This window comes from Orussus abietinus, unplaced genomic scaffold, assembly GCF_000612105.2.
Source record: "Orussus abietinus isolate OABI.00-Male unplaced genomic scaffold, Oabi_2.0 scaffold35, whole genome shotgun sequence".
Lineage (NCBI taxonomy): Eukaryota > Metazoa > Arthropoda > Insecta > Hymenoptera > Orussidae > Orussus > Orussus abietinus.
In genome coordinates, this window is record NW_019394237.1 from 76,982 (window position 1) to 144,819 (window position 67,838).

Below are 67,838 nucleotides of genomic sequence, written 5' to 3' on the forward strand. Positions count from 1 at the left end.
GGGGGCGNGGAAGTGGGCGCCGGACGAGGCCAAGATTAATTAACCGTAATAAAAGGGTAATTTCATCCGGTGTTACTTCGTTATATCGACCTACCCCTCCCTACCCCTACTCGCAGATTCCCGCCCGCTCGCCAAATTAATGTTAATCCACGCGCGTTATCAATTATTTCTTTCGCCACCTCCTCCATTTCCTTTTTTTCTTCTCCCCACCTCGCAAACGGCCCGCGAGGAGTTTCACTAATTCCCAAGGACAAATAACCCGTCGAACTTCGTGAAACAACCCTCCCCCCCAACCTGGGATCGGGGGGGGGGGGAGAAAATGAAAAGCTCGACTTGCACCGGCGAGCCGGTAATTTCGGCAAATTGACGGCGATATTTCAAGCCCCCTCCAGGAGGAGGTGGAGGGCGGGAGGGAGGGGGGGGAGGAGGAGGAGCACTTTCCGATTTCCCCAAGTTTCCCCATAAACAAGCCCGCGAATTTTCACCCTCCCGGTCTGCCTCCCCCACACTCCTCCTCCTCCTCATTCCCTCCGTTTCCGCGCGATTGACGAGAGTGATCGACAAGAGGGGGTGACGGGGGGGGGGTGGTGGTGGCGAAAAGACCGAAGGGCCCCTTAAAACGGAGAACTCTCCTTTCTAAAATTCCTTATACGATTACTCAGACCCCTGACGCCTCCCCCCAAATTTGGGGGCGATATAACGATAGGGGGGCTCCCCTCCCCCCCGGAATCGCGAAATTTCCAAAAATTCGCGCCAGGCGAGCCCGCCTCGCTTATGAAATCGGGACGCGAGGCGCCGCGACGCCGGCTGAAATATTCATGGGCCTAACCGAGTTACCTTGGATGGGGGATGGGGGGATGGGGTGAGGGNCACCCCCTCCCAACCACCCTCTTTACGATAAAGGCGATCCGTCGCCTGCGACGGAACTCGGAACTCCGTCGTCTTGGCTCTCGCCCGGCGGTACTTCCTCCCTCTGCTTGCAACGGGGGTGCGATGCCCCAGTGGGTGGCGGGGGGAGGGAGGGTGGACCACCCCCTCGGCGTCTCGGCAGCTCGATCTCTCTCGCCCGCCTCGATGCCTCTTTACGCGCGAGCGGGTTAAAGCTGAGGGATTCTTCGAGGATCTCGTTTGGAGGGCGAACACGTCGTCGTCGGGACGACGGGCCGACGTCGACGTCGGGGGGCGACGCCTGGACGCGCCCCGTCGCTTGTTAACGAAACTGCCGGCTCCGCGGGCCCGAGGTACTTCCCACGTTCTCTCTCGTTTTCATTATTTCTCATCGCTCTTTTCTCCTCTTAGGGATTTTTGAAACGCCTCCGTGGAGCTTGCTGACGTCGGGGGGAGGGGGCGGGGGCGGGGGGGATTTTTAACGAGGGACCATTGACGACCCTAGGGATATTTCTTATCCTTTTTGAAGAGGCGCAGGGCGTCGCAATGATTCTCGGTGTAAGGTGTGGGGGCGATTTTTTTCTCCTGGGTTCCTGACCCCTTTTTGGGGGGGCGGGGGCGGGGGCCCAACGTATGTATCCGTCACCTGGCGGGGGATTTTCCCCGGATTTTCTTGGGCAGGCCGCCTTACGTGCTCGCGCACCTGTTGCTCCCGCAACGCCGGCGAAAAAGGACGGGTTTCACGTCGGCGGGGCTTAGCGCCGGGATTTTTCGGAGTTTTCCGATTTCCCGAGGCACCCACGGCCCCTTTCGGCGCGGGCCCGGGGAAGCTGGGCCCCCTTCGCTTCCAATGCCCCCCCCCCACAATGCCCCCGCAGAACCTCTATCGCCTTTAGAGAGTCCAAAAAGAGAGATAAATCGCAGCACCAACTCTCTGGTCAAGAGAACCTTCCCCAGGGGGGGGCTGATCGATTTCCGCCCCCCTTGCACTCCTTGCAAGAGGGGAGGGAAAAGGGGTGCCCCCTAAGTGCGCGATTAGCGGCCGGCGACCGATCGACCCTATTAATCTTCGATCCGTTCTTGGGGGCCATGAATTATGCAGCTCCCGCCGGCCAGACGCATTGATTTCTCGCCGGGACGTGAAAATATTATCCGAATAATTCAAACTAATGAGGTGGGGGGAGGGTGGGGCACGGGGGGGTCTTCGATCGACGCCTATTTCCGGGCCCCCTGCAAGGCCTCGATGGCCAAGGAGTCGTTATGCGGAATTTCTGCACCTGTCGTGGTTATAAGCTTCGCCCCCCTTTTCAGGGGGGTTTTCAGGGTATTTTTTAGTCGGTACTTCAGGGGGTACTTCAAGGTGTCCTCCAGGGAGTTCTTCGGGATATCCTTAGGAGGGCTCCGGAAAACTCGCGAACCCCCGGGGAGCGACTCGGGATCGCAATCAAGGGCTCTTCCGGGGTGGGATTATTTCACTGGGGGGAACTCCCCCAGGACGTTAATAATTTCCCCGCGAGCCCTGCCGGCGGGGGTCGCAAATCCCTTCGGGATGATACCCGGGCAAAAGTTGGGCACCGGGTCCCTAGGGAGGGGGCGCTATCATCCCGGTCACGTCCGCGTAACTTTCGCTGATGGTCCCGGCTCGGGCCGGTCCGCCAGGTAGGTAAGTTAGGTGGCAAGTGACCAGGGGGCGCCACGTGGCGGCGGGCGGGAGTGGGTGGGTGGGTGGTAACGGGGAGGGGAGATAAATCGAAGGACGGCTTCCGGAAGGGATTCCCGGGGATTAACCGGCAACTTCCGGAGTGGGTCTTCTCCCGAGGGTCGTCCCGATTCCGGCTGCCGAAAAATCCACCCACCACCCACCGGGCACGGGAGTCCGCACTCCACCTCTCGATAACCGGGCTGGAATCCGCACTCTCTCCCGGAGTAACTGCGCAATCGAGTTCCCGGCTATCGACCCACCCCCGTAGGATGGAACTCCACGGGCAACCCCCGTCGATATCGTATCGCGACATCGATGGGGCTTCGAAGCGTTCCGGAGTCCTCCGGGCCTGTGGTCCGAGGAGGCCCCCGCGCCGCGCCGCCCCCCGGATGCGCGTCCACCCTTTCCGCGAGATTTCCTCGAATTTGCCCAATTTTCCGGATTTTCCAGGCTCCCCCGATCTCCTCGCATCCCCCTCGTGCTCGACCCTTTGCGGGCCCCGCGTGTGGCAAAGGATGCGACAGCATCTCGTTAGGGGTGGAGGCCCCCGGACGGTGCACCAGCACCCCATCCAGGGCACCGGCCCCCGTCGCGCCCTAATGGACCGCGGAATCGAGGGCCAGGTAGGGGGCAAAGACTACCCGGGGCTACGGCGGAAGTGAGTTAATATGGAAGTTTTTAATAAGCGAGCTCGAGGGCCGGCCACGGATTGTGCAGGTCGTGGGTGAGAGCGAGATGCACCCACCGACCCACCCGGCGCACCGGAGGGAGCCCCTGCGCCCAGTCGTCCGCAAATGCTTTGCATAATTGATTAAAGACTGCTCCCACCAAAGTGCGTTCGCCCGGCTCCGCAGCCGCGCCATATATAAACCATTAGAAATGCCGGCTTCGCGCGTAAGGCCGCCTCCACACCGCGTGCGGGACGTCCGCATCCACGGAAACAATTAACAATAGGATGTTAATCAATGGAGATCGACCCCAAAAACGACGGCATTAACGGGGATTCTTCAAAGAAACTGAAAAGATTCGCGGAGTTAACAGGTGGAGTGGGGAAAAGTCGTGTGGTACGGGGTGAAGACCCCTTTCCCGGGGGTGTGCCCACCACCCACATCGAGTTCATGTGGGGGCCGAGAGGGGTACCCGGTTTCGAGTCTCCCCAGCTGGGGGAAATACCCCAGGGTGGTCAGGCATTGTGGACGAGGCTTTAGGGGGGCCTGGGTGAGGTACGGGTGCCCAGATTCTGTGCCCGGGCGCAGAAACGAGGATTTCCGTTGTGTACGGAGTTGGATAAACTTACTGTTCGGTCCCCCCCCCCCATTCCCCCCAGCACGAGGGGACCCTCTATCTCGAAAGCCGCGACCAACAATGGAGTCGCGAAATTGTCGGATTTAATTGCCGGTTTGATGTTAAGTCGCAGATTAGGCATTGTGCGCGCCCGCCATCTTGTTCGGGGATTTTTCCCCCTCGGTGGAACCACCCCCTCGTAAACCGAGTAACGGGGGGAAACTCTTGGGGATTATTTTCCTCGCGGCAGGTGTTTAAAGAGCACCCAATTGAGCACCCTCATCGCCAGGTGGGGGGGTGGGTGGGAACTCGTTCATCCCCATCGCGAGCCACGGAGAACTCTCGCGAGCTACCCTCGAACGGGGGGTGGGCCACCCCCGATTAAAATTCGCGGCGAGGTCGACCGATCAGCTGATCGAGCGACGCCGCTGGCGTGGATTTATAATTGACGCCAAGGTGAGGGAAGGGGGGTTGGGGGGTGGAAGTATATAGCCGGAGGGGTGAATCCGCGGCAGGTTCGACCAGGAGAAATGAGGGTGCGTTCTAGGGCGGGGGTGGGTCCCGGTTAATATTTCATATCGCGTCGACTGGTCAGACCGGAGGGGGATGAAAAGACGAGGGGCCGAGTAGGAGCCTCCACCCCCTCGTCACCCCCTTATTTCACCCTTATCCGCGTTTCGGACCGATTTAGAGCCAACCATCTCGCACTTTTCACCCCCTCGACCGGTGTCGGTACTCACCCCCTAGGTCTCATCCCCCGCAACCCCCATGACCGGATGGAAAATCAATTGGGCGAAGGTGAAATTCATTCCGATAAGTCCCATAACGCCACCCCTGCCTCGATAAACTCGTGAAACCCACCCCCCCACCACCTGTTTCATTTATTTCACCCTTTGAGAATCCTTCTGCCTCGTATCGCGATCTGATTTCCGCGTTTACATATCGGCTCCCTCGGGCGAGACGGGCCCTCCACCTGTCGTTCCCCGCGATGCACCCCGAGATGCACCGCGGGGGTTGTTTTTTTTTTCTGCCCGGAGGACTGCGCGCTAAGGAGCTGCCATGAATATGCACCTGCACCTGCGGACTCCTCCGCTCGTGCACGGAAATATGTAAAACGCCCCCGGAAATATGCATACGCTAACCCCCTCCCCCCGCGAAGGCTGCATCGCATGCTAAAGTGCACCGCGATAAGAGTGCACTTTTGGAGCGTACCGCGGGGGTTGAATTCCGTGGCCGACTTATCTCCTCGTTCCGGGGGTAGGGAAAACAACCCCAGGGGGTGGCGGAAACGCGGAGTGATTTCCGAAGAGCTACCCCCTCTGGCCTATCCCGATTTTAAACAGATGCAATTAAAACGAGACCCGACGCATGCGAGAGGGTTGTTTGGGCAAATTCATGCACCATTCCCACGGAGAGACCTTCCTCTCGGAAAGTTGGAGGGAGAAAGTGCTCGCGGAATTTCGATACAGTCAGCGGTTCGCCCGCTAGATGGATCCCCAGCGGGCCAATCAGCGCGAGGGGGCGTGGCCTAGCCGCGCGCGCCGATTGGTCCACGCGGGAGTCGCTTTCCCGCGGAACCGCTGCTCGTACAGGAATCCTGTTTCGACTTTTCCCCCGCGGATTTCTCTGCCCCAGGTCGCTGTGCCCTTTCCTGGCGAATTCTCCTGGGAGTTCCGACGCTATCGGCGGGGCTAAATCAATGATCCTCGGAAGCGGCCCTGCAGGCTAGGTGGACGGCCGGCCGATTCTATCGGGCCGCAGACAGAGCGGTCCTATTTATCCGGCCGGAGTACAAGTCTATACGTAAACGCGCGCGGAAGGTCTGGGGTTTATTATCGCCGGCGGTGGCTCGGCGCGCTATAAAGTTGGCAGGCCTGATTCTATCTCCTCGAGCTCGCCGGAAGCGGCATTATTTAGAGCCGGCTAGGGGACCTGGCGGTTGGCACGACTGCAACCCAGCAAGACCTAGAAAACCCCAAACGCCGGTACCGTTTAACCCCCACCCCTCAATAAACAACCCCATTCCTTACGATACCAACTATTCAAAATAAAAAATCCTCTTAAAATCTGGGATTTCATAAATTACGATCCCACGTTTCGGTGGGGAAATCCCGGAAGATATAAATCCGTAATCACTGTACGAGGTCGAGGGTGGGTGCGAAACCGGCGGCGCGGTCGCGCGCGGTTTCGCACCCCCTTAAACGATTTCGACATCGCGTTTGAGGGCGCCTGGGGGGAGGGGGGGGGGCGGNGATACGTTTGAAGGTTGAAGTTTGAAGTTCAAGGTTTGAGCACGAACCCATGGACGCGCGGCGTCGATACGCTTGAAGGTTGAAGTTTAAAGTTTGAGCGCGAACCCATGGACGCACGGCGCTGATACGCTTGAAGGTTGAAGTTTGAAGTTCAAGGTTTGAGTGCAAACCCATGGACGCGCGGCGTCGATACGCTTGAAGGTTGAAGTTTAAAGTTTGAGCGCGGACCCATGGACGCGCAACGGCGATACGCTTGAAGGTTGAAGTTTGAAGTTCAAGGTTTGAGCGCAAACCCATGGACGCGCGGCACCGATACGCTTGAAGGTTGAAGTTTGAAGTTCAAAGTTTGAGCGCGGACCCATGGACGCGCGACGCCGATACTCTTGAAGGTTGAAGTTTGAAGTTCAAAGTTTGAGCGCGGACCCATGGACGCGCGGCGCCGGTACGCTTGAAGGTGGAAAAGGTTGAAGTTCGCGAGCCCTGAACGCACGAAAAGGAGGATGAGGTCGGCGAAGGTGCGCTCCGGCGGGAGGATGAAGATCGAAGTCAACCTTCGAAGTTCGCCGGAAGTTCGGGCAGTGCGTCGACCCGAGTCGTGGGGCCGAGGTTGAAGTTCGGGAACCAGGCGACCTAGTGAAGGTTCGCAGGGTGTTAAAAGGTTGAAGTTACGGGGAAGAATGGCGAGAGAGGAGATCGTTAAGAGGAGAGAGATCATTGTAGAGAGCAGAAACGTGGCTTCGACCTCCTGCGAAGGTTTAGAGAAGGTTCGGAGAAGGTTGAAGTTCGAAGGTCTCGAAAACGGCGATGAATATCTATGCCTATCCCTATGTCTATCCCTATAGACGTTTCCGGTGCCGCAGGGAGGTCTCTAATGACTCGGAGGAAAAGCGCAACAGTAACTCGCAGCTTCGTAGGTTAAGTCGAGAAGGTTGAAGTTCCCGAAGGTTGATTAGGTTCAGCCAGTTACCTGGTGAGAACGGGCGACGGAAGGGCCGGCGTTAACCGCGAAGTCCGGAACTTCTCTCGCGTAGCGAGGAACTCCCCATTGGAGTAGGTCGTCCAGTTCGAAGTTCCGGGAAGTTCGAACCTTCAACCTCCTGCTCCCTATCGATCCCGAAATTTCTTTTTCCGTTCGATGAGCGATCGAGCGAGGCTTCGCATTTCTCTCCGGCCTCGATCGATCAACTCGAGAGAGCGGAAAAGTTTCCGCGACAACTTCACCTCCAACTTCAACCTTCAACCCTGAAGTCCGGTAATTGAATCGCGTCGGATCGGTCAACCCGGTTGCGTGCGATATTGCGCGGTGAATCTTTCATTTCGACCTCTTTCTGCGTCGGATCGATCGGACCCCCCGCAAAGCTCGACCGTGGGGAACTTCGTTCTAGGTCGAAGTGCCCGTAGATTGGCGAACTTCACCCTCCGCCCACCAGGCGTTTACTTACAGCAGACAGGGCGGAATCGCGAGAGGCGAAGGAGCGTCGTCGAAGGCTCCTAAATAAATCAGACAATAAATAAACAAGCTTGTCCGGGCCGAGGGAAAACTCGATCGCGTCACCCCCTCGAGCTTTTCCGCCCACCTCGAGCTTTTCCGCCCCCCGGGGATCCCCGCGCAAACGGATGGAGCGAGCAAACACATGGGCCTCTTCTAGAGTAGACCCTCAGTTCGGGTAGATGAAGTACAGGAAGTCCATGAAGTATATACATAAAGAAGTACGATTGTCCTTCCGAGGTCCGGCAGATTAATCGGGAGGGGGCGGCTAAATAAATCCGTAAATAAATAAGGAAGTTCGACCTGGTCGAAAAGTCCCCCAGGGGATTTCCGGCGGGACCGCGGAGAATCCCGAGCTCGTAAAAATGGCCGGTAAATAAATAAAAGCTCCGCCGGATGAATAAATTCACGGGGACGAGGCCGGAGCTTTTTAATAATGAACCGCCTAGAAGAGGGGAGAGGAAAGAAAAGCAGGAAGATCCCGCAAGATAGGGAACAAATACCCGGGACGAAAATCCCGGAAGCCGGGGGCCGAATGGCAAGTCGGCCGCGTGCGGAAACGCACGCGGAACAAATGAACGAGCGGGGATAAACAAATGAGGCAGCCTGGATAAATAATTCCAGGAGGGCCGCGGACCCTCCGAGGCGGTTGCGGATCCGGCGCGGCCATTCCGCCGCGGCCGGAAGGGAGCGGCCGCATTGAAGCCGCGTCGCGGCGTCGGCCGGGGGAACTTTAATCCGCGCCCGCGTCCCGGGGTTAATGCGGCGACCGCGGCCGGCAAATCGCGCGGAATTCCCCCCCTCCGGTTTTTCCGCAACGAGCTCACCGAGAGTAATCGGTTCGAATAAAGGAAGCTCCCGGGATTATTCGCCCCGGCTCGAGTGACCCGATATCGGGGAGCCCGACTTTTCCGGGCGGATGTCTCCTCGACTTTCGTTTTTCCGCCCGCCCGGCTTTTTCTCTACCCTGGAGGACCATTGCACTTTGCAAGCTGATTCGCCGGGCGCTCGAGTGGAAATGAGAAATTCGATTTGATATCGAAAAGTGGAGAGGGGAAAAAGAAGACCCGAGTAAACGCGGACGCCCCGCCCGGGTTTCGCTTTTTCCGCCCAGGGCGACTTCCGGGGGAGGTCAAGAGCGCCGCGACATTTTCCCGACCATTTTCCGACCTTCTCTACACTTTTTCGAGAATCCCCGCTTGTCTCCGCGTCTATCCGATTAGTCGGCCAAGATGAGCGAAAAAGCAGATGGGCGGAAAGCTCTGAAAATAGCAAAATCGCGACCATTTTCCGATTTTTTCGCCGATTTTCCAACACTTTCTCGAAAATCCCCGTTTGTCCCCGCGTCTATTTGATTCCTCCGCCAGTGGGCGGAAAAGCGGGCTGGCGGAAAGCTCTGAAAATATCAAGACGGCGACCAATTTCCGGCTTTTTCTCCGCTTTTCCGCCACTTTTTTCGAGAATCCTCGTTTGTCTCCGCGTCTATCCGATTCCTCCGCCTGCGGGCGGAAAAGCGAGCCGGCGGAAAGCTCTGAAAACAGCAAGATCGCGACCATTTCCGGACTTTTTCTCCGCTTTCCCGCCACTTTTCTCGACCATTCCCGTTTGTCTCCGCGTCTATCCGATTAATCCGCCAAGATGGGCGGAAAATCAGGCGGGCGGAAAGCTCCGAAAATAGCAAGATGGCGAGGATATTCCGGGCCGAGTTCAGCGTCCCGGCAATATTTCACCACGAATCAATAGCCGTGCCCGATTACCGCTGCGTTTCCGCGACGAGGCGGCTCCGAGCTTGCGGGAGTGCGTCGGAGGTCGGCCACGAGCGAGCTTGCGGAGGGTGTGCGGTTTCCGGCAAAGGCCCGAAACAGAAGCGAAAGAACGGCCGAGCCGACAGGTGCGGCCGCGAATCGGCCGCAAGCTCGGGAGAAAAACCCATCCCGCGGAATCGCGGCGGCCAGTTAAGCAAGCTTGCAGTTTCCGCAAGCCCTCCCACGCGATGAATACGCGCCGGGTAATTATTAAAAGGAAACAGAATAAAAAGTCAGCCGCACAAGAGCCGCGCCGAGTCGAGCTTGCAGATGCACGACCTGCGGGGGTGAAAACGCATACGTTTCCGTGTACCGACGAGAAGTTCGGGTTTTATATAATATATAGAACGATGTTGGGGGGGGGGATGGAACTTGCCGGGGTTGCAACAAGTTGCGTTTAAAATCCGCCGACCTGCCGGCTTTTCAAACCACCCCCCGCGAAGGCCGCACGTATCACTGGGGATCCCGTTGCGAGTGTCGCCCACCCACCACCCCCCGGGAAAACTTTTTCCGCCCGCTTTCCGCGCGTACCCGGAAAAAGGACGAGCCCCGAATCGAGTGATAACGTCTGATTATATTCGCAGGGATTTAATCACGCCCGATGTCGGGTCATTCGCGAGGAGTAACGACGCTTCGAGGAGCTTTCGCGCTTTACGAGCCCCCTCCCCCCCCGCTCTGACCCCCCGCGAGGCCGGACGGCGGGGCAACTTCCTCGGGTTTATGGAAGTGCGCCCGGAAGTTAAGAGCTTGCGGGCCTAGGGCTTGATGAAAATGGCCACCGTCCTGAACCCTCGGCGGACCCCCTGGCGAAGGCCGGAAATGTCAAAGAAATAAATTGATATACACATAGGGAGATAAAAATCCAACGCGATAGGACCTCGGCGCCATTCTTCTCCTTCTCTTCGTAAAGAGAAAAAAAAAAAGGGGAGAAAATATATGCATTGTTTTTCGAAAATGCGTATACACGGAATCCTTCGGAAATTCTCGAATCCGCCCACAGAGAGGCGTCGTCCTGCCGTCGGTGACGTCGGCGACGGAGGTTCTCGAGGAAGTGGACAATCGACATCGCCATCTGGGAGGCGGTCCCTGGAACGGAGGAACCGGGTGCAGCCGATAGGTCCTCCCGTAAGGGCTGAGGGCCCGGAGGAGAGTAAAGGTGGAGTGAAAAGTTGTTCCCGGATCGAGTTGTTCCGGGGCGCAAGAGGGGCCGAGAGTAGGGCGGCCAGGATGGATCTACTTTTACTGCTGCTCGTACTTCTGCTGCGGCGAGAGGGTGAGACCAACTTTCTTTATCGATGAACTTCCCTAAGCCGGGATTATATCACTAAGAGGAAGAGGGCCCCCCCCGACCGGAGGAGGCCCCAGCAAGGGGTGGTCCCCCTCAGTCAAAGGATCCCAAAATTCCCACCAAACTTTATACAACGGGCCATTTCGATCTTCCATTTTGACTTTTCATCCCGACTTTACTCAAAAATCCTAGGGGATGATTGATGAACTACCCCTGGTACCAAAAGGGGGTGGCGGGGGGCGGACGTGAGTCGCCCAAACGGAGTATTCGTGACTCCCAGGGGGACTTATCCAGCCATCTGCGGGGGGCCAGGGTGACGTGACTCGTGAAAAATATTACGATCGCCCCCCACCACCCCCCCATCACCCCTTTCGACCCGCGTGACCTAATCGATCTCTCGGGTCGACGGCAATTCGTCTTGACCGATCGAATCGCCGTGGACGTATCACGCACCCCCCCGGGGACACCCCCCCAGGAACACGACGGCGACCCCTCGAGCTTCACAGATTTAAAGGGAAAAAGCTCGCGAGACTCCAGAACCGAAAATCCGAGAGTCATCCGAGGGCCTGGGGGGGGGTTGAAGGGTGGAAGCTTCCTAAAAGAGGGGGAAGGCGGAACTTCGCGACCAGCTCTGGGCGGAAAGCTCGCGGGCAATCGAGCTTTTTCGAAACGGCACTCGGCACCAATTACCGCCTCGTTTGTGCGAGCTTTCCTCCTCCCTTCCCCCCCTACCCCCTACCCCCGTAAACTCTGTGCAACGCGTTCGGAAAAGAGCCTTTGCGCGTAGAAGTGTTACTCGCGGCTGGTAGGGGGGGGGGCGGGGGGGACCCCCTTGTTTCGAGCTTTCGCTGAGCGGCACAATGGGAGCTTTGCTTACTTCCTTCCTGCGATTTCGCCGCCACGTGCCGACACCCCCCCCCCACACACACACACATTTTCCCGGGACCACTGGCCAACCTTTAGAGGTGGAGGAACCTCCTCCACCTTTTTTTCCGCATCGATGGCGAGCTTTCTGTGTCTACTCCCGGGGATGGTGAATAAAGAAAGGTGGATATCCGAAAAGCTCGAGGTACTCCGTTCTTGAGGAGCGATCGGCAATGGGGTGGATGGGTGTACATGTGTAGGAGAGGAAGGAAAGGGGTAGGAGGATGGGGGGGGCAGGGCACGGTGAAAAATGTCGGGAAATAAGCTCCCGTGGGGAATGGGGCAACGGGGGGAGGCGGTACTCCTACATTTGCCCGGGCGACGGGGAAAATGAAAAAGCGGCCGAAGTAAGTGCGCCCCGCCATACATACCAATATGGCGGCGGCCGCGGACCGATATGAAATTTTAAGATCGAAAGCTCGCCGATGAGCTTAGCATAAATAAATAAAAGATGAGGGGGAGCCGGCGTGCCGGCCGCCCCCCTGGGGCCGGCCCCCTGCTCCTTTGCCTCCTCCACCCCCCAACCACCCACCGTGGGTTTCTCGCGCCCTTCACAAAACATGAGCTTTTCCGCCGCGGAAACTGCGCGGGGGTGGAGGGGGAGGAGAGGGGCAGAGGGGTAGAGCGACTCCACCTCTCGCGCGCGCCGGAAAAGTGAAGCTTTCCAATTAAGGGCACCCTTCCGGGAGTTTAGACGCGGAGCTTGCGGCAAAGGGTTGCAAGCTCTCTCTCTCTCTCTCTTTCGCCCTAAGCTCGAGTACTGTAGATACGTCTCGGGGTGGGGAACCGGGAGGGGGTTCCGCCGGTCGCACGCTTGACTCTCAACCCCTTTTCAAAAAAGCTCCCCTCGGGGGAGCCGACGGAAAAGTGCCGCGAAGGCGTCATTTTTTGAGGGGCTTTCCACGGATACGGGAAAGGGGAGGGGGCGACGCGTTTTGCCGCCGCGCAAGCTCGGAATACCCGTCGCGAGAACCGCGCCGGAAAGGCCGCGCCGCAACAATTAGAGAAGCTCCCCTTTCGCCCGGGCCGGAGGGAGAAGCGCGTGTCGCCGGAAAGCGGGGAAAAAGGAAGAGGTTGGGAAAATTGGCGAGGGGCCGGGCGACACGCACGACTGGGAAAGCCGAGCTTCTCGCGAGCTTTCCCGGCCGCCCCCAGAGGGCCAGGGCGAATTGCGAGCGGGTTGCACCTGTGCCACCGGACACCTGCGGTCGGCCCCGCACCTGCCGGGGTCCTCTCCTTTGAGATACCCTGCCTCGCCTCCCGGGGAAATTAGCCCCCGATTAGACTCGGTTTATCGCGGAAAAGTGGAGCACCGTGGAGGGGCTCCCTAGGGGGTGGCTCCCTTCCGTTTGCACCCCGGATCGAGGGGGGGCTCCTATTCTACTCCCACCTGAGGCAGGTGCCTCTTATAGGGCGTCGCGCGGAAGGGGGTCTCGCGTCAACCCTTTCCGGCCTGAGAGAAAAAAAGATGAAAAAAAGAAGAAGAAGAAGAAGATGGAAACTCCACGAGGAACAGTTTGTCAATTCGAGGGATGAATGAAACTCACCCCACTGTGGATGCAAATAAATCTAAGGAATAATTGTTTCGCCCGAATGTGCTTGAAATAGATCCACGGAAGATTTTCATAATTCGGGGGATAATCATTTCACCCAGATCGTCGGAAATGAATCCAAGGAATATCTCGCTGGTTCAGGGAATCATTATTTCATACGAAGGAACTCTAAATCAATTGTCGCAGTTCCGGAGGGACGTTGCGCGCAATTTATTCCAGTTTGGGTATAGTAATTACTCGACCGAGCATCTCTTTGGTACTGGTCGATGAAATACCTCTGCGGTTTGGTGAAAAACTTCGATGAAAAGGGATATAATAATTCTCCGTCGGATCGACCGGATGTCTCTTTGGCACTGCTCGATGAAACGTTTCTGCGGTTCGGTAACAAATTTCGATAAAATGGAATATAATAATTACTCATCGAATTAGCGAGATATCTCTTTGGTACCGGTAGATGAAATACCTCTGGCTGGTCGATGAAAAATCTCTTCCATCACCCCGGGGACACGGAGATGCGTCTCTCAGGTCGGCCGGTACTCGGGGCTCCCTCTTGGATGCACTTCAAGATGCACTCCTGGATGCACTCGGCCCTCTGGCCGACTGGCCACCCTTAAACCGCGGCAAAATTGGGATATTCGCGTAAACGCGACCTAAGACTCGCGAGCCTGAAGGGCCAGCCTTAATTAAGCCGACCCGGAAGCGCGAGGCGGGACCGGAAGTGCACTTATGCGCAAGGAGTGCAAGAGCTTAGGGCCTGCACATTCACGTGGTAAAATTAGAAACGAATCAACTGCCCCCAATTCTAATAATACTTTCCCCAGAAATTACATTTTTTTTCTTGACTTTTATATATATATATATAACATTTTACATATACATTTCATAAATATATATAAAATATATACATGCATCTATGCATATACATTTGCATCTATGTACCCCTGCACCGATCGGGAATCCATTAAGAGGATATGAAAGAGTCAGCCTATATATATAGGGGTACATAGGTGCATAGGTGCATAGGTGCACGTATGCACCTATATGCACCCCTCGGAGGGAATCGAGGGCTCCTTCAGGATGGGCAAAGACAATATATATATATATTCGGGACTGCACCGAGAACTGCACTGGCACGCGTCCTGGCAACAGGAGAGGGACCCTCCCCCCGACGGGGGGGCAAAAGGAACCGAAAGGAAGAAGGAGGAAGGGACTTCGAGCACCTGGCCGCGGTCCAGGATAATCCGGAATTCCGCGAGCGCGACGTCAGCAAGAACCTATTTTCCCCCCTGCCGATGCATCAGCCCCCCTCCCCCCTTTGATCGCTCTTTAAGTGCATTCCCCTTCTTACCTCCGGGGAATCCCGGGAAAACCTCGTTTCGTTTAATTTTTTTTTGTTCATCTTCGTTTTTTTCGTTCTCTCCGTTTCCCTCCTTTGGAAAACAATTGGGAGAACGCACCGCTCCGCTTTAATTTCGGGGAGAGCGGTTTGATTGCGGAGGATTTTAGAGAGGGGTGGGAAAGGGGCGGAAAGGGGGTGGTGGAGGTTTCCCTTTCCAGAGGGCGCCACTCGTTTTGCCGGGGTCCCATCCCCGCCGCCGCCGAAACGCCGCGTTTCTGCCCGTTCAATTCCGCGACTCGTCGCGTTTATCGAGTTGTCAATGATCGAGGGGGTTGGGGGAGGTGGAGGAGATCGGAAGCGACCGGATGTCCGGAACATTGACGGCCTCCTCATTGGTCCGCTCTTTCATCCCCCTTTTGGCCGGCGAGCCTTTGTAATGGAGGAGGAAAAAATGGGAATCTGTCAATGTCGGACGGCTCGCCATACCTTGTCCGCGGTGGAGGCTCGAAAGGGTTGACAAATCGCCGAGCGGGGTGAAATCGCCGAGCGGTTCCGCGATACCGCGCCACCGGGTCGGCTCCACCCTTGAAGTCTTCCCGTTTCGAGAAATTGGGGGGAGGAAGTCGAATTGAACCGGAAGTTGGGGGTGGGCGACGTCCGTTTTGGGGGAGGTTAAGGATATTCGGGCTTCGAGGATGTGGGGTAGGTCCAGTCGCCGTGGGGGGTGGTTTCCCGGGGTCGGGTGGTTTTCCTGGTGTCCCCCTCCGACCCCTGCGGAAATCGTCTTCATCCCCATCGCGAACGGGACCGGCGGGGTGCGGTAAGAAAAGCGGGGAAACGCAACTAGTGGCTGTTTAGGGGGGCGCGGGGTCGGCATCGGGGCCGGGGGAAGCGTTTTCCGCAACCCCTCCCCGAGATTTCCTGACTAACCTCGTCGACGACGCAGCGACGACTTCCGGCGCGCCCCCTACTCCCCCTCCCGGGGGGAGGAATTAACTTACAAACGCCTCGCGAGGTCCCGCGAACTGCGTTTTCCGCATTATCGGCCTCGGGAATTATATCCCGCTAATGGCCGCATCCGTCGAGGCTCCGCGGAGACACCACGCGCTGAGACGAGTAGCCGTCTATCGCAACATGGTCCGGGGACTCGAAGATCTGCGGAAATCGCACGTTTCCGCGGCACGGAAACACTCCTCGGCGAGAGCCTAGCGGATAATGTCGAAACGCGACCGGTCTATCTGTCACGGTTTCGCCGTAATTCCCGATCGGGCTCCGCCAATCGCGAGCCGGGGGGCGTGGCCTCGGGGTGCTCCGGAAGAAAAAACCATCTACCGCGGAAACCGCGAGAGGCGGAACGTTTCCGCAAAGACATTCTCCATCCGGAATTACACGGGGAAGGTCGCCGTGCCATTTTCCGGCTCGCATCTCCCGATATTTCGCGCGGACGCGCCAGTGATTATCGCGGATAACGGCGGGTGCTCCGCCACTCGATAAGAGCCCGGAGGGGGGGTAACGAGGCGATATCGCAGGGGTTGCAGTCGGGCACGCACATTCGGGGTTATGCCCAATCGGACGCCCCCACCCACCCACCCGCCCACCGACCCCCCTCGCAAGGGTGAAATGCGAGGCGCAGGGTGGAAAATAAAATTTCACGCACGACCTCGCCGGAGAGGCCGGAACGTAACCGGCATTAAATAGGAAATTCTCCCGTCGGCTTTCCGCCCACAATGGCGGCCATCTCTCTGTTTCCCCTCTCCCTCTCTTTCTCTCTCTCTTTCCCTCTGTATATCCGCCGTATTTCGCCGACTTTCCCTCCCCGGCGTTTTCCCGTGTCCGGCGTATCGGGATTCTCTCGCTAGATTTCCAATTTTACGGAGTAACCCGCTCTCCTCCCCCTCCCACCCCCTCCCACCCCCTCCCACCATTCGGAACGTTTTTTTCCTCTCTCTTTCAATTTTTTTCACATCGGCGTCGTTCAAGTCCGCCATTGACGGCGTATCGGCCGAGGCCGGAAATTGTATCGAGACGGAAAGGAGGACGGAAGAAATGGGAGAAGCTGAAAAAAAGGAGAGAGAGAGAGAGAAACAGGGAAAGCAGCCTATTCTACCGGATAACAGAGCGGTTGTTACAAGAACTCTCGCCGGCAAATTACCCCCACCCCCGGCGACCATTTCTCTCGTTTCCTCTACCTCCCTCTCCCTCGTTTCTCTTCCTTTTTTTTTCTTCTTCTATTTCTTCTCTTTCTCCATTCCAATGTTAATTGCTTAAAAATCCCACTCGCCGATTCGTTGGCTTTTCTCTATTTTTTTTTCTCTTCTCTTCTCTTCCTTTTACCTTTTTATCCTTCATTCCACCCCGGCCCTGCGGAAATTTCCCGCCCAGTTGGCCGGTGCATTTATTTCCTTCGGAGAGGTGACGGGTCGAGCTTTTCCGCCCCCTGGCCGCCGGGCGGAAAAATCCCGCCGCGGGCGCGGAAAGGATGACTCATTGGGGCGGATTACGAGGCGAGGACGGAAAAACAAAAAAAAAGGGAGCAGGTGAGAGGGCCGCGACCGATGTGATTATTTCCTTCCTTCCTTCCTTTTTTTTTTTTCCCCTCGCGGTATGAATTTCGGAAATAAAAAATGGGAGGGGGCGGAGGGGGCGCGCGAAACGCTAAAGAATGGCAGGCCGTAAACGTTATGCGAACCGCGCCCGGAAAACGGACGGCGTCGTTAGCCGTCGTCCCGGGTTTTCTCGTTTTTCGTTTCATTACGTTCCGTTTTTTTCTCTCTCTTCCCCCCCTCCCCTTTTCCGCCGCGCTACATTTCTTCCTTTTCCTTTTTCAACTTTCGGCCGTTTCCGGAATGCACCCACCCTGCGGGGGGAAATGAGTCCTTTCCGCGCGGCCGTTCCGTAAACGAGGGGGGCTCGGTCATTGGGCGTTTACGTCGATGGATATCCGCGGAAAGGTATCCGGACGATTCCCGGCACGGCCTCGACTAATCTCTCGGATGTTTTTTCCCGGTTTTCCCGTGGAGAGTGAAAAAAATGAAAAGGGTGGGGAAAAAAAGAGGGGATAAAAGTAATCCGAAAAATCGAAGCTCGGCCGAAAACCGGGGAAAGCCGCCGGAAGTGCACCCGGGAGTGCACCAGGCGGAATCCTGGTGGAGGTTCGCGCGATCAAATTTGACGGCGCCGAGAGGATGGGGGGAGCTATGAAATTCTTTTGAAATCAAATACTTCTGGAATCGAATGACCGCGCCCGCGGGGACTTGTTAAAAGCAATCCGCAAGCGTCATTCTGGGGGGGGGGGGGCATTTCTCTCTTTCCACTTTTAGGCTGCTTCGAGACCCCCCCGGTTTTTCCTCCCTCTGCGTTTTCCCCCCGTCGGCGATTATCTGCCCGGTATCGCGGCGATACCGCCGCTGATAAAAAAACGGGGGAGTACGAGAGGACGACACCTGAGAGTCTCTCGAGAAAGGGGGAGGAAAGATGGCCGAAGGGCCGGAAAAAGGACCCGGAGGAGTCAGGGATCCCGACCCTGATAAGGCGGGGTTCTTATCGGGGTCGAAGTCGCGAGGATCCCGGAGACTATCCGGGGAAATCCCTAGGGATCCCTAGCGTAGATCAACCCTAAGACCGCGACCGGGTATGGAACCAGGGCTAGGGAAACTCCGAGGCGCGAGACTTTTCTTCTGGAAAAAGTGGAAAACCCCGAACGCTGGGATAATTAATAATACCTGGGGAGTTATCTTATCTTCCGGCTAGGGTATAGGGTATCTTGCACCAGGTTACCGGCATTCGCTGGGGATTTTAAGGCCGACACGCACGCATTGGCATGTTCTCTCCATAAGTGGGACGAGCTGAATTACGGTCAACCGACTCGCCACCTGGAAATCAGGGCGAGGGAGGTCCTCGCAATTTTCCGCGCAATTGTTGTACGACTCGAGGGGGAATTCTTGTCCATTAATCGAGGGTAACATCGGCCCAAGTGCAGGGAAGAGAAGTACCTTAAGGCCGGCGTGCACCCCTTCCCACGTTCCTCAAGCGGGAGTAGCAGAAATACGGTCAGCCGACTCGTCACTTGAAAATCAGGGCGACCACCTCCCTTGCACTTTTGCTCGGAATTATTATTCGGCTAGATCGGGAATTCTCGTCTGGCATTAATCGTGACTAACATCCCCTTAAACAAATCCAGGAAGGATTAAAAAGAAAAAACTGAAGACATCCCAACACCACCCCGTTCTGCAAGTAGAGCGAGCGAAACTACGGTCATCCGACTCGTCACTTGAAAATCAGGGCAAGGGCCTCCCTTGCACTTTTGCTCGGAATTGTTATTCGGCTAAATCGGAAATTCTCGTCTGGCATTAATCGTGACTAACATCCCCTAAACAAATCCAGTAAGAATTAAAAAAAAAAAGAACCAGACATCCCACCACCCACCCACCTTCCCCGTTCTTCAAGTAGAGCGAGCAAAAATCAGTCAGCCAGCTCCCAGGAAGCAAGGCGAGCAATTTGGAAAGAACCGAGTCCTCAATCGACATTCGAACAGAGTACAAGGGGGTGGAGGGGTGGGTGGGAGGGACACAGGACAGGAGGTTGGAGGGCAGAAAGCATTAAAAGGAGGAACCGGAGGTGAGCATGCATCGCATGCGCGACACATGTTTTTGTTTTCAGGCGAGGGGCGGTCGGAAAGGAAAAAGGAGGAAAAAGACAAAAGGGGTAGGCAGCGGGGGGTGGAGGGAAAAAGAAACATCCAGCAAACGTATAGCCCTCTTCGCGGGGGATTTTAAGGGCGACACGCACGCGCCACGGTAATTAATATTAACGCCGCACGGTGACTCGGGCTCGCCGGCCCGTTCCGCATTATGTGTGCATGCACGTGTGCTTGCACAGGGGGTGGCCAGTGGGTGGTGGGGGTGGAGGGTACAAGGGTGAAAAATCGATAGTCGTAAAACAGGTGAGAGAGCGGCGTTAAAGCCCCTGCTAAGGGCCGCAGGACGTGGCACCGTGCGGAAACCGCGAGCCCTCGGATTCGAAAAATATATCCTCCACCCACCACCCACCACCCACCGAAAGAAGATCCTCCACCCTTATCTGGGCTTCCCCCGAAACGCACCGGCACCGAAAGGGAAAAAGAGATTAAGACTTCGTGCCCCTCCCCAGGAGCCCCTCGAGGGGTGTCTCAGGGTAAGGGTGACTATTCCGGGGACCGGAAGTACCCCCCCATCTCCCTCTTCGTGATTCATCGCCCGCTGAGCGCGGCTGTAAAGACAGAAATCGGGCGCGATAAGTCACCCGGGGAATTGCGTTATCATAACCCCCCGCTTGGGGGAGTAATCTTGGTTGGGGTCTTTTAGGGGGGCCGAGGGGGTAGACCGCTGGAGAACTTTTTGTAACACGTAAAAAGAGGGGCGAAAGTATGGAAAACCTGGACTTCAGTCCCTTGCTCGACTGTGTACAACGCCGTGAGCTTTTCTCGCTTTTCCTGATAAACCCTAAGAAATGGAATTCATGTTTTATGCACGTAAATCTGGTAGGAATGGGGCGGTAGATGGGAAGTTAAAGGTTCATCCGTTTATGCTTCTTTTATATACGTTAAATGTACATTCGCAAGGTAGGTGGACTTTACGCGACAAGTTTTCCATGCGTTTATCCCTTGTCCAGAAGATACGTATACTTTATCTCGACGTTTTTACGTTATTTCTACGTATAGTGGATTTTCAACGATTATTTTACATTTAAACGACGTGTACTTTATCTTGACGTTTCTACGTCATTTCTACGTATAGTGGATTTTCAACGTTTATTTTACATTTAAACGACGTGTACTTTATCTCGACGTTTTAACGTTATTTCTACGTATAGTGGATTTTCAACGATTATTTTACATTTAAACGACGTGTACTTTATCTCGACGTTTTAACGTTATTTCTACGTATAGTGGATTTTCAACGATTATTTTACATTTAACCAACGTTCTTGTCGAGAAGATACGTGTACATTAATTTGACGTTTCTACGTCATTTCTACGTACAGTAGATTTCCAGCGATTGTTTTACGATTAAACGACGTTCCTCTTACGCGACCTGAACGATATACGTGGAATAGACGTTATATCGACGTCGAATTTGTCATGGAAAGGGCGGACATTAATTCTCCTTTGTTTAGAACACACTTTGTACGATTACGGTCAACGGATGTATACCATATTTCAACGTGTATTCTACGTTCCGTTTATTGGGTTTCGACTAGCAGGGGCTCGAAGGAAAAAAACAGGAAAAATAGAGGAAAAATACTGGCAGAGGAAGGATAAATTTTCGAAGAAGTGACTCGCCGAGATGCTCCTCGTGATAAGGGCTCTCACCCCTCGAAGGGGTCGCCCTGGTCGAGGGACATTACTGCGGTTTGACGTACACCTTTCGGAGGTGGCGTGACCGGGCGCGAATTTACCCCTTTCTGGATGGGTGATAAGAGATAAGATACCGCTGCCTTGTGTACGGGGCTCTATTCGGCCGCAATCTCGTTCGGCTGATCGGCCAAAATTGGACCGCAAATGGAATTCGATCGGGCTTCGAAGAACGCGGCCATTTTTTCGCGCTATCTAGGATCTGCCCTTGCTTTCCGTCCCCTTCTGTCTGCCTTTTTATTTCTTTTTTTTTATGTTTATTTCCGTTTCCTCCTCTCCACCGGAACCCGGCCGTCCGACTGGCCACCCTCGAGACCTCCTACCATAAATAGAAGAGGCGGAAATATTAACGAGCTGCCAGAGAAATCCCAGTTCCCGGATTCGAAATTTCAAATCTCCCGCCGGAAAGGCGGGATCACCGAAATCGCTCGGGCCGCGATTACCTTTAGCCTGCAGCCAGGGACGCAAATAAAATTATCCATTAACTTGATTAGCTATATTGGATAACCACGCATGTGCCTACAATCTCATTACCTTTCCCCCTTCCACGGTGACTCCGTGTTTTCCCCTTTTGCAATAACAGAAACGTCACAACGGAGCCGTACCAACGAAACCGGACAACCGGCCGATGTAACGCCGTAATTGGTCGTTAGCTCCGCAGGGAGAAGCTCGAATCGAGGAACCACTCAGGATTATTAACTCCACCCTGGTCCCAGGGGGGCACTTTCGATTACAACCCCTTAATGCGCGATTACCACTCCACCGGATTCATTAATCGAGACTTGGTGTCATTGCTCGCCGTGAATTGATTCGATTTTGTTGGCGATTTCAGATGACTTTATCCGTATCAGACATCGTGCTTAGATCGGTGTCTCATCATCGATGATCGATGTCGATTACACCCCCTTAAGGCGGGATTACCACTCCACCGGGTTTATTAATGGAAACTTGGACTCTTGATTCGTTGATCGACTTTGATGGCGATTTGAGGTGACATTATCGATTTTCGATCACGCCATATCATCGAGAAAAATTGTTCCTCATTCGTAATTCCCACCACGATTCTTATCATTCTTGCGATGAATTTCTAAGGAAGGCAAAAAAAAATCCGCCTTGATTTTCAGGCCCAAAATGGAACTGAAAAAAAGGGACTTCATTTGGAAATCACCTTGTCCCATCGACGATCGATTTCCGATCGCGCCATGTCATCGGGAAAAATTGTTCCTCATTCGTAATTCCCACCACGATTCTTATCATTCTTGCGATGAATTTCTAAGGAAGGCAAAAAAAAATCCGCCTTGATTTTCGGGCCCAAAATGGAGCTCGAAAATGAGGAAAGCGGGTTTCCAGAGCGACTCTCGTTAGCGGCAGAAAATCATTTCCAAAAAGGAAAGAAGAAAAAAGAAATGCGGAAATTAAAGGGAAACCGTCTTGGCTTGCATGTTCTGGGGGGGGGGAAATGTCCTCAGAAAAGGAAATTTTTAACGAGACACTGGGGAAAGCCTCTTTCCCGGAGCCCGAGGTCCCGATCGATCCGAACGACGTCGCGCGGCGTTCCGCAACGCGTCCCGGACGCGGAACGAAACGCGGAAAAAGGCTAAGCGGCTTATTTCGGGACCTCGGGAGGAGGAGAGGGTGTGCCGTTAACGATTGGCTTTTGTCTGTCAAATAATACGCTTTCGCTCCTGGCTGAACACCCGACTCGATGATTCGCGATCCGGGGTGGCTGAGAGCGAGATAAAAAGCGGAAAGAGCGGAAAAAGCGCGGAACGAGAGGGGTAAAGAGGACCCATCCGACGGGGGAAAAAAAAGGAAAAAAAAATTGGAATAAACGCGTTTGCACGCCCCGGTGTAATATCCGCGTGAATACGCGGTTTTCGGGGAATTACCCGATTTATGGATTCCCCTAGGCCCCACCGACAGGAGTCGATGGACCAATCGATCGACAATCTGCCGCGAAACTATACCTTTATTTGCCGAATTATTTGCCAGAATTATCCGGCAAAAGTGGTAAAAAAATCCGTCCCGATCTGATGCACCAGGTACCTCTTTAAGGCGAGAGGAAAATCTCCTCCATGAAACATTTCCCCTCACTTTCCCCGAAATTCTTTGAAACTCTACAATGTAAATACGGAAGTCACATAATGACACCCACGAAATATCAATTTTGTTCCGTTATTTTTTATTCTAAACGTCTTTGGAATTTTTTCTTCCAGCGAAAATGGAAAATACTGAATGTGAATTCTCGGGAATGTGGTAATATGCGAGAGGCAGGAAATTTAACGATTAAAAGGAGTTAAGGTGTTAACTAAATCCGAGTTCGATTTGAAGTCCACGTGGATTATTTTTTAACCTCACCGGGAGTTGTTTCCCACCCTTTGAGGGGGTGGTCGCAGGGCTGGCGTTTCATGTTTCCGTTTCAGGATGTCTCTTTTCCGAAAGCCTGACAAGCGGATCCGACTGGTCCTGATAATTAAGGGGAGCGGTACGTGCCGCGTATATAATTCGAGGCTCCGTCGAGGGCCGGTATAAATTAAGCATACTTTAGCGCCTTTACTCTCTATGCATGAAGTTTTAATGGTCCTGGTATTTCAGCGTGGGATTTATGTCTCTCTTAGATAAGTTGAAATTAAAATGCACCGCCGGCCCCGGGAGTCGCCGCAACCTTCTGGACCAGCTACAGCTGCAACAACAACAACAACTCTCCTCTCGCTCCCCGCTTTACGACGCACTCGGATGTGCTCCAGTTAATGTATACGCATTTGCGATCCCATCCGGTAGCCCGGCCTCCCCTCGGCAGGTCGCCATTTTGCAAGTTTTATCGGTCGCAGAGCCGTAACCGGGGCCCTCGGATGGGAGACTTCGATGCCTGGACGGCGAGCAGCGATGAGCTAGAAAGAGACGCACCGATGCGCGGCCCGTGAGAGGGAGAGAGACGAGGCGAGTCGAAGAGCTCGACCGGCGTCCTGCACCCTCGCGACTGAAAGGACACAGGGTGCCAGGACCTCGAAAGGACCTCTAAAGGACCTCATCGAACGGGAAAAAATCCCCGAGGGCCTAATCTAATTAACCAGGGGATTAAAAAGGGGACAATAGTAAGAGAAAAGGGAAAAGAATCCCCATAGAAATGGAAAACTCGGGATTATCTAAACCTCGGGTCACTTAATCAGATCTAGTATCATTAAGAAAGGGGTAAGCATAGATAAGAAAAAGGGGAAGGAAGGAGAACACCAATTTGTGGCGTTTCTCCTCCCTGGAATTTCGAGCATCCCCTTTACGAGTCGCGAGGGTTGTTCCGGAGCATCTGCGGAATTATTCGGCGCTCTGTAGAACACCCCCACGGGGTGGCGGTGATTTTGCGGGGGTTTATCGGCGGTGAGACCGTAATCAGGACGCCGAACGGCCGCTTCTGGAGACCTCGATGCCCGCGGAAATCGGGGGGAAGATTTAGAGGGGCAGGACCGAGATCGCACCCCTAACTCACGGGCGGCTTCCCGAAGGGGTGGATTTCTCTGGGGGATATTTCTTCCATGAAGGGGGGGGCGGCTAAATGCAGATAGAACGGAGGGGGGTTGAATCTTCCAGCGGTTTTCCTCGGTTTCCGGGTAATGGGGAGCCTCCCCGCTGCGGAATTCCGCATGATAAATATCGCGAGGGCCCCGGACTTGGGGGAATTTTTGGGACGTCTTCCCTGGGGATTTAATTAGCCGGGAATTGGGTTAAAATCCGGGAAGAGGAGGCTCGAGGAGACACGTGTCGGGGGAGGAGGGTGTCTCGACGGGTGGAGGCTGAGGTGGAAACGGCTTATCCGAGATGACAAGGGGCTGGAAACCAGAAGAGGGGTGGATCCGTGACTCGGGAACCCTCGCACGTTTGGAGATACCCAGGCAGACGTTTAACCCTCGGCGTTAACCACCCCCTCTCGCCCACGGGGGATGAAACGGTGACATCCCTCGAGGCAAACGGCGAATTAGGCAAGTCTGCCGCCATCGGGAATTTCCACCCCATAGACCCCGCACACCTCGAAATCCCATTTCCGCCCATTTTTTAACCACCATCTCTCTCTCTCTCTTCCCACTTCCAGCGATTCCAAAAAATCCCGAAATTCCAGGAACTCCCGAAAATCCCCCAAGATATTAATTTCAAGGGTTAGGTCGACTCGCGGCGTCTTCCCCCCAATTCCAGCGATTCCGAGAATTCCGGAAATTCCAGAAACTCCCGGAACCTCCCAAAATCCTTCATTTACAGGAGCAGACCGACGCGCGCGCCCTCCGACAGGGGATCCAGGAAATTCGGGAGGGAAATTCGAATACGGAGGAGCCAAGAGAGAGAGAGAGAGAGTCAGGACGGGGAATTAGCGAAGGGGTGGCTTGGGCGCCAAGCCGTCTGGGGGATCCGGTGGATCCCGGGGGGCGGTTCCCCCCAACCCCGAGGGTCGGGAGCCTCGTACGGAGAAAGTTAAATACCCTGAATAATTTAGGCGACAGAGGAGCCGAGGAAGAAGCGAACCTCGCCGACGAGGAGCGGAACTCGTTCGCCCTGATGTAAAAGCTCTTTCTCTCCGTCGACGTTCCGCGCGCGTCCCGCACACCCAACCGGTGAAAAAAATGGCGAAATACCGGCTAAAATGGCTTTCGCTTTGAGAGTCGAATGCGGAGTTGTAATAATCTCGCCCCCCCCCCCCCATTCATTGCGGGCGCTCAAAAGCGTGGGAACAGATGATGGGGGGGGGGGGGGGGCAGTCGAGTACATCAGGTAACGTTAACGCGGGTTCATCCGATAAAGAAATCCCCATTCCGCGCGGGGAACGTCCCTTTGAAGGGACCCTTCGTATGTTTCTTTTTCCTTTTTTTCTCTCTCTCCCTTATTTTTCTTTTTTGCTTTTACTATCCTCTCTAAGGGAAATTGGAATTCTGGATTTCGCCCTCGGGGCTAATCGCCGGGGGTAGGAACTTTGCCCCCCCCCCCCCTCTTAAGACTGTCTGACCTAAGTGACACCTTGTTCGCCCTTTCGACCCTTCGCTTTCAAATTCGCCCGAATCGAGTCCCACTTAAAATTAAGATAAACCCCCTTAAAAGTGGTAAATTAATAATTTATGGAGGGTACCACCCCTATAAGAAGCTATTGCTGGTTGAAGGGTGGGGGGGGGGAACCTAGACATAATTTAAGGAACGCCCTGGAAGGGCTAATGCACTCGGCGTGGCACGCCGAGATCGATGCAAACCTCGTTAAGGGAGCGGACGGAGACACACGTCGAGGCAAATGGACAGACGGATGGATGGACGAAGAGCGAGAGAGAGAGAGAGAGAAGCTGAGACGCGGGGCCATGAAAACAAGGGAAAGGTCCAAAAAAAAAATGGGGGGTTAAAGAGAGAGAGAGGAAACACGGGTAAGAAGGGCGAGAACGGTCCGGGGTCGCAAGTGCCCCCGTACATGGGGCTGCGCGGGGGTGGGGACCCCCCGGCGGGGCAAATTGAGCGGTTAATAAGTAACGCCCTCGTTTGCCGCGGCTCCGCGACGATACCTCGGCTTCCGGGGGCAACTCCCCCCGGGGGTTCGTAGGTCGATTCCTCCCCGGCGGCAGGTCGAACAGAGACCACCTCGCTCGGAGTGCCATCTCGAGGTCTCCCTCCTATCGAGGGGGTGGAAAGTGAATTCGACACCAGGGGGGTGGGTGGGTGGGCGCCTCCCCCCGGAGGGGGAGGCAGCGGGCGGCCCTAAACGCCCGCTTTGTCGGGGCATCTGGGTCAAGGGTCAGGCCGCCACTTCGGGGCGCGGGTCTCTGAAAACGTTTGAGCCACCCCCGGGGGGAGGTGCCCGAGGGGGGGCAGGTGGGGGGCTGCGACGCTAAGGGTCGCCGAGGGTCGTGGGAAAAAAAGTGGATTATTGGGTCGAGGGTCGCGCACTCGCTATTCAGAATTCGGAATAATGGCCGGATTATGCGCGACCCTTCTACCCCTTCCTGCCCCCACCCCCACCCCCCGGCAGCGCATCCGGGACCACAACGGGGAAAGGGGGATGCATTGAACGCGTCCTTACGTCTCCTTGTTTCTTTTTTATGTTCCAGCCGGCGCCCTGAAGCTACTCGACGTGAGCGTCCCGCCGTACACCCTCCGGGGTGAAAACGCCCTCCTGGTGTGCAGGTGAGAGAGAGAGAGAGAGTAAGAGTGCATGTTATTCTCCCACCCCCCTTCAACCCCCAGCTCTCAACCCTCAACCCCTAACCTCCAACCACCGCCCGACGAGGCTGAACTCCCAGGGGAGCTATTTTCGGCAATCCGAGCCGAAAGGTCCGCTTGCCCCCTCTCACCATGGTTCTGATTTCCCATCATTCGCGCGTGGGGCAAATCCCCTCCCCCTTACCCACCCAGTTAGGGGGGCCGGTCCGCGTGGCGCGACCGGAAGCGTTTTCGCGGCGGTACATAAAGCGGGCTTTTATCGCCCCGTGTTACTTTTCACTCGCGATTTTACGCCGGCCACCGCCACCTCCCCCCGNACCCACCCATCCGATTCCGCGGCGCGAAATCGACGGCGGCGAAAACGCTTGACTCCTCGACGCGTAAATCGCGACCCAACGGACCGGAGACGCAGGACGATAGTCCCTAATTTTTCCCCATTTTCGGTCGCCCCCCGCCCCCGCTCCCCCATCGTTCCTTCTCCGCGCGGCTTTTCCGCGTCAGGTCCCGACGAGGGAACAAGAGCGGCCAGGAAATCGGAGGGATTCCTCGCCCTTTTTCCGCTTCCTCGTCTACTCTTTCTACGCCGGATGCGGAAATAGGTAAGGGGGGGGCGGGCGAGGGGGGGGGGGCAGGGGGAACAATCTGCGAGCGATCCGCTGAGATATACGAGCGGGCCGATCCGACGGAACCTGCGTGCGAGCCGCGTGAATAATGCGACGGGGCCGGACGTACCGCGACGGATTTGCCGCGGGGGCGGCGGCCCGGCAAAAAGTTCGGCAATTCCGGACGCGGGCGGACGAATCGTGGGGGGGGGGGGACTTTAACACCCGATAAGGACGAGTGGACGTCCCCTCGTTCGTTTTTCCGACGTTTGTCGCGGAGGTGCGGAATCGCCGCCACCCCCACCCACCCATCCTCCCGCCCTCGTCGGCATTTCCATTTACAGGAAACGCCGTAACCGGGAGGAAAACCCCTCCCCGAGTCGCGGAATCATTTCGCGGAGCGTGTTGCGGGGGGTCCTGCCCCCCCCACGAGAGCGCGATTCGCCGCGGAAAAACGGAGCCGGCTGTCACCGAAACTGTCAGCCCTCGGTTGAATTTCATTTCTCACGGGCCGCGCTCTCGTAACGAGCCCGTAACACCCCGCGTGTGCAGCCGTGCGGTCCATTAGGAAGTGGGGCCATTTTATTTTTTTTTCTCCTCTTCCCGTGTTTTTTTTTTCTCTTTCGTTCCTCCCCTCTTCTTTTTGTTCCCTTCCTTTCCTCTCGTTTTTGCACCTCCGCGAGCCGCTCGCTTTGTCGGCCCTGCGGGGGCCGAGTTTTCAAAACGGCCAAAGAGGCCGCCCCCGGGGCGACCACCCCGGAGATTTGGAAAAGCTCCACAGAGGCATCCGCCCCCCCCCCCGCCCCGCCCCGAAAGTGAAAAGCTCGGGAAAATGGAAGCGTTTCGTTAAACATTCGCGATAAAGGACGCACCCGCCCCCGCCGCGCGGCGTCCACCGCCGCAAAGGACGGACATCCACCGTGACAAAGAATTTCCGCACGCCGGCGATCCGCGGCGGGAAAGGAAAGCGCGGAAAGTCTAGGGGAGGAACTGAGAAGAAAACCGGGGGGGGGGAGAATCGAGTACATGGATCTGGGGATCCGCGTGTCCACGGGGGGAGGGGAAGGCACCCTGGGAAAATTCCATCGATGCGGAGTTCCTGTGGGGGCCGGGGGGGGGGGAAGTCGGAGTAGTCAAGGGGAAGGTGAGGCATTCCCGGGAAAAGCACTTTTCTCTGCGGCCGTGCGCCGTTGGGGTATTTATCTGATCAGTTCCCAAAGAGTTCTCGTCGTGTGGGGGGAGGCGGGGGGAAGGCGGGGGAGTTTCTCTGCTTTAGCAACCCCCCCAGATCCGGGGGGAGGGCCGCGGGGGTGAAAAAGGAGGAGGCCAGACCGTTAGTCAGCAGAACTCGTTCCTCCGAATCGATCCGTCATCGAATATGACGGGGGTGGGTTGCCCCAAGTTGGGGCGGGGGCGGGCACCCCGTCGAGCACGAAGGTGCAAGCGAGGTTGGGGGGTGGCAACCCCCCGGGGAGCGGACCTCCGCGAGCCGTCAACCGGTGGGCTTGTTTTACGAATTCCGGGGGCGTCTCGTAGTCGCGGCTAATGGAGTTACCGCGGGGGTGGACCACCCCCTGTGGGGGGGCGACCCCCTGCAGGGCCTGCCTCCAGACGCTCGCGGCCTCCTCCTAGCACCTGCGGGTCGAGGGATAACTCTTTCACCTCCCCCGCTGGGCGGACGAAGCCGTCGGTCCCGCTTTGTAGTTTCGCCCCCCCTCCCCCCGGGGGGTGAATACCCCCCGGGCACCCTAGGGGTTGATTCGACTCCGAATTACTTTCCTCGCGGCGGAGGGGACCATCAAGGGCTCTCGTGCGTCTCTTCCGCATCCCAAGGACGACCTGTATGGGGGCGATGGCTCCACGCACCCTGCGCGGGGGTGGTTCCCCCCCTGGGGAAGGTGACGCTCCTCGGGCGGCTAACCGGCGATCACCGGCATTCTTTCTCCCCGGAACCGGGCTCGGACATGGGACTCCCTCGGGACGTGTCCCGCGCCGACCGCGAATCCGCCCGGGCGGCCGCCGCGGTCCGCGGTCGTCGCGGTAATTCCCGGCCGGAAGGGCCGCGGCCGGCCGAAGGCGGCTGCGGACAAACCTCTAATTGGACGACGCTAACGAGCGTCCACTACTCGCAATTAGCCTTCCGACACGTTAATCCGCGCGCCCGCCTGCGGAACACCCGCTCCGGGTTAATTCGCCCGGCCCTACCCGATTCGGTTAATTCGGCCGACTCGGCCGGTGCGCGGCCGAGTCGCGACGGCCCTACCGCCAATTCAAGGAAACCTCGAAGAACCGCATCCCGGGAGCTCGGGGCATGCGGAAAACGCAGTGGCAACCCTCGCGACGAGCACTCAGTCCGAGAATCGATGCGACCGGGCGAGAAGGGGTGGAGGCGCTAATTCCCGCCGAGTCGGTCTTCCCTCCCCCACAGACCGCAGGCGTCGCGACGTCGCGCCCGACTTCCGGCCCCGAGCTCCGACTCCGAATCCGACGTCCGATTGACTGGAGAGACTCTGCCACTTCGGATGTCCCACTCGGCCGTCATCCCCATAACATCCCCCACATTGACCCTCCCCAAGATCCGGAATCCCGTTTCCCAACCTACCCCGAATCATCCGCATCCTTCCGAGAATAATCCCCTCGCGGAATCCACCCTTCCCATCGACCGCCAGCGGAATTCCGCGAACGGCAGCCGCAACTCCTCGAAGGGGGTTCTCTCTTTGAGGTTAGGTCGATCCACCGCCACGCGGGGAGATCTTGCGAGGAATCCCACGGGGTTCCCATGGTTCCTCGTCAGGATTTCCCCCCGGTTCCGTCGTGTACGGCGGAAAGAGCGAAAGCTCGGGGTGGGGGGGGGGCAATGTATGCGTCTCGGGTCTGTCGTATAAATTGCAAATTAGTTTACTGCCCCGGGACTCGCAGTTGGTTTACGGTCCCGCGCCACCTACTCCGCCGCCCCCTCTCCGCCCCCCCCAGTCTACCTTACCGAGGTACAATTGCATTTCGGTGCAGCGGTGCATCGTTTGCGCGATTACGCCGCCCTTTCGGGCCAATCCGAGCGCGACTCGGCCTCCTACCTTTTCGATTTAATCCGATGTTCGTCCGACGAGTAACAACGTATTCACCGAGGAATTAAATCGCCCCAGCCTGTCCCACCCCCCCCCCCCGAGACACCCCCCCAATGCCCCCCATAGGGACCCTGGATACAAAAGTGCGACGAAACGCGACGATTTTGCTCCCCTCCACCCCCCAAGGGGGCGGAGGGGGTGGGTGGGTGGTAACCGTACGTGCGACGCATCGCGACACCATATTCAGTTCCGGGGGGAGGGCGCGTGCCCCCAGGGGGGCGACTGTTTGCCGCGGGGGGCGACGAAAACCCGGAAAATGACTGGGGGGTGCGACCCCACCCCCTCCGTTATCCCCCGTTATCGCGGAACGCGGGGAACAAACGGCGCTGCTCTACGTGACGTCACGGCGCCCCAGCGTCGCCGCCGGTGGGTTCAGAATTTAATTGAGGACGCGTAAGCACCCCATGTATATATGCAACTGGCTTGTTATTCATGCAACGACGGGGAACGGAATTCCTGACACGAAGCCCTCCCAGGACGCCTGACCTCGGTGTCGCTAATGTTTCGAGCATTCGCAGAGCAGCCTGTCTGCCCCCCCCCCCCATCTCCGTGCCCCTCGCCGCTCGTGTATCCGCCACTCTCCGGAATTCATGGCAGAGCGGTAGGTTCAATTTGTTCCGGGCTCCCAAGAAATTCCACATGTCCCCCAGGAGCCCCCGTTTATACGCCTATCCCTTTCCCCCCCAGTTCTTCAACTATCTCCTCCTGTGCGCCATTCCCTGGGCGCTCTCCCATTTCCTGGGAAACCTGCGAGATCGCTCCTGGATGAGGTTCTCTTCTTGTGGACCCGAAAGAGGGGTAGAAATGGGAGCAGGGTGATTTTTTTCCGAATTTTTCGAGCTTGTTTTGTGGGGGATATAGGGGGCGACGCGTTCTCCAAGATGGCGGACTTCGATCGGCGGGATCGCGAGCTCCTCGAGGAGATGCGGCCGATTATGCCGCCAACGGCCGTCGACGTCGAGCCCTCTCCCTGTTATAATTGCGGGGGTCACGCGACCCTCGCATCGGCCACTTCCGCCCCCGATGGGCCGCCTAATCGCCCTGAAACGCCGCCCGCCCACGCGATCCCTGGGATACCTACTTTCCTTCCGAAAATCAAGCCCCTTATTAGCCGCTGCCCCCAGTCCGCTCGGAGACGCCGCGCGATTACTGGAATTTCTTCTGGGGACTCGGGGATCACTTGTTCGTCCCACCTTTACGCGCCCTGGAGACGCCCGCGCGATTCCTGGATTTTTTTCCGCGAATCTCTGAGAATGCTGCCCCCAGTCCGCTTGGAGGCGCCGCGCGATTACTGGAATTTTTTGCACGATTCTCGGAGAATACTTATTAGTCGCACTTCCCACTCGCCTTACGAAAGCCGCACGATTCCTGGAATTTTTTCACGATTCTCAGAGAATACTTACTAGGCGCACTTCCCACTCGCCTTACAAACGCCGCACGATTCCTGGATTTTTTTCGCAAAACCTAAAGAGTACTTACTAGTCGCACTTCCCACTCGCCTTACGAAAGCCGCACAATTCCTGGAATTTGTTCACGAAATCCAGAGATCTCTCTTTAATCGCGCCCTTACTCGCGTTATATACGCCACACGATTCCTGGTATCTTATCACAAAACCGAGATTATGAAACGACTCGTTCTCCGTTTCAGATACGACCTGGGGTCCGATAAGCTGTACGCCGTGTCCTGGTACAAGGACAACGAGGAGTTCTACCGATACGTGCCGAAGGGGGCGCCCAATCAGCACAGCTATCGCGTGGAAGGCGTCAAAGTCGACGTAAGTGTCAACTCATTTCCCACCCCTAACCCCCACTTCGTGGGGAATGGTAACGAGGCCGATTAATTAACATATTCGCGTGTCGCCATCTGAATATTCCCCCATGCAACTGGGCCGACTGCTAAATTGCAGGGCCAATTGTTTCTGATCCAATTGGGGCCGCCCGGATCGGGAATTAATGCGGAGGGGATGAATCGTTGACGGGGCTCGCATAGTCACCCCTAGGGGCAGAAGGAACAAGGGGTATTCCCCTTGGTCCTGCACCCCCACGCCATAGACCTCGTATCCTACTAGAAAGGGTTATGCAACTTTCCTCCGAACTGGTCGCACCGACTGAATAAAAAAATTAACGCAATAAATAATAAGGCCATAAGGAAGGTCCCGCCACCCCAAACAATTGAAATATGAGTGTCGCGACCTTCCCAGCAGCCTTTAAATTCCCGCAGAAAATTCGGAAGCGCTTCGGTGCCCCCGGTTAGGACGAAAGCGTCATTTCCGGCAGTACTTTGGTATCGCCTAATTTTCGGAGGCGCGAAGGGGTTGAAGGAAGACTAATCTCGGCTCCCTTGGTGGAAAGGTCACTCCCTGGTGGTTAAGGGGTTGGCACCCCTCTAGGGGGAGGAATAAGAAGTGGAAGTTTACCGGTCGACAAGGGGTGGTTACGCGCCAAGAAGGGGCGGAATCGGGGCGTCCTCTGCAGGTCGTCGGCGGTACCGGACGTCCGATATAGGGCTCGAGAGAACCGGAGCTTCTTCTCGACTATCGATTCCTGGCCAAAGGAAAAGGAGAGAGAGAGAGAGAGAGAAAAAAAAAAAGACACCATGGCGGTGAAACAGACGAGCTAAAATGCTTCGAAAAAACGGGAGTATAAAGGAGGGAGAGAAAAAAAAGGATAATAAATCCCAACCCGTGGGTCGATCTTCCTTCCTCCTTTTTCCGACCCCAGGAGATACCGCCCCCCTCCCCCTGGGGGGGGAGAACGAGAGAAGTCGGGGGCGAAACGAGGAGAAAGTCCTCGCGATAACTGCGCCGCGCGGAGCCGGCATAAAATATTTCAATTTATTCCGAAAGGTATACGGCCGCGGTCGCGTATAATAAAGCCGCATATTCAAAGCGGCAATAAAAATAAAGCCGCCTCCCCCGGGACGGTCCAGGCTCTTCCAGGGGTGGTTTCGCGAGGGCAAAGGGTGGAGGGCCTGGGAGGATGAGGGACACGCCTAGCGTAATTACCGACTCGCATGACCGCAAACAGGAGGGTCTTCTCACCCCATTAATTAGGGTAGGTACCCTTCCGCTTCATTTCGGAACTAGGAGGGTGCAGGTGGACAGGGGCACCTCCCACTTCCACCCCCTGTCTTCTTTCGCAGGCTCGTCTCCCTCGAGACGGTACGCCGCTCTTGTCTGGTCACGCGGGCGCAGCATCCGGGGCCAGCGGACGATTACTGGATTTTTTGATGCCAGGAATTGTGCGCCTTCCGTGCGTTTAAGAAATTGCGTGACTTTCGTGCGTTCCAGGCATTTTCGCAGGCTCTTCTTCCTCGAGATGGTACTCCTCTTTTATCTGGTCATGCGGACGCAGCATCCGGGGCCAGTGGACGATTACTGGATTTTTTTATGCCAGGAATCGTGCGCCTCTCGGGCACTCCGGGAATTGTGCGTCTTTCGTGCGCTTAAGAAATCGCGCGCGTTTCGTGCGTTTAAGAAATTGCGCGCCTTTCGGGCGTTCCAGGAATTTTGCGCATTTCGAGGATTCCAGGAATTTTGCGGGTTTCGTACACTTTTCGGCATTTCCCTCTTTATCGAGAGAGGCTCCAATTTCCCGAGAACCCGCGCGGGGTCGAGGAACAGATAAGGGTGACCTCCTCACGATTTTCTTATCCCCCTCCCATTTCCGGTCCAGGAAGGCATTAGGCCATCTCTCTCCTTCGATCGGCGAATCCTAGGCCAGGGCACCACTCGGCCCCGGTAACTATACCTCGTTAACAGCAGTCGAACATAATGAGCATTACGTGAGGAGACTGGCTCTCGTTTCTCGTTTAATCTGCCCCATTAATCCGGCCAACCCCCCCTGCCCCCACTGCCCCTGGCCACGTAACCCGGACCTAGACTAACGTTTCCAAACCAGGAACCGAAGCCAGCGACCACGTGTCCCACAGGAAAGAACCCCTTCGATTCCTCCGACCGCTCCGAAAACGCGTCGAGAAATCCTCCGGAGACTGGATTGACCTAATTTTTCCGTCAGAACTGGACAGGAAATGGAAAATGAAGAAGGAAGATGGGTCGCACGAGGGGGCTGCAAGTTACGGGTCAGGGGGTTACCCCTTGGTGCACCCCCTGATGCACCTGCGGGAGGGATGCAGCGCGGCGGGCGGCGACCTCGCGCACTACCAACGGGCAATAAAGGGGGATTAATATTTCATTTCGAGCCTCGTAAATCGATTTGGGTAGGAAACACATTGTCGGGCAGAAGGTGGAGTTCCAGGGGAAAAGAGATGTCCCTAGACCGGGACCGCAGGTGGAGTACTAGGGACTTTATCGTCCCAAGTGCATCCTGCACTCTCAGTGCCAGTTTCTCCCGCTCTTCGCGTCCCTCTCTGTCAGAAATGAGAGGGAAAAGGGACGGAAGTTAACCCAGAGGAATACTATCCGGTGAACTGATGTTTCCGTTGGCTCGCGATGATAGGTACCCCCGTTCCTTTTTTTCGTTGCGTTGTTTCGTTCTTTTTTTTGTTTTCCCGCCCACCCCTCGCCGTCCTTTCCATCGGGGATGGAATTACCTCTCTACGTATACACCCTCGAGTATATATATTTTTTCCCCGGCAATTTTGAGCCGCTCTTTCGAATTTTTCGCTAGGATTGAAATTCCGCCGAAGCGTGTCAAATGCCCCGCTCGACAAACACAGGTCGTCGTTTATTTATCCTCCGCGTCCATTTTGTTTAATTCCCACTGCCCGAAAGTGGGCACGGGATGGAATTCGTTCTGGGTGACAATTGACAGGAAGTAAACGTATCGGGACCGGGAGGGGGGCGAATAAAGTGAATTCTCGCTAAGATCCGCGGAGCCAATGAGAGAGGGCCCGATCTAGGAAACGACATCGTGAAACAATTCCCAGGGGGTGTGGAAACCCCCGGAAACCCCCGGAATCCCCCCGGGGGGTGGGATCCTTCCGATTCGATTATAGCGAGACCCGGCGCTTCCCTCGGGAAACCCGGGAGCTCCCCGAAATCTCCTACGGGTCTTCGAAGTTCCTCCCAATTCCCGATTCTAAAAGCTTGGAAGTCGGGAGGGAAAAGGATTCGCCTTTCGACAGTTCGAGAAGCGGAACGGGTTAGAGCCGAGTGGGAAGTACCGCGGCGCTAATTCCCGCCCGGAATAGCCGCGACCCCGGGATTTATTTCCGCCCTGGGTTTTTCTCCCCCAGGTCGGACGGCGGCCGGGGAATAGATATATCTCGGCGAGGTGACCGGGTCTGGAACCAGGTCGGGATTTTTTGGGACGTTAGCCGTGCTTCGAGACCTATCTCAGATTGGAGCGGACCCCCCGCGCCCCGCTCGAGGGGTCCGGTCGAGTCCCCCAGTATTCCTCCAAACCATGGCTTCATGGTACTCAAACGACTCGTCTCAACCCACAGACTCATTCTATCTTACCTAAATCCTGTTCCAGCACCACTCATCGAACGAACAGAAGGTGCTCCTACAGAACGTGGGCCTGACGACGTCGGGCCGGTACAAGTGCGAAGTCAGCGCGGAGGCGCCAAACTTCACGTTGGTCCAGGGCGAGGCACCGATGGAAGTCGTGTGTAAGCTGAACTCTCCCTCGGGGAAAAGCTCGGCGTTAATTAATCGCAGCCACTTGTCCCTTTCAAAGCTTTTCCCCCATTTTTCTGCTTGTTTTCTAATACATGGGTGGGAGGGGGAGGGGCTAATCGCGAGGAGCGCCGCCGAGTTTCGGAGCTTGCGGGCTTGCGGAAACTTCGCGGCCAACTTCCGTCCTCGAGTCCATCGGGAATCTCCGAATCTCTCAAAAGGCCCTTTGTGCCATGTCCGCACCCATTGGGGGAGGGAGCTTTCGATGGGGACTTTTTTCCGGCTTTTCAGTTTCGGCCTCCCCCCCGTCTCCACCCCCTGGTCGGTGCAGCCAACGCTTTGCATCGCTTTTTAAGACTTCGGCCCTCGCTCCGCGTTTTCCCGAGCTTTTCCGCGATTGATTTCCCCCCTCTAAGCCGCCTCCTGCCCTGCCTCCCCCCAACCCCCCCATTGCGCTCGCTTCGCGGTCGACCGCGCCCCCGAGCTTTTTTACGACGCCCGGGAAATGGTCCCCCGGAGACATTATTCTTTGTTTGCTCCTCTCGAAAAGCGGCCGCGCGCGCGCGCGCGCGGTATCGGGAAATGTTTCCCGGCCGGGAAATGTTTTCCGCCGACCCGCCCGGCCGGGAATTCACTTTTCTCCCCGGCTTCCCCCGGGACCGGACGCCATTTTAGGTGACGCGGCGATGACGCGCGGAAGGAACTTGCGACTCGGTCCAGGGGTGCGCCTCCACCCCCCAAGGGATGAACGCCATGGTTGGAAATTATTTTCCTGGGCTTCCGGGATCGAAATCATTTCCCTGGACTCCTCGGATGGAAATTACTTTCCCTGCGTTTTCGGGATCGGAATTATTACCCTGGATTTCTGGGCTCGGGGTTATTATCCCGGGCTCCTGGGGTAGGAATGATCTTCCTGGATTTTTCTCGGTTAGGAATTAATTTCCTGGATTATTCTCGGTTAGAAATTAATTTCCCGGATTTCTGGATTCGAAATTACTCTCCTGGACTGCTGGGTTCGAGATCATTTCCCTGCGTTTCTGGGATAGAGCTCGTTTCCCTGGACTCCTGGGATGCAGAAATTATTTCCCAGGACTCCAGGGTTCGAAATTATTTTCCCGGACTCCTGGGATCGAAAGTATTTTCCAGGTTTTCCCGGGGCAGGGGGGGGGGGACGGATGTATACGGATAAATGAATATATACGCACAGGGGGGGGCGCCGATAAAGCGGAGAATTCCCTCCTCGGAGGCGTCGCGGCGCCTCTGGAAGCGGCTCCGGGGATGTCGCGGCGTACCGTGCTGAGCCAAGTCGTGCGAAACTCTCTTCCGTGCTTTTCCAGCGTTGCCCCGAGAGGACCCCGTCATCACGGGGGAGGAGGAGATCTACTCGACAGGTGACATCCTCGCCCTGAACTGCACGACCGCGAAGTCGCACCCGCCGGCAAGAATCGCCTGGTACGTCAATGGGGTGCAGGTAAGTGTCCACAAGCGGAAGAAAAGAACCCTAAAAATCGAAAAAAAAAAAAGAGAAAACCCTAACCAACCCTAACCAAATCCCGAGTATCGAATTCCCTCCGAGCCCCCCGGGCGTCCTCATCCGCGACCTGGACAAGACGACTGTCGGAGGAATCCCGACGTTCGACATTTCGGAAAATTCCCCTCTCGGCTCGATTTTTCCGGGATAATCCCGCCCCCGCGTAACGAGGGTGCGTCAAGATCCCCCGGGACCCGTACCCCCCCTCCACTTCCTCGGGAAAACTCACTTTAAACGTAGTCTCGCGAATTTTCCAGGGGGAAAGGAGAGAAGAAAAAAAGAAACGAGAGAAAAAGCCGGAAAGGGGCGAAAGGAAAAGCGAGGGGGTGGCGTTTCCCTAAGAGGAGCTTTCCACCCCTGTCCCCCTTCTCTCCCCCACCCCGTCCCGGGAGTATCTCCTCCTCGATACCGTCTCTCCTCGGCAGAACGTAAATAAAAGTCCATCATTTCCCTGTGATCATCAACCCCTTCCCGGCATCCCCTTTTCCTTTTTCTCCCCTCATTAAATGTATTTGACTTAAAAATCGATACCCGAGTGCCGCGTCCCTCCACCCCCTGCCCTCCCCTCGACCTGGTGCATCCGCAAAAGCTCGAATTGCAAGTTCAGCGGAACCAGGGGGGAGGGGGCAGGGGGGCAGGAGGGAATTGTTTGCGATTCCTGCAGGGGTTGGACCGACTCCTCTTGTATAGAATGATAACGGCCATTATGATAACAAGGTCACCAATTACGGGGACGCACCGGAAGTATCTCTTCTTCCTTCTTCTTCCCCCCCCCCCCATATTTCGGGGTTATCCTCAAGAATCGATCCTGATGGGGAAAACATAGGATCGATGGATTCGCGGGGTGTCATTATTTCCCCGAGCCGCGGATATTAAAATCGACTTCCGGGGGGGGCAAGGGGGCAAGGGGGCAGGGGGCAGTCGTCGCATCCGCCGCGGTTCATCGAGCGACCATTAATTCTCGTCGGGATTTCCTCGTCGTCACTTCCGGCCTAGGTTAGCTTCCGCTCGTTAAGGTGGCAGGAAGGTATCGGGGTCTTCGACCAATTGCAACGTCGGGGGGTGAATCCCCCCCGGCTCCCCCGTGGTGGGCACCTGCTCCTTGAGAATGTGGGGGGGTGGGAAAAAAGTCGGCGAGAATTATCCTAAATCTGGGAATTCGAGGCGAGGTGGAGGAGACGAGTCGCGGGGGGGTCTTGGGGGACGGNCCACCCGCCCCCTTTAACCTCGACGTCACGGCAGGCGCCGCGACGTTTGTCTTTCACGCCCCGCCGATTTACCTCAGACTTCCGGAAACCTCCTCTAATTAATGCCGACACCTCCGCCGGGCGATTAAGGCCGATCCGCGTTTATCACCCTCAGCGGTGATTAAGGGGATGCCAAAGTGGCGGCGGCGGGGGGGGGGGAATCAATCGTTCGTAGAAGTTTTCCGCGATACGGGGACGTCGAATCGTGTCAAAGTTTACCGCGTGAGAGGGGGAGGATGGGTGGAGGGTCGCATGAAAATTGTTGTACAATGTCTGTACGGAAATTTTGTTCAATAATGGCGGTCGCGAAGTTCGAGACGACGCGGTCGAGTAGGTCCGGAGAGGAGCTTCATAAAGAGGGAGCCTTAATGGAAACGCGCGGCCAATCGGCGCCGGTTTCGCGGATACCCCGCGGGGGATGTCGCGCGCAATTCCGCGAGAAACGGCTTCCGACTTAAGAGGATTTCCCCGTATCCGCGGAAGAACCGCGCCGGGTGAGGAACGGCCCCGCCGCGGAGAGCCCGCGCGGCAACTTCCGGGAGGATTCCGCGCTTTATCGCGCGCGGCCCGAAAATGTAACCCCGGATCAAGACACCGTCTTGAGGCCCCACCCCCCCCCCTCCCACCCTTAAAACTCGGCCGAAGGGGACGCGCCGAAGTTCCGGCGATAAATTCGGAAAAACCGCCCGAACTTCGCCGCTCGGCCCCCGGCGGATCCCGTGCGGCCCCGGGGGAGGGGGGGCTTAAATCCCGGGGGACCCCCCGGTCGCGGTGCAGGGATTTCCCGGATCTCCCTACGAAGGCCTCCCTACGGCTCGGGAAGCCGGAAAACGACGTCTCCGCCCGGGCGGGAACGCGGCCGGAAAACGCCGCCCGGACGGAAGTTCGCCGCGATCGGGCGGAAAGTTTCCCCGGTAAATTTCCGCGGGATGATTACCGTGTCGGGGCCGATCCCCGGGAACTTTCCGCCCGAGGGACCGGGTTTAAGGGGGTGATCCCCCGAGCCACCCATCCATCCACTCCCCCACCCCCCCAAAAAAAAAAAAAAGATTCCCCACGCACGTTTCATCTCACAATCATAATTCAAATTCCACCAAAATGGTAGATAAAGAAAGGGACAATTTTCTCGAGCCTCCCTCCCACCCCCCATATTTTCTATGCATGACATACAGAAAGAGTGCGTAATCTCTCCCCACCCCCCCAACCTCCTGGGTGGATAATCATCCCTTCGATGCCTCAGGCTGAGACTCAGGGGTGGTGGCTTTTACAGGGTGATCCGCAGTGGCGGATAAGACGGAGACTGCCCCCCCCCCCAACCCCCACGGCTTAGCGAATGCAATCAGGGGAATCAGGGGGGAATCAGGAGTTTCGGGGTGCACCTGCGGGAAGGAGGGAGGGGGCGGAGGGAGCTTAAAAATGATTTAATCTCGAGACTCGTTTATCTCTTTACCCGCTCTTTAGTAAAGTCCCCGAGGACGTCGGAGCGAGGGGTGGGGCGGGGGGGCCTGGATGAATAGCCGCCCCCCGGCGCACCGTGGGGGGTCCAACCCCCCGAGAATCCACCCCCGGAGCTTATTTCCACGAAAGCCGCGGATTAATACATCTCGCTATCCCGAGTCGTTAATTGCGAACTTCCATTATCCCCTGCGTCACCTCCTGTCCCTCCCCCCGCCCGCTATCTAACCCTCGTGACTCTTCTTTATCGACTTCGCTGGGGAAGATCCCTACCCCTTTCTCAGCTGGCGGCACTTCAAAGTACCTCTTTCCAAATCATTCTCAAAGTCTTTCGAACACCTCGTTACCCCCTCCCTCCCTCTAGGAGCAATTAACAGGTGTACCGGTAATTGCACCCCCGACTTGAGGGGGGGTTATTTGTCTCCCGCGAGGATATCCTTTCATATTGATCGGATTTCTTTTCGGTCTCGTGGTCTCGGGATGCGTGAAGAAATCCCTACTTTTTGTCGCAGGTGCATTATCAGGTGCACCGTCAGTTGCAGGGGTAGATTGGGTGGCCTCTTCGTTACTCGTCTTCCGGGACAATTTCTTCCTTCATTTTATCCGTTTTTTCTTGTCATCCCAGGTTTTGGGATGTATGGAAAGATTGCTCCGATTTCTTGTTTCTCTTTTGCAGCTGCGAGCAGACTCGGAGACGACGATCGGTCAGCACGGGCTGGTCTCGTCGGTGTCGAGCCTCAGGCTCGAGGTAGGCCCTCGACACCTGTCCAGTGGGCGAATCAGCGTCAGGTACGGACCGAGCCATTTTCTCTCTTCTCTCTCTTTTTTTTTTTCAACTCGCATTGTGATCCCTTCATCTCGGTGCGCAGATGCGAGGCGACGATACAGCTCATCCACCAGGAGGCCGAGGCGCTGATGGACCTGCGCGACACCCAGGTCTTCGGTAAGGGCGGAAAGGGATGGGATTCCCGAAGTGATCCCAGCTTCCCGGTCTCCCCGGAGGGCCGAAAAGGGAATCCACCCCTAGGGGAGGATCGCCATCGCCGCGTCTCTAGGGCCGGCGGGGTGGAGCAATAAAAGGGGATGCGATTTTTTCCGGCCCGTTTATTAGGAGGCCCCCCCGGCCCCGCCATTTTCCTCAAAATTGGCGGCGTATATAAATCCAATTTGGACAACATTTACAGGCCGACACGACAATGGGATTATCAATTAGCGACCCCTCCTAACGATTCCCCCCCCCAACCCCGTTGTATGCGGAAAGCCACCGGCCAACGAGACTTTTCGAGAAATTCGAGGGGGGCCCTGAGGCCCCCCAGCCCCCGTAAAAAAAATCCCCCAAGGATCCAGGATTCGGAAGCCCCACAGAAAAAAATCAACCACTCCAAGGTATGATCCTGAATCCGAGGGAAAAAAAAAAGCAAACGAATCAACGAGCCGATCGGCCGATCCGCAACTTTTAGAATCCGCGGAATAGGAGAATCAGCCGGGGGGCGCCGAGCGTCGTCCGTTAAACGAATTACCGGACTTTATGGATCTGCAAGTCCGTAAAATTTGCACGGGACAAATCCCGGGACGCGGCAGGAGGCGGCGGAGGGGGCGGGGGGAGGGCCCGACGGTGGAAGAAATTAAAACAATAATTTACAGAGCGCCGTCCCGACGCCGAGGCGGCGGCGCTCCTCCGTCCTCGAGCGTGGCTAGACCGAGTCTAATTGCGACCTAAATTAGACCACTGTTGACTTAACTAATTTGTCGCAAACTAACTCGGAAGGTGTGCGAGACGACACCGCCCCACCCCCCGGTTAACAATTATTACTCCAATTATTTCCCGGGGGATCGACGATTCCCGACGCATCGGGGGCAGTCGCCCCCGATTACTCCGGATGGGGGTAATAATTATCTCCACTCGTTAGATGGGAAAAAAAGGAGGGGGTGGAAGGGGGTGGAAGGGAGTAAGAAAAAAAAAATATCCGCCGCCAGGGATCGATCCCTCGACTGACTCTGAGAGCGGAGGGAGAGAGGTAGAGAGAGAGAACGAGAAGAGAAGGGTGAGAAGCTCGGAGGTAAAAAGTAGGTAACCGTGTAATCCGTTTCGAGACAGCGCGGGGGCGGGGGGCGAAAGGGAAACCGGGGGGGCCCCCTGGGGGTTACATCGAAGAAAGCTCCGGGAAAATCCACGGGGGCCGAGCGGGGCTAATAGGATCGAGAAAAGAAGGAACGTAAACCGGAAGAGCGGCGGAACGACTCGGCGAAATTGCCCCTAACGATCATCGATTTTCTCGTTAGGGGCAAATCGTTCGTGGAAGTCCGCCGGAACGCCTCTCGCATTAGTCCTCGAGAGGAGGGCCGAGGGTGAGAAGCCCCCCCCATTGCCCCCGGCGACCCGAAGGATCCACATTCTAGCCCCCTGCAACCCTTCTCGCGCCCCCGGGGGACGATTTTGGCAGAATGGTGGGGAATTCAATTATATCATTCCCTTCTGGGGGGGGCGACCCTCTGACTTCTTTTTGACGGAGGCCCCCTTCGCGGATACGTCGCGACGGAGCCTGTTTCTAGGTTAAGTCGCCCTTTAACCGCGCTCCGGTCGACCCGTCGATACTTAAGCCCCGAAGTGCCCCGACGATCCCCCACGGGGGAGGCCGAATTGCAAAATAATCGCTTCCTGGCTCGCTTCCTGGCCGGCTCCCCCCGGGATTACGTGCCGTCTACTCGCGCCAGCGGCCCCGTGCGTGACTTCCGCTGGGGGAACCCGATTCTAGTGATTTTGCTGGTCCTGCCCCTGGGGGGACCGACCCGGTCACGACGAGGACCTCCTTCCGACTCTTCGCGAGCTCCCGACCTCGGTCAACCCCGGGTGCGCCCAAAAATTCGGGATCGTCGACCGAGAGCTTTTGGTCCCATCCCTGACCTCGGTCAACCTCCACTTTCCATGTCCTTGCCCAGGGATTGGGTAACTTCGACCTTAAATTTGCCGAAGATTTTCAGTTTCGTGGAAGACCTTGCTTTTATCCGGTCCCTGACCTGGGTCAAGCCTTTCTCCACTTCCTATGGCCTGATAAAAAAAAATTGGTCCACTTCGATCTCGAATTTTTCCCGAATTTTCAGTATCGTGGATGACCTCGCTTTGATGATTCATGGGGCAACTCCACCCCGGATGTCATGATGGTGGATCTGTTCTTGAAATTTCCTAAGTTCCTAATTTTTTAACTACCTTCAGGAACTATCATATACGAGCCGAGGCACCGCGCCGCCCTTAAAGGAACTAATTTCCCCGTTCCCCGGTAACCCGGATTGGGTTACCTCCCATCCCTGGGGTAGGTTAGGGTTTCACCAGGCTCGTAACCCCCGAGTTAAGGGGAGGAAGATGGTTGGCTGCTCGGCGGATGTTACACGTCGATTCGGCTCGTTTCTTGCTTTTATTTCGAGGTTAGGTTCCCCGCGGCGCCTCGAGGCTCCCGGCTCCATTCCGCCGGTTTTAGAGGAACTATTTATGGCGAAAGGACTCCGCCACTTTTCGCTCCCTCCCGCCTCCACCGTAGAGAACAACCCCATCCACCCCCGACCACCTGTGACGTTCCTCGTCGCGTGAAAAAAATTCCCCCAAAGGAACCATTCCTCTCCATTTTCCCCATACCCTGAAACAGTTCCTTGCTCTCGCTCGAAGTTGAAGACAATGGGTTTGTCCTTCTTTCAGTGCAAGGCCGGGCGAGTATCGGAGGACCCTGTTTGCCCCTGCTGGCCATAGCGTTCCTCCACCGGCTCCTCCCTGTGGGGTAGAGGGTGGCGGTCCAGAGGGTGGAGGCACCCTTCCGGGAGAGGACCACGTAGCTGGTGACGAGGTCGGCGAGAGGGGAGGATCCACCATGGGCAGAGGGACGGGGCTCTTCGTGACGAAAGACAATCATCCGCTGGGAGGATCGCGCGGCCTAGAAGAGACGTCATTCGGTGACGGATCCGTCAGACCAACGTCGATCTAGGGTTCATTAGGAACCTAGGGTACATCATCAGGAGCCTGGGGCACCCATCAACAGGAGCTTGAAGTACATCGTCAAGATTCTATGGTACCCATCATCAGGGACCCAGGATACTCATCATCAGGAACCTAAGGTACATCATCAGGAGCCTGGGACGCCCATCAACAGGAGCCTGAAGTGCATCATCAGGATCCTATGATACCCATCATCAGGGACCCTGGATACTCATCATCAGGAACCTAAGGTACATCATCAGGAGCCTAGGACACCCATCAAGAGGAGCCTGAAGTGCATCATCAGGACCCTATGATACCCATCATCAGGGACCCTGGATACTCATCATCAGGAACCTAAGGTACATCATCAGGAGCCTGGGACACCCATCAACAGGAGCTTGAAGTACATCATCAGGATCCTATGATACCCATCATCAGGGACCCAGGATACTCATCATCAGGAACCTAAGGTACATCGTCAGGAGCCTGGGACACCCATCAACAGGAGCTTGAAGTACATCATCAAGATTCTATGGTACCCATCATCAGGGACCCAGGATACTCATCATCAGGAACCTAAGGTACATCATCAGGAGCCTGGGACACCCATCAATAGGAGCCTAAAGTACATCACCAGGATTCTATGATACCCATCATCAGAAACCTAGGGAATCACCATCAAAAGTCTAGGATCCCATCCCCACAGGTCCCTGATCCAGATCGCTTGCACAGGCAACGCATCCAGGAGGTCGACTTCTAGGTCGGCCAGCAGCAGAATCGTTGTTCCCTGCTATCTTCCCGCACAGTTAGCCTGGACTCGTCAATTAGATTAATAAAATTAGAAGACACGCGGGATTTGGCGCGGCTCGACCAACGAAGAGGACCCTGCAGAGGACCCTGAAGAGGGCCCTTAGAGAGAGCCGCGGCGACTCGTCGCCCTTCGACTCCAAGGGTAACGATGTACATATCATTGCGCCGGACCCTGGGTCCGGGTAATCCGAGTGGATCAACAGTTTCTAGCGATTTAGGGAAACCAAGGGTCGCCTCGGATCGGGTGGGAACGAGCCCCACCCTGTACATTGCCTCGATGCACTAGATAGTCAAATCTCGCCGAAGACGAAGGGTCCCAAAAAAGCCAATCTCCCTATAGGTCAGTCTTCAGCATCCTAGTCGACATATCTGTACATAAACATAAATGTCCCACCTAGTGGAACAAAAGAATTAAAAAAGGAAAAAACAAAAACCGAGCGTTCGAAATTCCCCTCTCGAAAATCGCCGTCTCTTAAGGGGGTGCTAAAGTGCCATCCAGGAGAACGAAATCTCACTTCTCTCGTAACTGGGTGTACCGAATCGCTTGAAACTTTGCAAAGAGACTGATAAATCTACACGGAAGGTCCCTACGCGGCGAAGATTTGAATTTTTGCAAAAAAATTGTTTAAACGTCTATAAAGAAATTTTGAAAAAATTCGTTTCAAGGGAGAAAGGATTTTCCTTGGAGCTTCGTTATTGTCATTGTAATGTTTGAAAGGACTCGGTACACTCAGTTTGGGGGAAAGATTTATTAAACGAGACTCCGTTTTCACCTAACCTTAAATTTAATGTACTCAAAGGGATTCTTACGGGGGGAGGGAAACGGTATTTCCGGTACGCGTACTCCTCCGCTAATTGTAAAGACCTCACGGGTCCGCGGAAGATCGACTCGGCGGAATTGCCGCGCGGAATTCCGCCGGCGGAATTCGGCTAATTCCCGGATATAAGCGGCTTGGTCCGGATTAATGCTGAATCCGCGAAAGTCACGGGGTCCTCGCGGGTGCACTAATTATTAATTACACCTAACCGAATGTACCCAATATGGCGCCCCTGGGCGGAGGGCCCGGGAAGAGAGGCCGTCGCGGAACCTCCGCAGACTTGTCCGCTGTACGGGCTTCCGTTCTAATTATAACTTATAATTAGTACGTGCGATTAATAAGAAGCCGAGAGGCCCCGGCATATCGGAGCCAAGATGCGCCGCGGAGGAGGACGCAGCGACGCGTCGCACTGCAGTGTGACACGGACGCGACGCTTTCGGAAAATCTGTTTCTAATTTTTTTTTCTTTTTTTCTTTCGCGCGAAAAAGTCTCATGCGAGATGATCGGCCAGTGTGGAAATGATTAACAATAATTAAACAAATTGGACGAGATGTTCGGGCCAAGATGTGCCGCGGAGGAGGACGCAGCGACGCGTCGCACTGCAGTGTGACACGGACGCGACGCTTTCGGAAAATATCTGTTTATAATTTTCTTTTCTTTTTCCTTTCACGCGAAAAAGTCTCTTGCGAGATGATCGGCCGTGCTTCATTAATTAATATCTCATAAGAAATTAGAGGAGAAGGTCGGGCCATTCCTGGGAGGTCCTCGAGCGGAAGGGCGTCCAGGAATTTGGTGGAATGAATTCCCACCCACTTCCACCCACCCCATGGACCCTTCGTCTTTGGCGACGGCGAATGCGTTATCGTGTAAAGCCCGTTTACTGACAGCCAATCGATGTTCACAGTGTCTCACACAGCTGATACCACACAGTCGTGTAAAGCCGTTTCTCGTGGTCGCCATTTTTCCGTTGCGGCGTTCCCCCTGACGGCGGGAATAATCGCAAAAAAAATTGAAAAAATAATAATAATAACTCCGCCGTCATGCGGAAACCGCCAAGCATGTACACGCTGCCTTATCCGAAAGATTCGCTAATCCGGGGAGGGAAGAAACGCACACGGATGGAGAATAAAGAGGAAGAAGAGAGAACGAGAGAGATGGTACCTCAGTGTTAGCCCTCAGTTGTAACGAGCTTCTTATACGTATATAAATATATACACACACGACAGACACGCTATACATAAATATACATAAATATGCATAAAAGAGAGGGAGAATATATTATATATAAATATATAAATATATATATATATAAATATTGAAAGTCGTGTTGAAAGCCGTGGAGGAAATTGCGAGCAAGTCGTTCGTCAGTTTTTCCCTTTTCCTTCCGTTCGAGAGACGTCGAGACCCGATTTCCTAGGTCAGTACCGAAAATCCTGCGGCAGGACATTCTCCAAGGACTCCGTCGAGAGGTCCTCGAGTGAGAAATTTCGCCGAGGCGAAACCTGGGAGATCGAAAAGCGAACTCTTCGAGATTTCCCCGAAGGGGGGGAAATATGAAACGAGGGAGAGAAAACCCGGAAAATTACGTAAATCGGCGGAAAGCGTCGTTTCGTTCAGAGTTCGCCTACTTGTATGTATGGCCTAATTTGTATACACGTATACATATACATACACACACGAATATATCATACATTTCGCATATTTAGTAATACAGTCATTGTTTCATTAAAAAAAAAAAAAAAGAAAACGAGTCTTCTTTTTTACGCCCACCCGTCCCACGGTCCAAATAATTCCCGCCTGCGGAAAACGCGATTTTCGGAAAAACTGGGGGGCATACACACACACACATATGTATCATACATTTCGCATATTTAGTAATACAGTCATTGTTTCATTAAAAAAATAAAAAACGAGTCTTCTTCTTTACACCCACCCTTCCCACGGTCCAAATAATTCCCGCCTGCGGAAAACGGGCGGATTCGAGGGGGGTACCGGAAAATCGGAATTTTCCTTCGCGGGTTAATAAAGCGATTTTCAGGGGAGGAATAATTCGGAGCATTCCGAACGGAATTAAAAGCCTTTCTTCCGGGCGTGCGGCCCAATTGCTCCTCGAGTTTGGAAATCGCGGAAGAAGGGCTGGGGGGGAAATAAAAAAAAAACCGCAGCGGCGGGGAGAAAGGAAACGGAGGAAACCGGAAGGGCGATCGATCGGGGCGACTGAAAAGGGAAAACTGAAAGGCGACGAGGGCGCCTCCTCTCCTTGAATATTGAATCGTATCTTCTGCGCGAGATGTTATTGGAAAATGGGGGGAAAATGTCGGGGGGGGAGGGAGTGCAGGGTGCCCAATTGACCCATCCAATTGGGGGGTCGCGATGATAAAACCCACCCCCAATTCTGAGGGATGCACTTTCCAGGAATTTCTTGGAAAAGTCTTCCCTCCCCCTCCCAAAATTGGCGCCCCCTGAGTTATCGATCCCCCTTCGATCGATTGATAAAATTTTCCGAAATCCGGGGGGAGGTGCGTAAAAAAATTCAGGTACCGGGCCAAAGTAAGCTCCGGTGAAATCGACCGGGAAATGCGATTCTGTCGCTTGATAAAATTTTCCGAAATCCAAGGGGAGGTGCTGGAAAAATTTCGAGTACCGGGCCAAAGTAAGTTCCGGTGAAATCGACCGGAAAATGCGTTATCAATCGCTTGATACAATTTTCCGAAATCCGGGGGGAGGTGCGTAAAAAAATTCAGGTACCGGGCCAAAGTAAGCTCCGGTGAAATCGACCGGGAAATGCGATTCTGTCGCTTGATAAAATTTTCCGAAATCCGGCTGGGGGGGGGGGGGGAAAGCGTCCGAAATTTCGGGTACCAGGCCAAAGTAAGTTCCGATGAAATCGACCGGGAAAGCGGGCGCTCCTCGGGACTGGGATTTATTTAGATTTAAACGCGTTTTCGAATCCGCGTTCAATTTGCACGCACGCTCTCCGCCGGCGGGTGCGCCGCGGCCTCGCAAACAGAAACGGGGCCCCCCACGTTATTCCGGCAAATATAACGCGCCCGTTTGAACGGCCGTTCGGATTTCATTTTTCCCAACCCCCGGTCCGACCCCCGGCGAGCCTTTGAAGTCGAGTCCAAAGCTCCGTCGCGCAAATAAATTAATTTTTCGGCCCAAATCAGCGGATCCCGCGGCCGCGCTCGTCTTCCCGCCCTCGAACGAAGAGCGGAAGTCGCGACTCGTCTCCTGGAGACCCCCAAAAGGATTGTCTTCCCCAAGACGGGGCATATCCCGGTGACGTCGCCACACCCCTCGCGCTGCCCTGGTACCCAACTCCCGGGTGCCCCAAGTTTCGCCCTACTTTTCGAATAAGAATCCCCCAAAAGGAGTCGGCTCCAGAGGAAGATGAATCTCCCTTGTGGGTTTTTTAATACCTCCCCCCGGGGGGTATTCAAATGGGGGGGACCCCCTGCCACCCCTTCGACGCGTCACCCTAGGGACTAGGATCGCGGAAATCCCCTTCGAACGTACCCGATAGCTCTAACGATAAGACAGCCGCACTTGGCCAGGTCGACGGACGCGGAATTTCCGCCGCGATCCGTCAGGAACCCCCGGACACGGCGGACGGGTTAGCTTTCCCAGGAAATCCGTCGGACTCGTCGCCTGGATTTTCCGGGGGAAAAATCGGACGAACCGGGGGGGGGGGGCGTCAAACCGTGGCCGTAATCCCGGCGGGATCGTCTAGGAGGCGACGTCCCGGAGTGACATCGAGGGCGTCCGGGCGAACGCCCCCGCGCTTCGAGGGCAGACACTCTCCGAGAGTCGCGGTCTGTCATTCGGCTTGACATGACACTTTCCACCCCCGGCATAACGAGGGCGTCGCGGCGCGTCATGACAACCCTCGAAAGCGCCCCCTCCCCGATGGGGTGAGGCCGGTGCCATAATCAGCACCATTGACGCCATTATACCCGACCTGGCGTCCGAATGGCCGAATTTTCCGCCCCCTCCTCCACCCTGGATAAGTGACTTTGTCATATGCAAATAATCGGGTACGACCGCAACGAGGGGGGGGTGGCGATTAGGCGCGGAATTGTCGCGACTCGTGTCGCGAATCGCCCGGGGGGTCCCGGGGGTGTTGGGGGTGGTCACCCCCCGGGGGATCCTCGATCGTTGTCATTCGCGCGACGTCGCGGGCCTCCTCGCGGCTCACGGGGGAGGGGGGGGGGAGGGCCCCCCAGGGGAAATATTGATTTTCAATTACCCCCGAGCATTCGTGACTTCGAGCAATGTCCTCCGACCGCCGCCACCCCCCTCCCCCTGGTCTCGCCCTTAGGAAAGTTCGCGCTTTTGCGGGTGAGGAATGAAAAAAGGGTAGAGGGGAAAGAGAGCCGCGTCTCGCGTTTCGCCCCCGCCTTGGCAGGAACCGGGGGCGGGGGCACGGAACCCCCGGGTCCCTTTTGTTCGCGGAATCCGCGATATCGATTCCCCAGGGAAAGGCTCAAGGTCCGATTCCACCTCGAATCCTGAACCTATATGTATATATGTGTGTGTGTGGGTACGTGTGTATAGACGATGGGGTATATATCGATCTATCGAGGAGCAACGGTTGCCCGCCGCGAGCTAAGTGCACTCCGGCTCCCCCTTTTGTCGCGGGAGTAGGTCGAAGGTCGGATCTAAGAAAGCGAGCCCGCGGCTTTCAGGGAGCTTTAAAGGAGCTTTCGGCCCCCGAGCGAAAAGCCTCGGCCTGCGGCCGACCGGAAGAGCCGCGTTTTCGGGGAGTCCGACCGACCGAGGAGAAAAGCCCGAGCCCGGTCAGACGCTGTTGCGACGTGGAAGTGGAGGAGGCCGCGGAGGTCGGACGTCACCCGTCTAATTCCCGGTTCCTGATCAAGAGCGAAAAGGGAATCCCGCCATGGTCCTTGCGCCGTTTTTGACCCTTGGAATAATTATCTAGCGACAATAGAAGGGAATATCTTGGAAATACTGCGTTTTTTAGGAGTCAGGCCGACCGAGGAGAAAAACCCTCGCCAGGTCAGACGCGGCTGCGAGATGAAAGTGGAGGAGGCCGCGGGGGTCAGACGTCACCCGTTTAATTCCCGGTTCCTGATCAAGAGCGGAAAGGGGATTCCGCCATTTTTGACCCTTGGAATAATTATCTAGCGACAATAGGAGGGAATATCTCGGAAATACTATATTTTTAGGAGTCAGGCCAACCGAGGAGAAAAACCCTCGCCAGGTCAGACGCGGCCACGAGGTGGAAGTGGAGGAGGCCGCGGGGGTCAGACGTCACCCGTCTAATTCTCGGTTCCTGATCAAGAGCGAAATAGGGACCCCGCCATAGTCCTTGCGCCGAGATATCGCTTTAGAATTAATTCCCGCTGGCAAAATCGCAAAAGCCGGAAACGCAGCGTCTCCAGAGGAGTCCGATAGGCCGAGCAAAAGAAATCCGCGCCTACCCCGGAAGTAAAAAAAAAGGCCGCCCACAGTCACCCACCATACCCTTCCCTCGCGAGCCCCGATCATTCCCCACCAAGGACCCGGCGGTGCCCACGAGGCCAGGAAAATTGACCTCGTCGCCTTATCATCGCGGATGCGAGTCCCTCCAGACACCGGAAATAATTAGCGCTCGCTAACGAGAGAACCCTACCGGCGCATCGGGACTCCCGGAAACTCGGAGGAGATCGGCGCTAGTCCCGAAGGAGCAGGCAGGGGTGAAAAAGGGGCGGCACCTCGAGCACCTAGAGCAGACGGACACGGAAGATCCTCGTAAGAGCGATCCTACCGCCGCGGAACTTCCGCGAGTTCTCGACCTAATTGGTTCCCCCTTCGCGGCCCCCCTTCCGGCGGTTCCGCGTCCTCCAGAGTTCGGGCTCACGCCCGGTCGCGAGTCCATCGAAGCCTCGCCATTAATTTCCCCCCTGTCCCTCCCCTCTCCCTCCTCCTCCACCCCCACAAGGAAAACGCACAACGAACTTCCCGCGGGTGTATTCCATTTCCGGTTAATCGGAACCGTCCCGGGGGGCGGGGGGTGGGTTTCGGCCACCGATCGCCCCGCCGCCCACAAAGGCGACCGGAAGTGTGGCTAATTCGATTCCCTCCGTCGCTCCTCGGCCCGCTTCCGGTCCTTCGACTCCGGACCCATTGTCGGTCCAGCCGGCGGGCGCAGATTGGAAATAACAACGAACAAGATTAACGAGCGAGCTGGCCAAGGGCGGTCGGCACAAAAGCGGATGCCCGACGGCCCGGCGCCCCCCACCCATCGGGGGGAGGGAATTAAATCGACCCGGACATTTTTCCCCGATTATTTCTCTCGCTAATGACCGCTGGGCTGTAATTAAAGGATATCGGGACCGTCCGGGCGAAGTGGCCGCCATTTTGGAGCACGCGCCGTCTCCGGCGATAATGAAAATTCCCGCTGATGGTCCCTCGGTGTTTACGGAAATTTAAGAAATTTCTGATAGTGACGGCAACTTACGAGATTGATGAAATTCACGGAACGGTTAGGGCAGTTATGAAAAAGTATGAAAATTATGAAAATTATGAAAATTATGAAAATTATGAAAATTATGAAAATTATGAAAATTATGAAAATTATGAAACGTGTGAAAATTATGAAAGTTATGAAAATTATGAAAATTATGAAATTACGAAATTCACGAAACTTACGAATCCCCCGCCGGCCTATTCCGTGCGGCGGAATCCCGGGACACTTCCCCCGTCCCCCTCGGCCGCGCTCGCCAAGATGGCGAGAGAGGTGCCACTTCCGGCGGCGCGTCCGCAACTGGGTTAACGTCAAATAAAGCCGGGCACCTTTCCTTTCGTTTCCCTGCCCCGTCCCTACCGACAAGAGGTTCCCTAGGGAGGTTCCCACGGCGGGTCCCCGGGGAGGAGGGCGGCCGACGGCGAGCCCGAGACGGGGGGCACCTCGCGAAGTATTCCGGGAACGAACGCCCGGAGAACTGCATACCCAGATCCCGAGGGAATTCCTGGATTCGGAAATACCCCGAATACCGAAATCCGCGATCCCGGAGGAACGTCCGAAGTTTCCGCGACCCGCAATTAACCCGCGAAGAGATAAATCCGCGGCCACACGACCGGAAGTGAGGCGGAACCTGGCGATGCCCGAGAATGGGCCCCATTTTCGGGCCCCAAACGAACCGTGGGGGGGGCACCCCTCTTCATGCACCGGCGGTCGCGAAACAGTCGTTAAAACTTACCAAGTGCGGCCTGCCGTTAATGCACCTGCAGCCATTTCCGGTCGCGGAATCGTTTTCCAGTCCGCAGCTGCAAGCCCCCCCTCCCACCGTGTCCACGTCACACGTCCCACCTGCGGCTGTGATCGATGCTTCCCGTTGACCCGGCGATGGCCATTTAAAGGCTACCCCCAACCCACCCNACACAGGACGCAAACCCGACCGAAGAGAAATAATTACACCTTCCGCAATGGCGAATCAATTATCGCGGATTACCGTTCTCCGATTTTTGCCCCCCCCCCTCCCCCCCACCGGTTTGGGGGCGCGGCATTAAAAATGATTTAGAGTTCCTGCAGGAAAGAGGGGTCGGGGGGGAATCAAAAGCGGAACACGCCAAGTAACTCCCAGATACATCGGCAATTACGGGGGAGGGCGTGGGGGGGTGGAGGGCGAATCGATGCAGGTGCATCGCAGGTGCAGTTGCATCCTCCCCCCCCCCTGCTCTTGGCGTGACCGGGCGTACTTCATCCGCCTGGTTGTACTTTTTTTGTAGGGATCCTCGGCCATACTTCTGGAAGGCAGACCAGAATTGGGGAGGAGCGGGGGGAGGGGGAGGAGGGCCCTCCCACCCACCCCGCAACTTTTTTGGGGGCGATCGAAGGGAGGTGCCTCCCGAGGATGCCTCGCCGGGATCCCGGACCACGTTCGGGGGACACGGTACGGATGCAAAGTTTCTCCTGGGAATTATCTTGGAGGGGGTGGGAGGTGGGAGGTGGGAGGGGGTGGGAGTCGAAAATGGCCGAAGAAAGAACCGCGAAACATCGATTACCCGATGACCCACTTGCGGGGGGATTGGGGCGAGCGCGTCTTACTGCCGGCCGCAATTATGTCTCCTTATCGTAAAAGTGCCCCGAATGGTCCCGTTCGGGGTCCCCCCCCCCCGCACTCCCCCCGGGGCCGGACGTGACGACGACGGACTTCCTCGAAGACTCGTAACGAAGCAATTAGGGGAAGAGTGCGACCGCCACCCGGAGACGTGGCGGTTTGATCTGTGCGGAAAGTTAGGGGGACAATGGGGCAACCCACCCCCACCCCCACCCCCCCCGACTTTCCTGACACACTTCACCTCGTTTCCGTAATATCTCGTCGCGTTGTCCGACGGTAGTTTTCGACTTTCCGGAGGGGTGTTGTTGTTGCGTTGTTTTTTTTTCCTTTCCTTTCCTCCTTTATCTTCCATCTGTTCCGGACTTCTCTGATTTTTTTTTCATTCTTTTCTTTTCTTTTTTTTCCTTTTTTTTTCGATTTCCCTCATCTCTCCGACCTTCCGACAGACTGATACATGGGACGAGACCGCGTTTCACGGGACGCCAGGTCCCGTCAAATGGCACCGCCCCCCCCCCCCCCACCGGTTGAAATATGGACTTTGTTTGGACGAAATGTAAAAAATAAAAGAGGAGAAGAGACAACGAACGGTTTTTACCCGTCATCGATAAGGGACGACAGCTGATCGCTGCGCGTGGGAGTGTCCGGCGTTAAAAAAAAAAGAAAAATCTTCGCCGGAAGTCGATCTTTCGAATATTGTATACACATAACCGTGGTGTTTTTTCTATGTGCGCCCCTGCGGGGTGAGACTAGGTATCTTTATAATGATTTCGAAATCACTTCGGGGTTATTTCATCGAGATATAATATACCAGGGGGACGGGGGGCGGGGGGTAATGGAGAGCTTTCAGGCCAGACTGGTCTAATGAAGTGCGAGCACTCTGGGCGAGTGGGTTACGCGAATAAAATGTCCAGATAGCGGTGCGGACGCGGGAAATGAGGGTGAATGATTATTGAAAGGAGTCCTCGGTGTTATTTGCGAAATATCGACGCTAAGGGGGGTGAAAATCCCCCGGCGGGGGCGAAAGGACCACCCGGGGGGGTCCTCGGCCCCCGTTAATGTCACCGCGGTGGGGGACAGGGCCCCCCCCGTCGACGGGGCAAACAACCACCCCCGTTCTCCGGCGCCTCATAATGCCGTCTTTCGCTACCCCTTTCGGGTCTATATCCCCCCCCCCCCTTCGGGTCGATCATTAGCGCGACAACGGGACGAGCCTTGTTCCCAAAGTAAATTGCGCGTTTCTTCTTCCTGCTTCTTCCTGCGGGGGGGGGGCGGGAATAGGTTAGGGGATGAAAGGGCGATACGCGGGAGATGCACCCTTCGGGGTAAAAAAAATTAAATAAATAAATACACCCCCAAAGGAAATATTATGTCAATTGGGGGAGGGTTGGTCGATCGCCGGTGATTTGTAATGCCGAGGAGACGTTTATGAGCCAATTACTCAAGCCCGAGGTAATTAGTAGTATTAATTGTATTAATTGTTCTTCGAGGTACGGAAATATCTCATCGGGGGAAATATGAGGAGACATATCTGCGGTTCGATGAAATTCCTCGGTCTTTTCCAAAATCCCCGGGGGGGGGGGTGGAAAAAGCCCCCACTCGAAGGGGGTGGCGCGCGTCAAAGCCTTCCTCTCTAAGTACGCGGAAGTAAGTACGGGAAGGGCGCAACCAACCCTCGGAATAAAATTTCAGGCACGTCAGAGGCGGGACTTTATAAAGGGGGGGGGNGGGGGGGGCGGAAAGATGAAACCGATGCATCTCATGGCGTACGACATTTATGGGGTGAATAAATATTTTACGACCGTCTGAGTGCCAGTGAATTCTTCGTTATCGGGGGATCACGTGCCGGCCACCCCCTCCGGATACATCTTTACCGCCCTTAACCGGCCGCATATTTTCCAATCTTCGGAAATATGCCCGGCCGATATCCTCCCCCTGCCCCCCCCTCTACGGTAAAACCGAGATTTTCCCTTTTTCACCCCATTTTGAGCCGAGCACTTTATCACACCCTGGGATGCTCACTAAAGCATCCCTTTGTCAAATGGGGGGGTCATCCAGAATTCCGAGTGATTAAATTAATCGCCTGGCGGAAAAGGACCCTCCGGGGGGACCGCGAGGAATCTTAGGGGGTAAATCAACCCCCGTGGATTGATCTCCACGTGGCCAATGCCGGCGACCCGGGGAAATGATCCCTGAAACGCGAAGAGGGGGTGCTAATTAAAGGCGCGTCCTTTTTTTTCCCCCTTTCTCTCTCGTCCTGCCATTGACAGTCCTGACAATCACCTGTCGCTGGTCCTTTGTGATCCTGTCGCCCTTTGGTGCCCCCTTTGATTTTTCATTTCAATTCTCCCCCTGTCGTATCTCCGCTCAGCTCGCGGGAGATTAATTTCATCGCGCTGACGAGTCGCCCCCGTTTCCTGGGGGGGGTGGGGCGCCCCGATTTTCTATTTTTTTTTGGCCTTTTTCTTTTCCCCCTCCGGAGCGATTTGTTCCAGTTGGCGGTTCCTCGGGGCCGTTTTCCCCGGAAATTCGGGGTAAGGAAGTCGCGAGGGGTCACGTCGGTAAATCGAGAAAACCTCCAGTCGATCCGCGAGGGCAATAAGAGCGCGCGAAGTCGCCGAGGCGCCGGGAAATTTGCATCTGCTGACGTCACGTTCCACCCGCCGCCCCAGGGGCTGCCGCGGCTCTTTTCTTTGGGGCTGGAAAAGGGGTAAAAGAAATAAGAGCCCCCGACAACGCGGCGAGGGCGCCGGGGCACCGCAAGTCAAGGGAAACTCCCGGGACTCGCGATCGAGAAGAGGAATAGAGAGCGAGGGCGATCTCCCCTTTTTCCAGGAATCTTGCGACCCGTAAAACCTTCCCCACGTCTCCCTCGCTTCGGAACCGATCATCCAGGGAGGCTCTCGAATGGGCAGTCGCGTTCCCACGGGAGAACAGGTAAGTTTCCCTAACATCTTCCCTTGAGGGGTCCATTCCAGGAATTTGACGGACCGTTGGATCTCTTTATTTTCTTGCTCCGCTAAGAAACTGGTAATATGGGGTGACGTTTGACGTATCCAGAGAGTGGAGGGTGGTCCCGCGCTAACCGCTCCCTGTTTTTCCAGGAATTTGTCGGGTCATTCGATTTTTCTCACTTCTCCCTCTCTTTGGGACATCCAGGGAGGGTCTTAGACAGGGAAACTCCACGGGAGAACGGGAAAGTTTCCCTAACATCTTCCCAGGAGATGAAAATTCCCGCGATCTCCTCTTTTCGTTCCAGGAATTTGACGTCCTACTCAATTCCTTCATTTCTCGCTCCGCAACGAAACCGGCCATCAGGGGCGGCGTTTGAACGTCCTCGGTTCACCTGGACATTCGAATTGGCCATCAGGGTGGCCTTTAAAAGGGGCAGACGAGTTCCCGTGGGAAAACAGGGAGGTTTCCTCTGTACCTCCCCGTGAGAGGAGTCGCGAGGTTTCCCGGGACGCGCATTTTTCCCGGTCCCGGTCCCTGGTCCTTTGGCGGGATAATTGAATCGGCCAGGTCGTCCGGGGGCGTGGGGCAGAGAGGCGAGGGGTAGTTAACCCCGGAGGCTCGCCTAATGGCCGGCTAATTGCCAGAATGTAAATAAATATCCCGACCCTCCCGGTGGTCCCGGATGCGCCCCTCGCCCCGAGGGACTTCATCTATGAGAATATACTGCCTTCGGACATGCATCGCTACTTCGACGGCTTCCCGACTCTGCCAGGACCTCCGCCATGTTGCAAGGACCCCTTCCCCCAGGATCGGACCCTCCACCCGTTTATACCGGCCTGGAAGAATCCCCGCTCTCTCGGAAATTAGGATCCACCTGGAGGAGGACTCCGAGAGGCGGCATTCATCCCGCGGGATCTCCCAGGATCTCGATAACTCTCCAGGATATCCAGAGATTCCCTCGTAAAACCGAATCCCCCGTCGATTATGTCCCCAAAGGCGCGACCCCTCTCCCTAGGGATCGGATCCGCTCCCCCGGGAACCCCGTTCCCTAAGGAGCCGCAATGACACCTTGCATCCGGCATAACCCGCTCCCAGTTTTACGGCAAAATTCCCCTTCCAGGAGTCGCGAAATTGGACGCCCAACGAAATCCCTCGGGATGAGGGACCTCGTGCCGGGAACAAAACTTCTTTTTCCTCTCTCCGGGAAATTATCCCCCCAAATTAATTTTAAAAAATTGTCTATACCACAAAATCAAAGAGATGCTTCGCAATTAATGAAACAATGAAGCAAGAAACCGAAAGAATAATTTCCTTGAGAGAAAGGGAATTTTTTTTCTCATTATTTTTGGGATTAATTGCGTTACAGTATTAATGAAATTTCCAGATTATCATTTGTTGCAGCTAAGGGAATTATTCTTTGGGGCAATTGTTTATCCTTTTTGAGAAAATCCTGCTATCGGATCCGAATGAGCCAAGGAGTCATTTTTTCTTCGCGGCGACGGGAACTTTTTTCTTTCCCAGTTTAGGGGATGGAAAACACAGGACTCCTGGAGTGGCATCCTGTGGGAGGGCCTCGTCGGGATGTTTCCGAATATCGGCCAGCTGGAGGCACCAATTGCGACACACGGACAGCGGCATTAACATGTCTGATAGGCAATTTCCGGTCGGGACGTCCCGCGTAGGTAAACGTTTCAGAGCTGCTCCAGAAGAGGAAGACAGAGACGGGAACGAGGGGAGAGGAAGCGAGAGGGACAATTATTCCATTTGCCAATTCCATTTGCAGGCTGGATCGACCCCCCGGGAGAAGGGGGGGCTAAAATTATCATCGCCTAATGAAACAACGGGATTAACAATTTTCCCGGCTCCGCCGACTCCTTCGGGACCCGGCGCAACTTCCACGGGGAATCCGGAACTCTTTACGGGGTAGAAACCCGACAAAATGGCGAAAGTTAGAAAGCGAGAGAAAGGGAACGAAGAAATCACCTGGGGTGATAACGAAAAAAAAAATATCATGGACCAGGAGAAACATTTCTTTGAGTAGTACCGGAGAAATATTATGATATTTCAATTATTCGACTCGAATTAATTGGAATAAATTGGATGCGAAGTTTCCTCGTGATAACGATAATTTGTTTGAAACAATAGAGAAGAAACGAGATTGGCATCGAAGAAGTCCTGGGGTGATAACAAGAGATACATTTCTTTGAATGGTACCGGAGAAATATTATGATAATTCAATTATTCGACTCGAATTAATTGGAATAAATTGGATGCGAAGTTTCCTCGTGATAACGATAATTTGTTTGAAACAATAGAGAAGAAACGAGATTGGCATCGAAGAAGTCCTGGGGTGATAACAAGAGAAACATTTCTTTGAGTAGTACCGGAGAAATATTCTGATAATTCAATTATTCTACTCGAATTAATTGGAATAAATTGTATGGGACGTTTCCTCAGAATGGCGATCATTTGTTTATATTTTATTTCAATAGAAATAATTATGAAAATATTTCTATGGGGGAATTCACGGGAATATCTCTTCGGTTTGAGGAATTCTCCTTTTTCCAGTGTAGCGGATCCAGGGGAAAGAGGAAGCGGAGGGAACAATACAGAAGAAACGGGATAAGCATCGATATTCCGATTCTGATAAGGCGGAACATCCGCGAGAGATGCGCCGCCTAAGCAGATACATCGACGATGCCGACGCGGCAAATTCCCGCCCGCGGATTCCGCGTCCTGGGAAAATATTTTCCCCCGAGGGGGGCATCTCCCCCAGGTGCTCCTTTTCCGCCCCCCCTCTCTCCCGCGTTTTTCCTTTTCCCTTCTCTTCTTTTCTTTCTCCCCTTCCGATGCCGCGATAACAACGACGGCTCTTCCGGTCCGGAATGCCCGCTGGAAGTCGCCCGCCACTTTCCGAGGATCGGTCGCGCGGAATTATTCCGCGGCGATCGGCACGCCGCGGAAGGCCCGTAAAACGCACCGCGGAATATTCTTCCGTATTGCCGGCCGTAAACCGCGGCCGCGAGGACCGGAAATACATTATCGGCCGCGGCCGGAAACGCAAGGCGGGATAAAACTTTACGGGATCGGCCGCGAGGACGCGCCGATTGATACGACCCACTCTGATAACGCTACGTCGCGACGTTATCGCGGCTCCACTTCCGCTGATACGATTTCCCTTGGAGCCGGACGCGATTACGCATCGATTCCGCCGTCTTTCCCTGATAGGGCTACTGTACCAAGAAACTCGGTTGCGTCTCGCGCCAAGTACATATTAAATTGCTATATATGGAGTAAAAAAATGTTTCTTTCGCGCTCTATGTGAACGAGCAGTAATTAATATATATATATATTAAATTAAAGGGTTAAGAAATTAATTTTTAGTACTTTCCCTGATACGAGAATACCATTTCCTATATAGCTAGGCGTTATCACGGGGTCCGTTGATAAGTCCTCACTATCAGGAAACTCGGTTGCGTTTCGCACCAAATACATAAAAAATTAAAAATGATAATTGCTCGTTGATTAAATGCAACGTCCACGGATATAGAATATCTTTTAAGGAGAAACAGGGAGTCCTAGTCAGCCGGGGAGCGATCCGGCCAGGAGGTGCACGTCCTGGGGGGTTTCCACCCCCTCAAAGGGGTTCCATCCATCATGGTCAGAGGTCGCACCGGATGTTTCGGAAGCGGTGCGGAAATGAGGAGCCGCCAAGTGCATAATAAACGCTGCGTCTCTGCCGCAACCGTGGCCGATCGGTCGCCGATCGTGGCAAATTCGAAACGAACTCTTTCAGGGTTTTCACCTGGTGAAGGTGGAGGGAAGGTGTCGCGCGATCCTGGTACTAATCATCCCAGGGGAATAACCATTCCGCCGAGTGGTCAACCTCGATCTTATCATCGTAAAGAAAAATCGACGAAAGTTCGAAACGAGCCCTTTGAGGGTTTTCACCTGGTGGAGGTGGAGGTGTCGCACGATTCTCGCGATAGTCGACCCAGGGGAGTAACGATTGGCCGGTCTCGATATTATCATCGGAAAGAAGGCGAGCCCTGCCGAAGAGGCCGGGGCGGACGGATGGCAAATGGGGTCGGCTTCTACGCATATAAAATATGCCGACCCCCCGCGAGTTATCAGGCCATCTCTTGCCGCCGATTGCCGGGAAACCCACGCGAAATTATCGACCCGCGACGCGGCGCGATCTGATTAAACCCCAGCTCGTCGTTTTCGTTCGGCCCTAACACGCACCCTGGTCGGTGGCCCTCGAGTAGACCTAGGTTCAAAATGCCATTTTCGCATCCCCTGACCTCCAGAAACGCGGGAAATTCAAAATAGCCGGGGTCCAGATAAGAATTACCACCCCCAGAACGGGCGCCGACCATCTGCCGGGGAACCCCGAAATGGACCTGGACTTTCCGCCGAAACCACGCGTCCCATAAGAAAGTGTTCTATATAAAACTTGTCACCGAGATCCCGAGGGAGAACTTTTGTTCGAAAAATTTTTCGATATTTAGCTTACCTTAACCTCCAGAAGCGCGGGAAATTCAAAATAGACGGGGTCCAGATAAGAATCACCACCCCCAGAACGGGCGCCGACCATCTGCCGGGAAAGCCCGAAATGGACCTGGACTTTCCGCCGAAACCACGCGTCCCATAAGAAAGTGTTCTATATAAAACTTGTCACCGAGATCCCGAGGGAGAACTTTTGTTCGAAAAATTTTTCGATATTTAGCTTACCTTAACCTCCAGAAGCGCGGGAAATTCAAAATAGACGGGGTCCAGATAAGAATCACCACCCCCAGAACGGGCGCCGACCATCTGCCGGGAAAGCCCGAAATGGACCTGGACTTTCCGCCGAAACCACGCGTCCCATAGGAAAGTGTTCTATATAAAACTTGTCACCGAGATCCCGAGGGAGAACTTTTGTTTGAAGAATTTCTCGATATCTCTTTCGAGAGTCGAGGGAAACCAGGCTTCGTGGAGCCGAGTGGGTGGTGCACTCCTCTTACGCGGCAATGAGATGCACAAAGTTCGAGTACGGGAATTAGGGGTACCAGTTTAGCCGGCATTAGCGGGTCTGGAAATGTTTAACGGGTTTTTCACGGGGAAAAGGCACGGGGCATTTCCCGCTTTCCCGGAGTCCTTCCCTCTGGTGGGATTTTAATTTCCTCCCATCCCGCGGGACTTCGGCTCCCGTTCGCCCCCTTGAAAAGCGCATCCCATTTTCTTCCGCGTATCTAGTGAAATCCAAACCGGCGCCCGCCTTACCGCCCTCGCTTTCCGTCGACGGAAAACGCGAGCGACGTGACGGAAAATTTATCGGCCGAGTCTCGTCGGTCTGGAAAAACGCAGCTCGTATGATTACCGGTGCACGCGACTGCATCGTGCGTAATGCACCTCTCAATAAAGTGCATTAATCCCCGATATACCGAGAGCCTCTCAACGAAATTCGAGAGCGATTATAAAAAACACTCATACCGATAATCAAAATTCATCCCCGCCAAAACTGCAGCCTGACGTGCTAAAATGATAAAAAAAAAAAGAATCCTTATCACCTCGTGTCCGCCGAGAAATATCGCATGTCACTAAAGATTCATATCCTTTTACGAGAATATATATATGGCATTAATATTTATATTCTCTTACAAAAAGGGGAATAAAAAGAAATGCAAACCTATAGAAGGTGGAGGGTGGAAAATCCTTCACCCTATTCACGGGTAAAAATTGATTCGCGAATTGCCGGCCGGTGGATCGCTGCGGATAAATTTTTAACAAATCCGGAAAGTGGCGCCTGACACTCTGGACAACTCCGGGACTCCCCGGGCGAGTTCCGGAAATCGGTGCTCCCCGAATTTCGAAAAACAAAAAACAAGACAAAAACGGAATTCCCTCCTCCCCATCCACGACCTCCCGGGGGTGTTCCGAATTTTTTATTTATTTTTTTTAACACCGACAAGAACTGCGTTAAGGCGATGTCAAAATGGCGCCACAGGTCTCGTTGATGAAGCTTTTCTCTGAATCGGGTTTATCGAATCGTTTCTTATCGAAACTTTTAATTTGCTTATCTTTTTAATATAATTAATTTAATATAAACATTTTTTATTAAATATGAAATTCCATGGGTGTCAGGGCCTTCCTAATAGCCTCCATATTTATCGTGTAGAATGTGACACGATTCGATGCGCTTAATTCAGAAAAAAGCCTCACGAACGATTGACCCCTCAGATGGCACTTTCACATCCCCTTAAAGAGTACTTGTCCGCAAGGCTTAGCAAGGATACCGAGACCTGTATGGATCAACAAATTACGCGAGTGCACCCCTTGAAAGGGGGTAACGAGTGGGGTGTCATGGCGCTGGGTCGACGCGAGGGTTTCGAAGAACTCGTTCGGCCCCGCCAGAAATGGGAGAAAAAGGGAAAAAAGGGAAGGAAAAAAAAATAGGAAACGCGCGGGGCCGGAGGGAAAAGTACAGGAAACGAGGAGGAAAAAAGCTCCGTAACAACGCGCGAGCGTTCCTGAAAGTGGAGCCGCGCGGAATTACCGCGCTACCGGTGGACACGCGGCTGCGTTCCAAGATGGCGGCCGGGTGGAAAGGTTATAGGTGACCCGTCTGATAAAATTCCCGGAAAGAGCGGACAGAGATCCGATTATGGAATCCGAAAATGTAGGCGATTGATAACGCAAAGCATCGGTCATCATCTTTTCCCTTATCACGGCACTTTTGCATTATTTCGGGAAATTAGCCCATTATCGAACGGCTGCTTTTCAAGGTGACGTCCGAGTGACCGTCAAAAAATTCCCGGAAAAATTTGAAACCGCCGATGCAAAAGTGTCAGCGACTGATAACGCGAACCGTTGGTTATCACGGCGCTCTCGCATAATTTCGGGAAATTAGCCCATCATCGAACGGCTGTTTTTCAAGATGACGGCTGAGTGACCGTCAAAAAATTCCTGGAAAAATTTGAAACCGCCGATGCGAAAGCGTCAGCGACTGATAACGCGAACCGTTGGTTATCACGGCGCTCTCGCATAATTTCGGGAAATTAGCCCATTATCGAACGGCTGCTTTTCAAGGTGACGTCCGAGTGACCGTCTAAAAATTCCCGGAAAACTTTGAAACCTCCGATGCGAAAGCTTCGGCGATTGATAGCGCAAAACGTCGGTTATCACCGGTCCCGGCCTTTTCCCTTATCACGGCGCTTTCGCATAATTCCGCGAAATTAGCCCATCATCGGGCGGCGAACAACACGGGAAAATCCATAACAGAGCGCGGGCATGAATTTCCGGGCATTCCGCACCCTCGGCCGCGCACTCCGGCCGCATCGGGTCGGGCCGATCGCTCGTAATGGGGACACCCGGCTTAACGCGAGAGAGACGGACCTATTGCGGAACAGCGGGATAGAAAGAGAGGCAGCTACCCGACTCACCGGCCGCACGAGAGAGACGCGCGGCTAATACGCGCGGCCCGATAATATTCATAATGATCCGTCTCCATAATCGAGCCAAATGGCTTGTAAGCGTTTCCCGCCGAGTGTACAATATATATGGGGAGGGAGGGACAGGGTGAAACATATACAGGGAGAAACGCAGGCATAAGGGAGAGAGGAACCCCCAGGGGGTGGAAAAGCGCGACGATAAGGAGCGATAATAATTTCCTGGTGGAGGGGAAATTAGCGGGGGTCCTGCGGAATTAATATCGGGACGTATAGCGACATGTCGCGCACTCGATGGTGCAATTAGCGAGATCGAAAGTGCATCGGACCCGGTGCAGTTGATAGGAACCGACACGCCGGATTATTCCGTCGCGCGTCGTCGCGACCGAAAGCCAATTTCAATTTTTGACGCCGCGGAACGGGAGCGGGGGTCGCGGGATATTTTCTGAAATTTTTCCGCACACTTGCGGGAATTTTGTGACATTTTTTGACACTTTTTCCGCATTTTTTCCCACACTTCCAGGAATTTTATGGCATTTTGCCGGGAATATCTCGACGGTGTCAGGCTGAGCCGCGATGTCGACGTGATTAGGGGGGATTCTGTTATCAGGATTTCTGGACGGATTAGCGGGAATCTTTGTGCGGATTCCGCATCGGAGACTTCTCTTCGTGGGGTTCCTCGTACAGGGAAAATCATCCGCGGTGCTGGCCGCTCATGCGGAATCCCGCGAACTCGCGATTCGCGCGAGCGCCGACTCAAACGCGCGGAAACCAAATTAATCCCGCGTAACGAACCATTACGAGCCTCGCGGAACCGCACGCGGGACCCGCTGTAATGCTCGTTACATATTTCATGAGTCCGCCAGGCCGAGTCGCGCGACCCGAAAACTCGACCCGGTCACCGACCGGCCATTTGGGCTCCCTGGAACCGCATCCGGAAAACGCACCCGAAAAAACGCACCCGCTAGTCTCGACAACCTCGAGACCGAACACTGCCCCGAAAGAAATCCCGAGCCCCGCGCCTATTTGCGACTTTTCCCGGATTTTTCAAGAATTTTCCAGGAATTTCTTGGCCTCCTTTCCAGGAATACGTTGCCTCCCTTTTCAGGAATTTCGCGCTGCTCAAGGACTTGTATTAGATTTCGAAATGCACGGAAGTCAAAGTTGCACTCCGCAGATGCAACGCGGACACCCCGTTCTTACCAAAAATCGACGCGGAATCGCGATCGCGGAAATGAGACGGGCGCGGGATTAAGCGCGGGCCGGGTTTTCGCCCGGGCGTAAAACCTGGTGCAGATGCAAATAATTGGATTGCAAATGCAGTTCCGCCTCTCTCAATTAAATTATTGCATCCAATCCCCTTACGGGTAAATGACATTAGTTACTACAGTTGACGCGGAGTCGGCCTCCCGCCGACCGCCGACCCGGTCGACCGCCCTTAGCCCTTCCGACCGCCGCCCCGGTCGACCGCCGCTTCAACCCCCAGTCCAAAAAAAAAAACCGCACATCCCCGCATATAAAAAAAGAATTCATCGAACAAAAAAAAATATACACCTTCCAACAGTACCAAAGAAACGCTCTGCCAGCCCAAGAAATAATTATTCCGCCTGAAATAAATTATAATAATTCCGCAGAAACGTCGCGTCCAATTAATTCCAGTTAATTCGAGTGAAATGACAATTCCTGGAATTACCAAATGACTTTTTCGTCGCCATTCAAAGGACCATTACCTCGAAATACCAAGAAATAATTATTCAACCTGAAATAAATTATAATAATTCCGCAGAAACGTCGCGTCCAATTAATTCCAGTTAATTCGAGTGAAATGACGATTCCTGGAATTACCAAAAGACTTTTTTCGGCGCCATACAAGGAACCATTACTTCGGTTCAATAAAATTGTCTTCTCAGCGTAGATCACTGGAAATATCGGTGAACGTCACGATCGACCTCCGGTCTTTTTTTCCAGGGAATAAATAAATCCCGCAGGGGTTGGAGGGAGGGCGCGGAATTTTTGGAATCGCGGGAGCCGGATTATCGGACCGGGGTAAATTTATAGTACACACTCCCTTACCGCCAGCCGATGGGGTTTGGGTATATAGATAGATTACGAATGGAGCGCGGAGTAAGGGTAGTATTTTCAGGGTGGCGCATCCGCGAGGGGTAGATGGGGGTTGGGGGATGGCGGGGCTTTGTATTCCCTCTTGCGACACTTATCTCCTTGCGTACTGCATTTTCCAGGCTCTCGAGTTGCTTCCGCGCCCCACCCCCGTCGACCATTTCATCCCCCTTGTCCCGGTTTTTTCCCCGCCCGGCAAAGACACCCTTCTTGCGTCTCTTCTTGCCACCCACCACCCACCGCCCACCACCCACCGTGACTAGTCCTGTCCCGGCTGCATCCTTTTGCCGCCTCGATGCCTCACCGAGAAGTTCACCAAGTTTCTTCCCCGTCGGTAAGGAAGTAATCTTACCCACGGGGACCGCCGGGAAAGGCGATCCGGCCGCATCGCCACCCCCGCGACTTCACCCCCCTCCTTTGTGTATTGTTTCCCGGACAAGTTTCCGCAAGCCGGGCCGCAACTTTCCGCTCCGTAGCCGCGTTTCCCCGCCCTGCAAACGACGTTTTAACGGCCCGAGCGAGGGCTAGGAAAATGGGGGGAGGGGGCGAAGGGTTGAAGGGGGTGGCACCTGACGTCGTCCTCGTCCAGGGGTGCACCCGTTCTCGCCCCCCATCGAGGAAAAGCAAGAGTGATCCGCCTTCAATCCGCGACGGAAGCGTCGGGGCGTCGTTACCGACTTGCCGCCGCGGGAGAAACAAAAGGGAAAGGGGAAAAGCGGAAAAATGGAGAAAATGGAGGAAGAATGGGGGAAAAAAGGAGGACTTCGATTTTATCCAGCCTCGTCAAAGGCGGTCTTTGACGCGAGTCGCCCGGAGAAATCCAGGGCCGAGGTGCCGATCGATCGGGCCCCGTTCCTCGACACCCTGCCACCCTTCTCGAGAACAACCCCTTTCGCACCCCCCCAGGGTCCTGAGATCGTTAAAGCGAGACGCCTTCGACTACCCTTCCAGTCGCGTCGGGACTTTCCTTTTCGATGAAGGAAATGGGGCACCAGCCCCCTAAAATACATAAATACGTAAGAGAACAAGGGTATATACTT

At 55.0% G+C, this 67,838-nt stretch overlaps 1 protein-coding gene across 1 annotated transcript; it reads left to right on the plus strand.

The window, feature by feature from the left end:
* The first annotated feature begins 10,636 nt into the window (after positions 1–10,636).
* Positions 10,637–45,251, plus strand: LOC105694928. Its single transcript, XM_023431951.1, has 8 exons — positions 10,637–10,693; positions 26,984–27,059; positions 32,471–32,597; positions 36,262–36,397; positions 37,742–37,875; positions 41,314–41,426; positions 41,507–41,580; positions 45,043–45,251. The coding sequence occupies exons 1-8, from the start codon at positions 10,648–10,650 to the stop codon at positions 45,249–45,251; spliced, it is 915 nt and encodes a 304-aa protein (XP_023287719.1). The 5' UTR covers positions 10,637–10,647.
* Positions 45,252–67,838: the final 22,587 nt, after the last annotated feature.

Bases quoted from the DNA above. Each gene is read 5' to 3' on its own strand.
- LOC105694928 (XM_023431951.1), top strand. From the start codon at position 10,648: ATGGATCTACTTTTACTGCTGCTCGTACTTCTGCTGCGGCGAGAGG. The intron at 27,060-32,470 runs GTGAGAGAGAGA...TCTCCGTTTCAG, and splicing joins AACGCCCTCCTGGTGTGCAG to ATACGACCTGGGGTCCGATA. The intron at 41,427-41,506 runs GTACGGACCGAG...CTCGGTGCGCAG, and splicing joins AGTGGGCGAATCAGCGTCAG to ATGCGAGGCGACGATACAGC.